Genomic DNA, 72,089 nt, shown 5'->3' with positions numbered 1-72,089 from the left:
TTTTACTGCAGAGAGGATATTTTCTCTATTAGTTTCCGTGAGATAGTTATCCCACCAACCTTTGAGTTGACCAGTAAAACCTGCAACTAGAATATAAACGATAGTATCTTCAGGCATATTTTGATTAGTAAAATAGCCCATAGCGACAACAGACATATTTTGGAGTTTGGCAATGATATTATATTCAGATAGTCCATCAATATTCCAAATATAAATATCATTAGAATTAAAACTTTGGATAAAATCCTGTTTATCTTCTAATATAAGATCAGGAGCAGTGGCTCTATTATAATAGAGTTTGGAGGAATTTTTCCAGTTATTTACTGGATTGATGGCTAAAACAGAATTTGTTTCAGAATTTTGTTCTGAATCAGTTTTAGAGATGGCATTAACTGTTTTGGCAAGGGATCTAGTCCTAGGTTTGGCGCTAGATTCTTCGAGGCTTGAGGAGTATCTGGGAAAGTCGTGAGCAAACTAGTGATTTTGCTAAGTAGCTCATTTTGGTTGTCATCTATGGCTTTGGCCTTTTCTTTTTGTCTAAGCTCAAAGATTTTCTGTTTGGCTTTGGCGCTAATCTTAAACGGCTTGAACAGAGATTTTTCTAATTGAGGTTGGGAAGAAGAGGAAGCTATATCCTCTACTTTAGGTTTAACAGAGATTTTTTCTCCTAAAACCTGGAGGTATTTGTTGGTATAATTGGCCTGTTCCATAAGGCCTTGAATATCATTGGGAGTGATGGTTTCGTCAGGATTTTTAGTTTTGAAAGGAGTAGCAGTAACATGGTTACCGCTTTTATCTTTCAAGTTTGGTAACTAGTATTGAGTTGTGGGTGGCAGTTCACTTTGAACAATTTGTCCATCTTTGATCTGCCAAGATATAACATTAGCAGAGGAAGTACTAATAACGTCCTTTTGCCAAGGATAATCAATATTATTATGAATGGTATAAGCATGATACCAATCAAAGAATGGGATGTTTTGTTTGACTTTCTTGAGAAATTGATAGAATTCCTCTTGGATATCGTACCTATTTTTTCCCTTATAATTTTGAAAGAACCACTCTCTTTGAGGTTTCCAATCCTCAGAGTAGAAATCTTTCCTAAGGGTTTCTTTATCTATAATGAATTTATGAGATAACATCATAAGACTCATTAAGGGAAGAGTAAGTTAGAGATTGGATACTCTGGTTTTCTTCTTCTTTTTCAAAGCTTTGATAGACATTTCTAGGGATTCTAGAAGAGGTATCTAAACCTTGTAGATTTATGGCCGGATCATGATTAATAGATTTAGGGATTTCAGATCTAAAAGCTTGAGATCTGTAAGAGAATGACCTCCTAGCAGAAGAAAAACTATTACGACTGCTATAAGCATCTACTCTGGAAGAGAAGGAATTTCTCCTATCAAAGGTTATTTCAACTTTTCCAGAGTTGTCCTGAGAAATATTTTCAATTTGAGGAGCAGGCTTAGGGACACAAGGCGAAGCTTTATCTAAAACCCACTTTTCAGGAAGGGAAACTTCATCCCACTTGATAATTCTTGGAAGAGACACATTAGCCTTTGTCATATCAGTGATAAACAAAGTAGTCTCGCCTCTTTGAGGTTTGAGAAGGACTCTAGAAGCATAAGAGTTCATGGCTTTGTACTGGATCCTATAAATTAATGCGGCGGGAATAGATCCCTCTTTCATGTTTAAACCATGAAAGCATATATTAAGAAATAGAGAGTCAAGGATATGCTCATCTAAAAGACTCACTATTTTGTTTGGAAAACAATTAAAATAAATAGGACCTTGGCCAAGACTGGTTTCAACAGTACCTATAAGGGAGTTCTTGAAGTCATTATGGCGAGCATCTCTAAGACACATTAGGATAGCAGCATCTATACCTATGTCTATAAGAGGTTTTATGGCAACTTGGACACATCCTATGTGGAGGTACTTGTATTTACACTTGTGCTCATTGATGGAAGATTTGGATAGGAGATGAAAGTCTTCTCCTGAATCTTTCCCTAAAGGAATATTGTTTTCAACAGTCTTAATAATATAATCAAAACTGTTTTTCTTGGAGTGTTCTTCAGGAACATATAATGTATCCTAAGGGATTTCTGGGATGGTCCAGTCATTCATACTTTGGTTGATCTCTTCAAAGCGAACTTCTTCCTCGAAGAGGTTATGTTTTGGTGTGATTTTAGGAGACTGTTTCTCCTGATCATTAAAGGAGCTAGAACCTGAACGAAAAGAGATGCGAGAAAAGGAACGGAGAAGACGTGACATCATAAAATAATAATCTGGCACATCACCTTCATTTGGTTGCATAAAAACATATATGCTAATTATCTATAACTTTTTCAACAAAATCTGGTTATTTGTGGACTTTTTTTTTTTTTACAAAATTAGAAATCCTTTTACTATAGCCACCAGCTTCTTATGTTCTTTGTTTCTTTTGAATACAGCATCGTTAAATTATCCTTACTGCACTTCAACCATTCGGGACTTACTGCTATAGCCCTATTCAAAAGAATTAAGAACTGTTGTACTTTCAGTAAAAGTCTTTCACAAAATAAGGATCTGTACATAAGCAATTTTTTAGAACCATTAGTTTGTGGCATTGTTATAGACAGGGACGACCACAAATGGTCTCACCCGAGGGGCCTGTCAGCTGTCCAGCCTATAAACCATGGTTGTAGAAATTTAAAACAAATTTAATGTCTAGATCTAGAAGAACATAGTTATAAATAATCAACAGTTATCCCTAAACATATATATATATATGTATATATATATATGTGTGTGTGTGTGTGTGTGTGTGTTTAAATATGTTTTGACTACCTCCAAATAGGGATAAATTCAAAAAACAACCTCAAAATTTTCTTTTTTCATTTTAATGCCTAACTAATTTTTTTTTCAAATTTATACCTGACATTAACCTCCGTCAGTTAAATGGTGACGTGGCTAATAGTTTGCCACATCACCGTCGATCTCTTTCATCCATCACACGCTAAACCACCACATCAGATTCCACATCATCATTTTTGAATTTAGAAAAAGAAAAAAACTAAGAAAATGGAACAACGTCTTATTTCGACCACCAACGGCGGTTACTCCGAAAACCCTGCCCCCCCACAAAGGCCTCACAGTTCTTCCCCAGTTTGTTCATAGAGTAAACCCACTTTTGATTTCAATTTTTGGATAAAACTGAAGATGCCATTCTCAAAGTTAAGGTACGCCCTCTCCCTCACCCTTATCAAGTTTTTCCCTTTTCCTCGTTATTCTTTGAAACTTCACACACACGGAGAAATTGCACAAAATGGAGGAACTGAAAATGGGTCCAGTAAATGTCATCCACCCACGATCTGCAACCATTGCAATTCGAACTTCCCATTTGGATTAAAACAATTTCAAAAAAGGTGCAAACTTTACTAGTCCAAAAGAAGCTGATTTCAAAAAAGGTGCAAACTTTACTAGTTCAGAAGAAGTTGAAGCACTGTGAGGTATAAAGCACGATGCTTGAACCCAAAATGTAGGAACAAAAGACACAACCCAAATCCACTAACTATAGAAGCTATTATTATGATCTAACTAAACGAAGAGTTAAAATTGAGAGTAGTGTTATTGTTTTCAAGGGTTTGCACCATATTCAATAACGAGAGTTAATTCTTAGAGGCCACCACGGTACTCGATTTGTGTTAAAATGCCACTGCTGCATTGATGTTGTTACGATTGTTTTATTTGGGTTCATGTATTTAAAATAAGTACATAAAAGAATTTAAAATATTATTTATATAGGTAGTTGTCGGGATCCAAGAATTTGCTGCAAGAAAACTTGCCATTGGAACTTGTGGGTGTTTCTGTAATGGATGGTGAAAGAATGTTTCAGTAATGGACGGTAAAAGAATGAAGTTTTGTTTTTTTATCTTCACAACCAAAAGGCAAAACGATGAACTATTGTTGTTGATTCTTGTTGTTTGAAGAGGTGAAGAATATAATATTACCAGCAAGATTCTGACATGGTGATTTAACTATGAGGTAGATGAGAGAGATCGATGGTGATGTGGCAAATTTTTAGCCACGTCACCATTTAACTGACGGAAATTAACGTCAGGTAAAAAATTAAAAAAAAAATTAGTTAAGCATTAAAATGAAAAAAAATATTTTGAGGTAGTTTTTTGAAATACGCCTTATTTAGAGGTAGTTAAAATGTATTTAAACCATATATATATATATATATATATATATATATATATATATTAGTGTTAATGAAATTTTTTTTAAGAAAGTAAGAAAATTAAATAAAAAATATAGATGTGAATATAAATAAAAATCATTGTAAATGTGAGTATATTATTTTGTGTTTTTTGAATCAATAATTTTTTATTTCTACCATTATTTACATAAAAAAAAATACAGATTTAACTTAAAATGCATATATATTTAAACAAATGTACAATAAGATATTATATACGTTATGGCATTAAAGGTGCTTTTCAACTTTTGTATTGCTATATCTCTCCTTTTTTTTTTATAAAAAAAATAAACTTACGTTGGGTGAATAGAAAAAGGAATCAGATAGGTCTGCAAGCTAGAATTTGATGGGTTTGTAGACTTAATTAGTATTAGGATAAGAAGAATAAAGGTTCATGGGTGCAAAGGAAAAAAAGAATAGAGGTTGACGAGTGCAGGGGTGATAGACAACGGAAATAATAATTTATTATACACACAAAATAAGAATCATGGTATGAAAGTGAAATGCATTACTAGATTTTTATGAATGGTTTTTTCTTAGTTCGCTTTAATTCTTCTTCTTGTTGTTGCTCTCCTCCCTTTCTTCTCCAGTCTCTTTCTCTTTTTTTCTTTTTCTTTGATATATTGTATCTTTACTTCTTTTATACTCCTGAGCCTCCTCCTCTTTCTCGTTCTTCTTTTTTCCTTATGCTATTTTTCTATTGAGATGCATCCCCTTTTTTTCTTACTCAGACACTCCATTCTATATTTTGCAATTTCACACTTGATTGAATGCTTGTAGGCGGCTGGAAGTATCTTGCTTGTTCCCCATTTCACGAGATTCACTTCCCTCATTTTTCGTTTTGTATTATTTAATTAAAAAAAGAAAGGAAAAAAATGTGTATTCACTATTGCCCCTCTTTACTCAATTCTTATCAAGCAATATGTATGAACAAGTTCTACATTAGATTGATAAGGATTGAGTAACGATGTGAATCAATTTTTTACAATATGAACAAAAATGTGAAGACAAATGTGGTGAATACTTAGCTATGAGACATACGAATAACGAAATGTCGCGGGATTAATGGTTTAGTGACTTATGTCAAACAAATAAAAAAAAATTATGATGTCGTATTGAACTCTGACTAAAGACAAAGGTTGCCAAATAAATGTGGGGCTTATTGTAACACCAAATTTCCACTTAAGCTCTATCTCACTAAGTCAAAATAGAAATCTCTATAAAACAATGCGCCAACATATACATGTACATGAAATCATTCCAATTATTATTATAATATATTCAGTCAACATCCTCAAATAGTGTTAAAAAGGGATTACCCTCGGTTTGCCATATTTTACCATTCAATGACAAGCACATTTCAAGAAATCATAATATAATTTTCTTCCTGTACAATTTAACACCATAAATTTCAATTCACTTGTCATACTCTGTTAAACCGTGGAGATTAAATCATTGTAATCAACTTAAAGACATGAAGAATAATGAGTCCACACATAACTCCTGCCAATTTTTCTACATCATTATTAAGTATCAAACTAATTCATTATTTCAGTGAGTACTCACGACACTCAATTCCCATTCTAAACATCCATAACATAAATTCACCTCAATGATAATATACACAGATCAATATTGCATAAATTTAAAAACTGAATTGAAAGGTATAAACGGGAAATTGTATAAGAAAAGAACGAACAAATCATCCAAACCAAATTATCCAAGGTAAGTACAGTAGCAAAATAAATCCTGAAAGTGTAGCATCTCAAAATGAACAAAACCAAAGTGCTAGGAGCAATGTCAACCCACGACTACATAAAATAGCCTATACATAGAATTCCAATGGGAGAGAATCTTCGCTGGGATCAGATTCCATTCCATCAAAGTCAGGCAGAGCATTTGCTGGCTGAGGGCGAGGAGAAGGCAGCAGGTTATCCGGGTCGCTATCAATCCAACCAATAGTGGGTGGTGGTAAACAAGAAGTGAGTGGAGGTGGTGGTGTAGGGCGTCATGTAGAAGGTCCAACTTCACTAGAAGAAGGTACAAGGATTCTCAAAGAACAACGGGGTACAGGCCGAATGGAAGACTCAACGACTCCAATGTCTTTCCACTCAGGTGTAGAAGAAGAACCAGGGCAAGAAGTAAGAGAGGGTTCAAGGCTTATAGGGGCTTTACCTTTGTTAAGGGTTTTAGAAAACTCAGGGGGTGACGTTTGGTTTGGTGAAGATGGAGAAGGTGGGTGGATGATGATACTTTTCTTAGATGGCAAGGGTACAAATATGTCAGCAAGAAGGTAGTCGCTCCAGTAGGGCTTCCAGCCATCCTCAGCGATAGTTCCCAAGTTCAGAGTGATCATCCCTTTGTACACGGGGTGGCACGTCACTGAATCGTACGTCTATACCTCCCTCCCTGCGGAGTCTGTCCCACAAATCATCACTTGCTGTGGTTCCATCTGCCACACAATCATGCAAAATATACAAGAGAATACAACACAAGAGAAATACAACAGAAAGGGTAAGTCCAACATAAAGATTTACCAACAATAAAATTAAACAAAAGAAAGAAAGGAAATAAGGGAGCAGAATTGCAAGAAACACTTATTTTCAGATTTCACATCAAAATTTCATACAATCAAATTTGACACAAGTAATAAGGTCAGACAGACACATCAATGAGATGTATACTGCTCATGTAATCGTTACTTCCTCATATTTCTAACTTTCCTCCAATCAAGGTGATCAAAGACCCTCATTCCCTACAAGCAGATAAGATACATATATAAATAAGGATATCCTTTCCTTCAATTTATCTTTATTCCTCAGGAATAAGTTCTACCACGATCTTCAGTAATGCTTGCTCACATCAGGATTAGTGAAGGCTTGCTGGCGATGTGTCCCAGCCACAATGAGCTATTCCACGCCATTGGGGCAGCCCCTCTTCACTACCCCCAAGGTCCTTCCCTTGAACCTAAACACTCCACATTCCCCAACTGTGCCAAACTATGACCTTGATTCTCATTTTCGCTTCCATGCATATAAATGACTCATATAATCGCATACACACTTAATGCTACTCATCTTTCAACGTTATCATTCTCGGATAGTACACTCAAGTATTAGGAAAAATACTATACTTAGCAATTATCATCTCAGTTTAAAGCAAATACAAACACGTAAATCACAACAAATCAGAATCGAAACAATTAACCATTATAAATCTTTTTCTCCAAACAGATTTTAGAAAACGTTCAAAAAGTGGTGACTACGCACACTCACATACACGGTTTCAAAAATGAAAAGAGAAAAGGGGAGACACATATTCTAAGTAGATAATACCAAAAATTTCACACACAGCAGTCGCAGTTTTAACTCCACGTGTATCCAATTTTCAAAACAAAAATCAAAGAAATTAGAGTTTAAGTGTGTAACGAGTTATATTTTAATTTAAAATTAGTGGTGAGACTTTGTGTTAAAAAAAAGGTCTATTTGCTGTCGGCCAAGTAGGAACTTGAAAAGAAAATAGGCTCTTTCTATAATTTTTGTCCAGAAAGGTATAGATAGAGAGAAAATAGGTTGGTTTCACAAGGAGAACCACATGCAACAAGAATAAGGAAATGTGGACCAAAAAGAAGATAAATAAACTTCATAAAAATAATGTACAACAACGTATTATTTCAAAAACCATCCTCTGTACTCAACCGAAAAGCAAAAATAGCTAAGGGTCGTGAAAATACTAAATAATCGTTGACATGCAAATATACCTCAACCACAATCGTGTTTATGCAAGTGCACAAAATATAATTTTTACAACACCATTCAAGCAGAATCATTACGAGATGAAAGAAAATTGTTTAGATGCAAGTTTTTGGTGAAAGTTAGAGGCAAGAATAAGATGAAGAGGGTGCATGCAATATTCACAATTCAAACGATCAACCACACATATTCAAATGCGAACAAAGACTTCCCTTACCTTGTTGGGAATGAGAATGAAAAAAAGCTGAAAGCTTGGCCTTATTGCTTGCAGAGACTCGCCCACGAAGTAGCTCCTTGGTGGCGATGTGAACGTTGAAGGAAGTGAGAGTGTAGGGCGTGAAAAGGGTCCTTCATGTTTGCTTGGTTCTCTTAAAAGAGTGCAATGTTGAGGAGGTTTTCATGAAAGAGAGAGAAGCAAAGATGAAAGTGAATGGGTCTAAGTGTGATGAAGGTGGGTCGTGGCTCTTTGTTTCTCCTTGGTAGGTTACGGTGATGAAGAGAGAAATTTTTAAAAAAGAAGAAAAGGGCATATGGGGGTAAGGACGGTTTACATTGTGTGAGTGTAATATATGTGTCTTTTCGTTTCCAAGAGGCTTTATGGCTAAGAAGTCACACACAAAGGGTTAGGGCAGGTATGTGTGTTCTCTCCCTCCTGATCTTATGCATTTGAATGGACGTGACTCTTGGCTTACCCCTCTAAAAGATTGCGCCTCCCTTGGAGCCTTGTGCATGCAAAACGCCTCCATAATAGGCAATAAATGCAGTGAATTTAGAGAAAGTGGGAAAGGCAAGGATTAATGTTATGTGCACGTTTCCAGAATCAATCATTATTAAGAGATGATTCTGAATGATGAATTGGCCTTGATTGAGGTGAGCATTTAATACAGGTCGACGATTTGAATTTAATTAGAGAGGGAATGAGTGCATGTCCCTCCATATTCTCATGGAGACTTGGGCATGTGGAAGGTAAAACAGGCAGGGTTTAATGACAAATTAAATAGGGTAAGGGAGGGCTTTCTTGGTTAAGTGTAATCAAGGCACACTTATTATAGAATTTTCTCAATAATGGCCATGAAATTAATGCTAAATTATGGTGAACGGTCAACCATAATTAAGTGCTTGGGAATACAAAAATTTTGCATATAAAGAGAAGGAATAAAGGCTTTAATGTTGGTGGTTAAGGCTAATCTCTTTCTTCTAAACATCAATAAAATTTTGACTGCATAATTAAGAGGGAAATTTTCAAATAAATGCCATGTAAATTGTGGTGATTTATGGTGAGAAGGCTGCTCATAAATGAGGTAAGTAGGAAAACTAAAATTTGCATTAAATATAATTATTAATGGTTTGAATTTGTGTCATTAATGTTGATTCTCTCTCTCTCTCTCAAGCATTAATGCATTTCGATCATTATAATTAAAAGGGAAAATAGATTAAGTGTGAGAATGTCCTTTGGGCTTCTCCTCCACGTGAACATAATGTAGGAGTTATTTCACAATAAATGAAAATTTTGGTGTACATGATGATAGGGGAAAACGAAAAAGCTTAGGTATATTGTGACTAGGGTTAAGTGGGTATTAATGGTAGAGAGAGTGTGTCATTAATAACAGCTAGGGAATGCAAAATGTCACACGTGCAACTCCTCTCTCAAATGACAAAACACAATATAAACAAATAAAATAGATAATAATAATAATAATAATAATAATAATAATAATAATAATAATAACAGCAAAGCGGGGTCCACTCATTTTGATTACAGAAAAATTTCATCCTAAGGTTTGTCTTGCTATCCTAGGGTTTTCAAAATATTCCACTACATGACCATGGAGACATGTAAAAAGAAAAAATTACATTAAGCATCATCACATAAAAAAATAATTTTGCAAGCAAGAATCACAAACCAATTAAATAACAAAAAAATAAATTATGAGCTGAAAATTAACCGATCACACAAAATATATTAATTTGCAGCAAGAATTAAATTAAAGTATAAGAAATAAAGTGAAGAGACACTAAATAACAACAGACAATCCATGACGAGTAAAAGTGAAACGTGTCAGTTAGGTTCTGGACTTTGATAGTAAAAGTGAAATGTGTCAGTCAGGTCTTAGACTTTGAAAGAAAAGTAAAAAGTATGAGTTAGGTTATGAATTATGACAGCAAAAGTGAAATGTGCCAATCAAGCCCTAGACTTTGACAAAAAATAAAATGTGTCAGTCAGGTTCCGAACTTTTACAGTAAAAGTATAGTAAAATTAGGCAGAAAAATAAGGAGATTAATCAGCTTTTTTAAATTTTAACAAAGAGGTAACATAACCAATTAGATATTGGGCTTAAGCTAAAATTAAAAGTTGTAAAGCATATACTGAATTCAAACTGATCTTTAAATGGTCACAATAGATAAAACAACTGCATGCTGGTGTAATGATGTGATTGCACGAACTGAATAAATATTAACACTTGTAATGAAGTTATTGCAAGATGAAATCAAATGTTGTGATGAGACTTATTAAATCAAAGTAAATTTTCCTTTTCCTTTTTTTTTTAGGTTTTAAATTCCTCAATCCTTATTAGAACAAACATATCAAGGCTCTTGAATGAGTGAGATTTTGGTCTGGATCAATTCTTTCATTGGAGTTATTCTGAGTAAAACACCAGTTAAGTCGAATTGCTGCTGACTTTTGAGTTGTCATGAAGTGTCATCTTTTCTATCATGGTGAACTGATCAGGAAACTCACAAGACTTACGGTGGATTTAAAGCCTATTATTGTAATTGTATTTTATTTTCTTTTTGCAATTAACATATTTCCTTTTGGTATATAATTACTAAAACGACAATAAAATAATTGTTTAACACTGTTGAAGAATTTAAGTAAGCAAATCAGTAAGATGATGTATACACTGAATAAAAGGTGACGAAAGCTAAGAAACAGTTATTTGAAACAAAACAGGATTACTATAATTAAAGAAGAATAAAAAAAAAGGTTAGTTTACAAAAAAGACTTATAACACTAGTAATGAAAAAAATAAATACATCAAACAAATGATTTGAATAATTACAACAATAGTGACGTATCCTACTGCTTAAATGACGCCTTCTAGATGAACAATGCTAGTCTCTCATGTAAATTGACCACCCATTAACAAAACTTCTAAATAGAATTGTCCCAGTACGATGTTTTGGTTTCATCTCTAGCTCGATTTAACTTCAATTTCTCAAAATTGCCCCAATTTAGTGTTTCAGTTCATCACATTGCCCTAGTTTGAATCACTTTTTTGCAACTAAAGTCTTGCCCCCTTTCCTTCTAAACTGCCTCTATAGGTTTTCAGTTCAGTGTAGAGTTTATTTGACCTTAATTTTTGCTTTAGCCGCTCTTTCGAGTTTTCAACTTAGCAGGTTGCTTTAACTTTTGCTTAGGTCATCCTTTCGAGTTTTCAACCTAAGCGAGCTACTTTCTTTTCTTTTATTTTTTTACTGTTATTATTATTATTTAAGCATTTTTTGACAGCATTAGAATTGATGGGGTTTGGAAGACCTTCTCTATCCATGTTTGTGAGGATCAAATCTCTTCCTGAGAATTCCTTTTTCACCACATAGGGTCCTTCATAATTTGGAGACCACTTGCTGCGATAATCTTTGTATGTTGGTAAAATATTTTTTAGCACCATATCTCTTGGATGAACTTTTTTGGTCAAAATTTTTTTCATCCTTTTTTGGTATAGCTGACCATGACATAATGCAATCAACCGCTTTCTTTCAATTAGACTTAAATGATCAAAACGAGACTGAACCCATTCTTCCTTATCCAATTTAGTCTCCATTAACACTCTTAAAGTGAAAATTTCAACCTCAATAGGAAGCACAACTTCCATTCCATATACCAAAGAGTATGAAGTTGCCCTAGTTGAGGTACGATTTAAAGTTCGATATCCATGTAAGGCCAAGGGCAACATTTCATGCCAATCCTTATATGTCACCACCATCTTCTGACTGATCTTCTTAATATTTTTATTAGCCACTTTAACTGCTCCATTCATCTTTGGGTGATAAGAGGAGGAATTATGATGTTGAATCTTGAAGTTATCACATAATTCTTTCATCACTTTATTGTTCATATTAGTGCCTTTGTCTATTATCAACTTACTCAGAATGCCATAACGACATATCAAATCTCTTTTAATGAATCTTACCACTACATTTGTGTCACACTAGCATATAAGGTAGCTTCAACCCATTTTGTAAAATAGTCAATCGCAACAAGAATGAAGCGGTGACCATTAGAAGCTTTGGGTTCAATGGGTCCAATAACATCTATCCCCTACATTGAGAATGGCCATGGTGATGATAAGACATTTAAAGTTATCGGGGGAACATTAATATTATCGGCATATGTCTGATATTTATATTTCCTTGCATATTGAAAGCAATCGGCCTCCATTGTCAACCAATAACAACCAACTTTTAGAATTTTCTTTGCCATGACATGTCTGTTAGGATGGGTCCCAAATAAACTTTCATGAATGTCGCAACCGGGCGGTCGCAACGGTAAGGCGAAAAACGTTTTTTAAAAAAACGTATCAGAGGTCGCCACCAAAGTTTATTTTAAGAAAAACCTTGGAAAAACTTAAATATAATACGATCTTTGAAACCAAGAATGAGTTCGGGAGTCATTTACGTGTAGGGAAGGTATTAACACCCTACAACGTCCGTTTAAAAACGGTTACCTAAAATTAATTGTGCAAATTCATTCTAATTTTGAAAAATATTTATTTAACCCCTAAACATTAATTATTTTATTTTAGAAGAAGAAATATTATTTATTGAAATATTATTTGGGTTATTTTAAAAATTATTTTGACTTGACGGGTTCGGTTCCCGCTCCTACGTATCCCCGGGTGCAATGGGGAACTCAAAGCCACATAGTTCTATCTAAAAATTATGAAATTAGTTGATTAAAATTAGGTTTAGTAAAAGAAAATTTATTTTGAAATTAAAATTATTTTGTAAAATTATAATATTTAGAATATAAGATAACGCAGTTATACATGTAATCTACGAGAAACAATACATAAAGTGAAGGGAGATCACACAACTATATTGCAAATCGTTAAAAAATATTTTATTCGTAAATCAAGTATTTGAATTTGAATTTTGATTATGAACAACGTTGAAAGAGAATTAAAGATAGCGTAAGCTATACGTTAATCTCTTATAATTTTGAACAATCGAAGGCAATGTAAATCACACACCGATGTTAAAAAAAATGTATAATATAATAAAAATGGAGAAATAATTTGTTATTTAATTTATCAAAATTAGAAATATGATTCAAGAAATTTTAAAATATGAAATTAATTTCATTTAATGAAATGAATAAATAAACTTGAATTGATTAAAAAAATATCTAATAAAAAAATTAAAACTTTGTTGGATAAATTTATGTTATATAGAACCTAAGGTAACGTTAGTACACATAGATTTTAATAATTTATAACACGTAAAGGTAGAGTTGTTACACATTAACATTATAAATTATTATGTTAATAAAATAATTTTATTGATTGATTAGTAAAATAATGATTATAGGGAATACATTTTGATTAGTTATTAAAATAATTTTTCTAATTAATTAAAGATAACTTATAATAAATTAATATTGCTTAAAGCCTCGGTAACGTAGGTACACGTAAGCTTTATCAATTTGTGATACAGGACGATAGAGAAGCTACACGCCGATATCATAAATTGATGTCATTATTGTATTTTCTATTTATAAGAGTATTTTGTTAAATAATAGACAAGAGACTATTAAACGTAAAACTAAATTATATTAACATTATAAAATTGTGCAATACCACAAAATAATATAATAATATTAAAGAATATATAATCTGAAAAATAAAATAAGTAAACTAGATATGAACATATAATCTGAAAAATAATTTTGATGAAGAGATAAATTTAACAAATGAAAATAAAAATAGAATATGATACAATAAAAATTAACATTATGTTTTAACTTCTTTTATTATTATAATCATAATGTGAAATTAAGAACAAAATGAAATAATCTACCTAATAAAATAATAACAGAATAAAAAATAAAAATAAAATTGCTATACATGTTCGGTGCAAAGAGTAAAGAGTATATTTCCAATTGGTATATCCAATCTACGGGATTTGTTTTTTTTAAAGATTTTTGTGTGATATCACAAAAAAAATAAAAATAAAATCTATATGTAATAATGAAAGAAAAAAAGTGTGAAAGATGCATTTGAAAGGTGCCCTTTTTCATCCGTGCAGTAGGTTGCGTGCACACTATCACTATGTCAGCATATGATCTTATAATATTAATAAAAAAAACATAAACATTCAAAAGTTCCTCAAGCTTTCACTATATGTTCGTATTGGTTTTTTTTCATTTCTATTTCAACACACACGACACAAACATACAGATTTTATATTCGAAGAAGAAGAATACCTGGGATAGATTCAAAAATGGCGAAAGTGAAGAAACGATCAGCGGCTATAATAGATCTAGCAGTGATAAACGAGACGGTTCTTTTTTTTATTTCATTTTTTTCTCTTTTTCTCTATATTTCATTTTTGAAGTCCTTTTTTTTGGATCTCTCTCGTTAGATCTCTTCTTCTAAAATTTTTGCTCTCTTTCTCTCCTCCTCCTCTTTTGAAAGATCTTGCCGCTCTCTTAAGTTTTCGTTTATGAAAAGTCCTCCCCCTCCCAGGTTTCTTGCTTATGTATTTATATTGGTCATTTTTAGGGTTTAACATGGAGACAAAATTCTGAAGCTTTCCCTTTCTTACGTATGGACTTTAGTCTGGGAGCTGGGTGTAAGCCTGCTTGATGCAGGATTTCCGTTTCTGGGACCAAATCTCTTTTTTCAAAATTTTCTATTTTTCTGTAAAATAATTTTATTTTATTTTTATAAATTAAAAAAAATTTGGAAGCCATTCCGGAAATACAAAAATTGGTATTCACAGTTGCCCCTCTTTACTCAGTTCATATCAATTAGAGATATTTTGAAGTAAGAGTTGATGAGAACTGAGTAAAGAAATGAATCAATTTTTGTCTAAGACGAACAAAGTGTACAAGGAATATAAAGACAAATATATTGAACACTCAGCTGTTAGAAAAAGTAATAATTACGACAATTCATGTTGAACAAAATTGTGAAGCGACATTGTGTTTTAACTAAAAAACAAAGGTTGCTAGGCAGATACTGGGCTTAAACAATAGGATAAAAGGTGGGAAGTGTCAGTTCGATTCTAAATTTTGACAGAAAAGAGAAAGGTGCCAGTTTGGTGCTGGGCTTTGACTGAAAAAGTAAAATGTGTCAGTTTGATTCTGAGCTTTAATAGAAAGGTAAAAAGTGCTAGTCAGGTTCTAGACTATGGAAGAGAAGTAAAAGATGTCAGTTAGGTATTGGGCTTTGACAGAAAAGTAAAATGTGGTAGGTAGGTTCTAGGCTTTAACAGAAAAATAAAATGTGTCAGTTCGATTCTGAACTTTGGCAGAGAAGAGAAAGGTGCCAGTTTGGTGCTGGGCTTTGACTAAAAAAATAAAATGTGTCATCCAGGTTCTGGACTTTGACAGAGAAGGGAAAAGTGCCAGTCAGATTCTGGGCTTTGACAGAAAAATAAAATGTACCAGTTAGGTGCTGGGCTTTGAAAAAATGCGAAAGATGCTGTTAACTTTTAGGCTTTGACAAAAACACAAAGGGACTTGGACAAGAAAGGTAAAAAGAAAGACAGAAAAATAAAAGGTCGATCATGTTCTGGATTGCAAAAAAAAAAAAAAAAAAAAAAAAAAGAGAGGACAGTCATGCTCTGAACCTTAACAGTAAAAGCAAGACAGAAAAATAAAGACATCAGTCAGCTTCTGAATTTTGATGAAAGGTGAAGAACTCAGTTATATCGTAGACTTGGACTGAACATAAAGGTTGTAACGCAGATAATGAATTTAAATTAAACTTCAAAAGGTGATAATAGATAAAAACAAATGCATGCTAATGTGATGATGCGATTGCATAAACTTGATGAATGTTAACACTTGGAATGAAATTTATTGAATGATGAGGTCAAATGCATTATGAGACTTATTAAATCAAAACAAAATCTTTGTCCTTTTTTTGGGGGGAATAGTAATCTTTCAACTTTATTGGAACATGCACCTCAAGGTTCATGAACGAGTATGCTCTTTGGTCAGGATCACTTCTTTCATAAGATCTGAACTGGGTGAGACATGAATCGAATTAGATTGCCATTTATTTTTGAATTGTCATAAGGAGACAACTTCTTCTGTCACACTAAACTTATCAGGAGATTCATCAAACTTACTGTGTGAATTTTTAAGCTTCCAACTGTAATCATATTTTCTTATTACCCTTTTAACAATTTGCATGTTTCCTTTTAGTATATAGTTATTGAAATGACAATAAAAATGCTATTGAAGAAGTTGAGTAAACAAAATGGTGTATATAAACTGAATGGAAGGTGACTAAAGTCAAAGATAAATATTCTTGGAACATAGGAATGACTGTAATAAAGAAATGGTGAATTTACAAAGAAGACTTACGACATGGGTAACGAAAAAAGAAATACATCAAAGGATCAAAATGACTATGAAAATAGTGAAGTATTATGCCGATTAAGTGACATCTTCCAGATGAACAGTGCTAATCTCTCCCGTAAATTGATCATCCATTAACAAAACTGCCAAAATAAAATTGCCCCAGTATGGTATTTTGAATCCATCTTCCGTTTGATTCAACTTTAACCTCTCAAAATTGCCCCAGTTTAGTATTCTAGTCGATCATATTTCTCGATTTGAAGCCCTTTCTTGCGACTGAAGTTAATGCCCCTCCGAACCGCCCTTTCAGGTTTTCAGTTCAGCATAGTATTTATTTGACCTTAATTTTTGCCTGAGCCGCTCTTTCGAGTTTTCAGCTCACCAGGTCGCTCTAACTTTTGCCTAGGTTGCCCTTTCAGGTTTTCAACCTAGCGAGCTGTTTTCTTTTTTTTTTAATTATTATTATATATTTTTCTTCTTCTTTTTTTTAATTATTATTATATATATATTTTTTAAGCATAATATTTTTTTACAGCATCAGAATTGATTGGGTTTGGAAGATCTTGTCCATCCATGTTTGTGAGGATTAGAGCCCCTCCTGAGAAAGTTTTTTTCACCACATATGGTCCTTCATAATTCGGGGACCACTTGCCACGATAATCTTTATGCGTCGGCAAAATCTTTTTAAGCACCATATCTCCCTCACTGAATTCTCTTGGGTGAACCTTTTTATCAAAAGCCTTCTTCATCCTTCTCTGGTACAGTTGACCGTGACATAACGCATTCAATCGTTTTCCTTCAATGAGAATTAATTGATCAAAACGAGATTGCACCCATTCTGCTTCCTCCAATTTGGTCTCCATTATTACTCTTAAAGAGGGAATTTCGACTTCAATAGGAAGTACTGCTTCCATTCCGTATACCAAAGAGTATGGAGTTGCCCCGGTTGAAGTACGAACTGAAGTTCGGTATCCATGCAAGGCAAATGGCAGCATTTCATGCCAATCCCTGTACGTCACTACCATCTTTTGGATGATCTTCTTAATATTTTTATTGGCTGCTTCAACTGCTCCATTCATTTTTGGGCGATAGGGAGAGGAATTATGATGTCAAATCTTGAAATTGTCACACAATTCTTTCATCATTTTGTTGTTCAAATTAGTGCCATTGTCTGTTATTAACTTGCTTGGGAGGCCATACCGAAAGATCAAATCCTTTTTAATGAATCTCACCACCACATTTCGGGTCACACTAGCATATGAAGCAGCCTCAACCCATTTTATGAAATAGTCAATAGCAACTAGAATGAAGCGATGACCATTAGAGGCTTTAGGTTCAATGGGTCCAATAACATCAATTCCCCACATTGAAAAGGGCCAAGGCGATGATAAGACATTCAAACTTGTTGGGGGAACGTTAATATTGTCAGCATATGTCTGACATTTATGACATGTCTTCACATAATGAAAGCAATCGGCCTCCATTGTCAACCAATAATATCCAGCCCTTAAAATCTTCTTTGCCATGGCATGTCCATTGGCATGGGTCCCAAATGAACCTTCATGAATCTCTTCCATGATCTTTCGTGCTTCTAAAGCATCCACACATCTAAGCAGAACCATATCATGATTCCTTTTGTAGAGCACGTCTCCATTCAGAAAGAAACTCATTGCTAACCTCCTCAATGTCCTTTTGTCATTTTCAACAGCATTTAATGGGTATTCATGGTGTTTTAGGAAATTTTTAATGTCATGATACCAAGGTTTACCATCAGATTCTTCTTCAACCATTTGAGAATAGGCAGGATGATCAAGCTATTGCATCTTTATGAACGACATGTCTTCTTTTTGACTCACTACAAACATTGATGATAAAGTAGCTAAAGCATCAGCCAATTGATTCTCCTCACGAGGAATATGTTGGAAAGTAATTTCATCGAAATACTCCACTAGCTCTCTGATATAGGCTTGATAAGGGATCAATTTGGCATCTCGAGTCTCCCATTCACCTTTTAGCTGGTGGATGACCAAGGCTGAGTCACCATACACCTCAAGAATTTTGATCTTTGACTCTATAGCTGCTTGAATTCCCATAGCACATGCTTCATATTCAGCTACATTATTTGTACAATCGAATGATAATCTAACTGTGATCGGAATATATTGCTTCTCTGGGGAAATTAGTATAGCACCAATCCCGTGTCCGAGTGCATTAGAAGCACCATCAAACATCATGACCCATTCATCCCTTGCTGACGATTCTTTCTCATTGAGCAACGCCATTATATTTTCATCAGGAAATTCGTACTGTATTGACTGATAATCATTCACCGGTTGATGAGCTAAAAAATCTGCAAGAACACTGCCTTTGATTGCTTTTTGAGTAACATACACAATATCATATTCTGACAGTAAGACCTGCCAACGAGCAATCCTTCCAGTAAGGGCTAGTTTCTCAAAGATGTATTTGATTGGGTCCATTTTTTACACCAACCAAGTCGTGTGACTCAACATATATTGCATTAACCTACGAGCTGCCCAAGCCAAGGCACAACAGGTTCGCTCCAACAAAGAGTATCTAACTTCATAATCAGTGAACTTCTTACTCAAATAATAAATGGCATGCTCTTTCCGACCCAATTCATCATGCTGACCTAAAACACATCCCATGGATCCTTCTAACACTGTCAAATACATAATAAGTGGCCTCCCTGACACTGGCGGCACTAGTATCAGGGGATTTTGCAAATATTGCTTTATCTTCTCAAAAGCTTCTTGACAATCATCATTCCACTCCATCGGCTGATTTTTCCATAACAACTTAAAAATTGGTTCACAAGTGGCAGTTAGTTGGCATATGAATCGGGCAATATAATTCAATCTCCCCAAAAATCCACGAACTTCCTTTTCAGTGCGAGGAGGCGGCATTTCCATGATTGCTTTTGCCTTGTCAAGATCAACCTCTATTCCCTTTTGATTGACAATGAATCCCAACAACTTGCCTGATTTTACCCCAAAGGTACATTTGGCAGGGTTCAACCGCAATTTGAATTTTCTCAACCGCTCAAACAATTTGTGTAAATTTACAACATGGTCTTCTTCAGTCATTGATTTGGCAATCATATCATCCACATAGACTTCAACCTCCTTATGTATCATATCATGAAATAATGTCACCATCGCCCTTTGATATGTTGCCCCGGCATTTTTCAAGCCGAAAGGCATGACCTTGTAGCAAAAGGTGTCCCAAGGTGTAATGAATGTGGTTTTCTCCATATCCTCTTCAGCCATTTTGATCTGATAATAACCTAACCATCCATAAAAGAGAAAAATGAATGTTGAGCTGTATTATCTACTAGCATATCAATATGAGGCAATGGAAAATCATCTTTAGGGATGGCTCTATTTAGATCCCGATAGTCAACACACATCCGAACCTTTCCATCTTTCTTGGGAACTGGCACAATGTTAGCAACCCATTGAGGGTATTTAGCAACAGCAAGAAAACCTGCATCAAATTGCTTCTTGACCTCCTCTCTAATCTTCAATGACATCTCAGGCTTCATTCTCCTTAATTTGTGCTTAACTAGGAAACACTCTGGTTTTAGTGGCAATTTATGCTCGACTATGTCAACATCTAGACCTGGCATATCTTGATAAGACCATGCAAAGACATCAATATAATCATGCAAGAGTTTAATCAACTTGTCGCGCTCTTGTTTTTTCATGAGGGTGCCTATTTTGATTTCTCTCTTATCATCTTCAGTCCCTAAATTAATTGTCTCAGTGGGTTCATCATGAGGTTGGATCTCTTTCACTTCTTGATCGACCAATCTTAAAAATTCTGAGGGTAAATCAACATCACTATCATCTTCGACAGCTTGATTAATGGGACAATCAAAATTAGTGGATGAGATATTAGCATTGTTACTTTCAGATATGTCACTTTCGAATCTGCATTGTGCGAGAGTTGAGACAAAAAGAAAATAAACGACAAGATTCAACTGATAAAGAAAAAGACACGAAAGATTACTGAGAATTCAAATTGCATTTCATTTAAATATACTTAAAAGGAAACATGTGTCCCAAATTACAAAACAAATTGATATTTCAAATTACAAAAAGAAATCATATATCAGCGTTTTCAAAAAGTAATGATATCCTAAAGCTTTAGAACAAAACAATAGGATTAACTTCAAGAATTACTTTGAATAGCTATTAAAAATCACAGGTAACTCGATGATCTCCCAATTGCCAACTTCTGTGTTTGGCGGACAAGTATGAACTAGGTCCACAACCTCTTCTTCAGGTGTATCCACATCAGCAGCAGCCACTGAGTCTTGAAACTCAAATCCAGCACTATAGAAGCTCTTCAGAAGATCACAAATGGGGACCCCTTCAGTCTTAGGCTCCCTACCTTCCAACCTGGCTAATCTTCTTTCTTTCTTTTCTTCTATGACTCTCCTCTTATCAGCTTTAGTGGGTGTGTATCCTAACCCAAATCTATCCTTATTCTCATGGAGCTGCAACCAATTTGCTGCTTTCGTGATGGTTTGTCCTAACACGTATCCATACTGACAACCTCCTTCAAGCATGACTTTAGCAGTCATTATGGATGTATTAGACAATCGAGGCTTTAAGATTGGAGCTCCCTCTCCAACATAAGTAGCATTTGCAATCTCTAAAGCCTGAAAAGAGGTCTCTAGAGCTTCTTCAGCGGCTTCAATATAAGGCGTGGACGAAGGTTTGCTCACTAACATATCTTCTTCACCAGAGATAATCACCAACTTATTATCAATGATAAACTTCAGTTTCTGATGCAATGTGGATGGTACAACCCCAGCAGAATGTATCCAAGGCCTCCCCAAAAGACAGCTGTAACCTGGTGCGATGTCTATTACTTGAAACAAAATATGAAAGGTGCAAGGACCAATTTGAATTGGAATTTCAATTTCTCCAATGACCTCTCTCCTTGTTCCATCAAAAGCTCTTACTATCATGGCACTAGGTTTCATATGCGACCCATCATAAGGTAATTTTGACAATGTTGCTTTTGGCATCACATTCAGAGAAGACCCATTGTCAATAAGCACTCTAGCAATAATGTGATCTCGACATTTCACAGAAATATGCAGTGCTTTATTGTGCCCCATTCCTTCGGCAGGTACTTCATCATCAGCGAAGGTCAGATAATTGTTTGAAACAATATTACCAACAATACCTCTAAACTTGTCGGTAGTGATATCATGGTTGACATGAGCCTCATTCAACACTTTTAAAAGAGTCCTCCTATGTGGCTCAGAGTTCAACAACAATGATAAAAGAGATATTCGTGCTGGAGTTCTGTTTAATTGTTCCACAACTTGATATTCACTTTGTCGAATAAATTTCAAAAACTCACAAGCTTCTTCATCTGACACTGCTTTCTTTATTTCAGGCATTTTCTCTTTGTCAGCGTTTTCAAACTCGCCCACTTTGGCTTTCCCCTTTGAGGATATCTCTATCTCTTTTGTTCGCTCTTTTCTCAGCTCCTCAGGTGTGTAAATACGACCGCTGCGGGTCATTCCACCAACGCCAGCAATGTGTGAGACGGCGAGAGTATCAGAATTGACACCTTGTGTTTGATTTTCCTTAAAATTGTCGACATAAACCCCTGCATCATACTTCCATGGTACTGCTTTGTTGTCCTTGTAAAGGAATGGAGCCAATACTTGTATAGTGATGGGTCTAGGTCCATTGGTAGTTGGGGTATTCATACATTTGGTGTAATGAATGACCAAGGGTTTCAGGAAAGTGGAGGATTGTCCATCAACAGTCGAAACTTCATTTTTCTCCTTAGGGTGCCCGATTTGGACCAAATGCTTGTCCATCAGGGTTTGCAGAACATGCTTGAATTCTTCACAATCTTCAATGGAGTGGTATGCATTAGGGTGCAAGTCACACATATTTTCTTCATGTACAAAACCCCTGATCAAGTCAACCTTGCATAGCTCATCAAAAATAACCTTAAGAGGAGTGGTAACCTCTTCAACTTTCCTCTTTAAAACATGTGCTGGTTCTTCCTCAATGGCATTTACTGACGATCCTCCATGCCCAGGTAGGGGGTTACTCCTAATGTTAGGATTATCCTCCTTAAAATTCAGCCATTTAGCATTAATTAAGTCTTGCACTTTGAACTTTAATGCCCTACAATTCTCTGTCGAATGACCAATGCCACCAGCATGATACTCACACTTAGCATTTGGGTCATATCCTCTTGGATAGGGTGGTTCTATAGGTTTCATTGGACAGGGTACAACTAATGAACTTTGGAATAGGCGAGGTAGTAACTCAGTGTAGGACATGGGGATTGGGTCGAATTGAACTTGTTTCCTTTCTTGATTATTTTGGGGTCTTATTTGGTTGGGATTTGGGTTTTGGTTCCAATGCTGGGGTGGTCTCATAGGTGGTGTTATAGGAAAAGTAGGCAGAGCAGGTTGGTAGGGTCGCGGCTGATAAGATTGGGGACTTGGATTCTATGAAACAGCATTGACATATGGGTAAGACATTTGAGGAGCAGGAAATGTGGGTTGGAATTGAAAAGGTGCAGGGTTAGGTCTGATGAAAGGAACTTCTCTTGGGTGAAAGGCTATAGCATTACTCTCTCCCTCCTTCTTTCTTCCTGGACCAATTGTAAATTTCTTCAAATTGGAGGGTCCGCCCGAATTGTGAAATATCTTACCATTCCTCATTCCTCCTTCCACTCTTTCTCCAATAATCACAACATCAGAGAAGTTTGACGAAATACTTCCAATCATCCTATCATAGAAAGGTGATTGGAGAGTATCAATAAACATAGCTACCATTTCTTTTTCAGACAAAGGGGGCTCCACTTGAGCTGCAACTTCTCTCCATCTCTGGGTGTATTCTTTAAAAGTCTCATCCTCCTTCTTTAACATATTCTGCAGTTGTAATCTATCAGGAGCCATATCAATGTTGTACTTATATTGCTTTAGGAAAGCATCAGCCAAGTCTTTCCAACCGCGAATACGAGTACGCTCAAGATGCATATACCAACTCAAAGCTCCTCCAATCAAACTGTCTTGAAAAAAGTGAATTAGTAGCTTATCATCATGGGCATGTGATGCCATCTTCCTACAGTACATGATCAGATGACTCTTTGGGCATGTCGTTCCTTTGTACTTATCAAAATCAGGCACTTTGAATTTTGGAGGAACTATTACATCTGGGACCAAGCAAAGATTCGCGGCTTCTCCAATGCCATAGCTATTCCCCTCAATAGCTCCCAATCTTTCTTCCAATATTTGCAATTTTTCTCTGGATTGGAAGTGCTCCTCTGAGTAATTGGGTTGGGGTTCTTCTAAGGTCTTATGGGAATGGAATGGTTATATGGCTGGGTTTCCGTCAAGGCTAGGATTAGTGATTTGTGGTTGGTGATGGATCGATTGATTTGGGGTAGGTATAGTGTGGGGTATATGAGTTTCTTGAGGATGAGTATTTTGAGGGTAAGCATATGATGGGATGGATGTTTGGGTTGGTTGGATTTGTGGACCTGAAGGTTGTGCAGGATTGGGTTGATTTGATGGTTGGCCAGTGTTTGGTGGGTTCTCAGCTATCGGTGGTGTATAACCTTGAGGAAGGCCATATTGGGGAAATTGGACATCTTGTTGATTGAAAGCTTGTTGTGGAGGCCTTTCTACATGCAAGGTCAAAGGCACCATTGTTTCATGAGGAGAAAAATTTTGGGACGGTCCTTGTGTAGGGGTAAAACCTGGTGGATAGGTAGGAGTGGGTTGTGTTGGAGGTGCTTGAATAGGGGTCCCCTCTGTGGTTCTTCGCTCTAAAGACTTCAGTGCCTCTAGAATTTGTGCCATTTGTTCTTTCAACTGATTAACATCGTTTCTTAGCTCTTCATTGTGCTCCTCTAACTCATCCATGATCCTTGCTTGAGCGCGAGTTCTATAAGGATGCTTTAGAAAACGTTTCCCCGTTATATTTGTTTAATTTTCTGAAATAGTTTGTAGTCAAAAAAGAATTAATCAAAATGAAAAATGCCCTTAAAAAAATAACCAAAAACTAAAGAATCATCATAGTTGTTGAGCGTCTTCAAGTCTTTAATGGAAATTAATGTAGGATCCTCGTTAAATGAAACACACCAAAATATAATCCATAATCAAATTAAAACATCAAAGTACATCAGAACTTGATTCAAAATACATTTTTTTTTTACCCATACCCCAAATCATTACATCAACCCTTCCTAGCCCTAGCTATCATTCCTTTCATCTCTGAGACCAACCAGTTGCAATGGCTAAGGAAATCTTTAATTTCTTGAGGTATCCTGTAGAAAAAAGTAGCTGTCTCAGCCTTTGACAACATATACGGGACGTCATCAATCGCGGCATTAGCTAATGATGCAAGTTGTATGAAGCGCTTGATCCAATACTCAATAAGCTTATCTCCTTCTTCTATCTGACCATCTTTCACTTTCACAATAGCTTCATGCTCTTTCATGATTCTAATCACTTCCCACTTTTCAGCATTAATTTCAGCCTCGCATGCCATGACAATTTCCTTTATCTGTTCTTCCATATTTTTCACTCGTGTATGGAGTTCACTGGCTTGAGTCAAAGCTTCTTCTCGATCGCTTTTTGCCTTGTACAATGCACCTTTCAATTGTCGTTTCTCATATAAAGCTGCATTTCGCTCCTTCACCCTCAATCCTAATTCCTTGTTTGCAGCTTCAAGGCAACGTTGAACTTTAGTTGTATGGCTTTGCACAGACTTCTGCTTCTTACAAACCTCTTCAGAGGCTTGTTGTTTTTCACTGTTTTCTCTCTTCAAAATGGCGCAAGTTTGACGGCTCTCTCGAAGCTCCCTTTCTACCCTCACATTCTTTTCAATCATCTTAGCCAGTCTTACCTTTAATTCTTTTACTTCTTCATTCTCAAAGGGTTCTGGATTAGATGGCTCACTTTCTTGGGAGGTACCTGGATCTTTGAATGGTAACTTAATCTCTTGGACTCTTTCTTTAACCCATTGACGGTAACTTGCTTTCGCTGCACAACTTCTCACGCCTAACTCTTTTCCTTTTCGAACAACCCTTGCCCAAGCATTCCTTGCCTTTTGGATAAGCTCAGTGAAATTTCCATCTTCATAATAGACAACAAAAGGAATCAACAATTCCTCAGCAGGTGGTCCCATCATGGGATAAACGAGCTGACGTTGTCCCATAATTGGATTGTAATTAATACAACCCCGAGTACCCATAAGAGGAACATTTGGGTAATTGCCATAACGATAAACAATAGTCATTGATTGTTGCCATGGAGTGTGCCACCTGACGTGTCCTTCATTCAAACTGGCTAAGTGATTAGCCCACTCTTGACCATTTTTCTGCCCAATCTGAAACCTCAGCAAATCAATGATCGGACACTTGATCTCACTTGGCCTTTTAAAGACATGAGCTATGAGCCATATATAAAGCATAGGTAGACAACATATAATCCTCTTTCCTTTCCTTTCATGGCAGAAACTCAGTGTACAATAAACATCAGCTAGTAGTGCAGGGATAGGATTTTCAGATCGATTTTTGCATGCAAGAAACACATCTATTGCTGCTAAATCCACAAAGTTGTCATGCTTAGGGAAAAGGACAATGCCATAAACAGTGAGTGCTAGGACATCTATGAAAGTCTCCCAATCTTCTTTTTCTGCCAAATTATGCATTTGTCGCTCAAGAAATTCTCTTGTGAATCCTCTATTCTGATGTTTTTCTTGGTAAGCTTGCTGTAACTCGGCTGGATGAATCCTTAAGACATTGGCGATAGTCGGCAGAGATGCATGATGTTTCATAGGGTGATATGGCTGTTGACCCTCCAAAGGCAAGTCTAGAATTTGCTCAAATTCCTCTAAGGTCAGAGCCAACTGAAAATCTTGAAAAGTGAAGCACCTCAACGGGGAATCATAATACTGGGCTAGAGCTGTTATGGCATCTTCTTGCACATTCACTTCCATCAATCTCAAAATATTTCCATACCTCCTCACTAAAGTGAGTTGTTGGACCGTCTTCAGCTTCTTCCCTAATTCTCTCAAACTAGTAGTGTCAACCTTTTTAACTTTTAGATGCAATTTTCTTCTCAACTCTACTGATCTCATCTCACTGCTACTTGATCCCACATTAATTTCCATTTCCTCGAATACTCAAACAACTTTGTGATTCTCAACCTATAAATAAAAAGAAAATGATGAGAAATTATTTCAAATCTTGTATTTGTTTCATTAACATAGAATCCTAGTAGCCATAAGGATTAATATTGATTCTAAACAGATAAACATCCATATAAGAATCGACATTAATTCTAAAGGAATCGATAATCCACTCGGCTTTTACATTAATGAGACAAATATGTGATGACCATGATAATGCGAGGACAATATGAATCATCACCCTTTTTAAGATCTTTTGAATTTTATTTTTGATAAATCTAAATTGATACTTAAAAGGGTAATGCTTCATCTGACAATGCAATGGTGTAAGAAATTATGCAAATTGTCATCCTTAACCTTATTTCAAAACTGATTTTAAATTTATTACAAGTGTCAGAAGGATGGCAATAAGCATGATATTCAAACAAATGATATGCAATGATATATGAAATGATGATGATGTAAGAAAAATTAATTGAAAGAATCATGTGAATCACTAGTCCTTATATCATTCCAAAATATAGTAAAAAAGAAAGAAAAAAAAATAAAAATTCTTCTCTTCTTTTTTATTTAAAACTTTAAGACACTAATAATTCACATGATTTCTAAAAGAGTAAATAAGGAAAGAATACCCCCTTTTGTGTCCTATTTCAGGTCGCCTAAAGGGTCTAACTTAAAGATCTACAACTTTCTTTTACGTGTAAAAACTCACAAAAGGTGGCTTGTAATCCTAAAAGGTCACTAGAGCTAAGATCCAATCCTTGATGTTGACCACAACAGTAGGGAGTCTACTAGATGCGGGACATCAAGAAAAGGTCAAACTCTAGCTAGGGTTTTCACGATAGCCAAATAGAACGTGCATCCAAAATGACACCGCTACATAACCCCTCTAATCCTAGGTATACTCAGACCTGGGTATAAGGCCCCACTCAAAGTGTGTGATAAATGTGTAAGTAGTAGTGTGTAAGGGAGCATACAAACCTTATCAACTCAACAAAAATAAAAAGCTGCAAAAATTAAACAACACGAGAATATACAAATTATCAATAGTCATCTACCCTAGGATTAATAACAATATCAATATGAGCATACAATGAGATTACGCAATTCATACACGAAATATTTGCACAAATAAAAGAAACATTACAATTAACTCAAATAAATAAATTAAAAAAGGGATTAAACAAATAGAAACAAAATAAAACAAATTCGCACAATCAATTATCAAAGGCTTGACTCTCTAAAAGATGTCCCCAGTGGAGTCGCCATCTATCGCAACCGGGCGGTCGCAACGGTACGGCGAAAAACGTTTTTTTAAAAAACGTATCAGAGGAGTCGCCACCAAAGTTTATTTTAAGAAAAACCTTGGAAAAACTTAAATATAATACGATCTTTGAAACCAAGAATGAGTTCTGGAGTCATTTACGTGTAGGGAAGGTATTAGCACCCTACAACGTCCGTTTAAAAACGGTTACCTAAAATTAATTGTGCAAATTCATTCTAATTTTGAAAAATATTTATTTAACCCCTAAACATTAATTATTTTATTTTAGAAGAAGAAATATTATTTATTGAAATATTATTTGGGTTATTTTAAAAATTATTTTGACTTGACGGGTTCGGTTCCCGCTCCTACGTATCTCCGGGTGCAATGGGGAACTCAAAGCCACGTAGTTCTATCTAAAAATTATGAAATTAGTTGATTAAAATTAGGTTTAGTAAAAGAAAATTTATTTTGAAATTAAAATTATTTTGTAAAATTATAATATTTAGAATACAAGATAACGCAGTTATACATGTAATCTACGAGAAACAATACAGAAAGTGAAGGGAGATCACACAACTATATTGCAAATCGTTAAAAAATATTTTATTCGTAAATCAAGTATTTGAATTTGAATTTTGATTATGAACAACGTTGAAAGAGAATTGAAGATAGCGTAAGCTATACGTTAATCTCTTATAATTTTGAACAATCGAAGGCAATGTAAATCACACACCGATGTTAAAAAAAATGTATAATATAATAAAAATGGAGAAATAATTTGTTATTTAATTTATCAAAATTAGAAATATGATTCAAGAAATTTTAAAATATGAAATTAATTTCATTTAATGAAATGAATAAATAAACTTGAATTGATTAAAAAAATATCTAATAAAAAAATTAAAACTTTGTTGGATAAATTTATGTTATATAGAACCTAAGGTAACGTTGATACACATAGATTCTAATAATTTATAACACGTAAAGGTAGAGTTGCTACACATTAACATTATAAATTATTATGTTAATAAAATAATTTTATTGATTGATTAGTAAAATAATGATTATAGGGAATACATTTTGATTAGTTATTAAAATAATTTTTCTAATTAATTAAAGATAACTTATAATAAATTAATATTGCTTAAAGCCTCGGTAACGTAGGTACACGTAAGCTTTATCAATTTGTGATACAGGACGATAGAGAAGCTACACGCCGATATCATAAATTGATGTCATTATTGTGTTTTCTATTTATAAGAGTATTTCGTTAAATAATAGACAAGAGGCTATTAAACGTAACACTAAATTATATTAACATTATAAAATTGTGCAATACCACAAAATAATATAATAATATTAAAGAATATATAATCTGAAAAATAAAATAAGTAAACTAGATATGAACATATAATCTGAAAAATAATTTTGATGAAGAGATAAATTTAACAAATGAAAATAAAAATAGAATATGATACAATAAAAATTAACATTATGTTTTAACTTCTTTTATTATTATAATCATAATGTGAAATTAAGAACAAAATGAAATAATCTACCTAATAAAATAATAACAGAATAAAAAATAAAAATAAAATTGCTATACATGTTCGGTGCAAAGAGTAAAGAGTATATTTCCAATTGGTATATCCAATCTACGGGATTTGTTTTTTTAAAAGATTTTTGTGTGATATCACAAAAAAAATAAAAATAAAATCTATATGTAATAATGAAAGAAAAAAAGTGTGAAAGATGCATTTGAAAGGTGCCCTTTTTCATCCGTGCAGTAGGTTGCGTGCACACTATCACTATGTCAGCATATGATCTTATAATATTAATAAAAAAAACATAAACATTCAAAAGTTCCTCAAGCTTTCACTATATGTTCGTATTGGTTTTTTTTCATTTCTATTTCAACACACACAACACAAACATACAGATTTTATATTCGAAGAAGAAGAATACCTGGGATAGATTCAAAAATGGCGAAAGTGAAGAAACGATCAGCGGCTATAATAGATCTAGCAGTGATAAACGAGACGGTTCTTTTTTTTATTTCATTTTTTTCTCTTTTTCTCTATATTTCATTTTTGAAGTCCTTTTTTTTGGATCTCTCTCGTTAGATCTCTTCTTCTAAAATTTTTGCTCTCTTTCTCTCCTCCTCCTCTTTTGAAAGATCTTGCCGCTCTCTTAAGTTTTCGTTTATGAAAAGTCCTCCCCCTCCCAGGTTTCTTGCTTATGTATTTATATTGGTCATTTTTAGGGTTTAACATGGAGACAAAATTCTGAAGCTTTCCCTTTCTTACGTATGGACTTTAGTCTGGGAGCTGGGTGTAAGCCTGCTTGATGCAGGATTTCCGTTTCTGGGACCAAATCTCTTTTTTCAAAATTTTCTATTTTTCTGTAAAATAATTTTATTTTATTTTTATAAATTAAAAAAAATTTGGAAGCCATTCCGGAAATACAAAAATTGGTATTCACAATGAATCTCTTCCATGATCTTTCATTCTTCTGAAGTATCCACACATCTGAGTAGTACCATGTAGTGCTCTTAGAGCACTTCTCCATTCAAGAAAAAACTCATTACTAACCTCATCAATGTTCTTTTGTCATTATCAGTAACATTTAATCGGTACTCTTGACTTTTCAGATAACTCTTGATATTATGGTACCATGGTTTACCATCAGATTCCTCTTCTATCACTTGACAGTAAGCTGGCCAATCATGTTGTCACATCTTTATAAGTGGCATATCCTCATTTTGACTTATTACAAACATTGACAACAAAGTGGCTAAAGCATCAGCCAGTTGATTATCCTTACGAGGAATATGTTTGAAGGTAATCTCATCAAAATACTCTATCAATTCTTTGATGTAGGCTTGATAAGGAATCAACATTGCATCCCAAGTCTCCCATTCCCCTTTCATTGATGGATGACCACGGCTGAGTTACCATACACTTTAAGAACTTTGATTTTTGACTCTACAACTGCTTGAATTCCTATAGTGCAGGCCTCATATTCAGCTATATTATTTGTACAATCAAATGATAATCTAGCTGTGATTGGAATATATTTCTTCTCAGGAGAAATCAATATAGCTCTAATCTCGTGTCCAAGCGCATTAGAAGCACCATCAAACATCATGACCCATTCTTTTTTTCTCAAAGATTCCTTCTCTTCAAACACCGCCATTATACTTTTATCTGGAAATTCACATTGCATTGACTGATAATCACTTATTGGTTGCTGAGCTAGAAAATTAGCAAGAACACTGCCTTTGATCGCTTTCTAGGTAGCATACACAATATCATATTCTAATAAGAGAACTTGTCATCGAGTAATTCTTCTAGTAAGGGCTAGTTTTTCAAAGATATACTTAATTGGGTCCATTTTTTGACACCAACCAAGTCGTGTGACTCAACATATATTGCCTTAGCCTATGAGTTGCCCAAGCTAAGGCACAATAGGTACGCTCCAACAATGAGTATCTTGCTTCATAATCAGTGAATTTCTTGCTCAAGTAGTAAATGGCATGTTATTTCCTACTAGATTCGTCATGTTGACCTAAAACACATCCTATAGATCCTTCCAAGTTTGTCAAATACATGATGAGCAGTTTTCCTTGAACTGGTGGCACCAAAATCAATGGATTTTGTAAATACTGCTTAATTTTCTCAAATGCCTCTTGACAATTATCCTTCGACTCTATTGATTAGTTTTTCCACAACAGTTTGAAGATTGGTTCACAAGTAGCAATTAATTGGGATATGAATCGGGCAATGTAATTCAATCTCCCTAAGAATCCATGGACCTCTTTTCCGATGCGGGGAGGCGGCATTTCAATGATTGCCTTTACTTTATCAGAATCAACCTTAATTCCTTTTTGATTGACTATGAATCCTAACAACTTTCCTAATTTCACACCAAAAGTGCATTTAGTTGGGTTTAATCTCAACTTGAATTTTCTCAATCGCTCAAACAACCTATGCAAATTACTCACATGTTCTTCTTCATTCTTTGATTTGGCAATCATGTCATCCACATAGACTTCGAACTCCCTGTGCATCATATCATGAAACAAAGTGACCATTGCTCTTTGATATGTTGCCCCAACATTTTTCAATCTGAATGGTATGACCCTATAGCAAAAAGTGCCCCAAGATTAACTATGACAGTCGATGCTTAACTATGCCAATGTCAAGACCTAGCATATCTTGACATGACCATGCAAAAACATCATTAAAATCATGCAATATTTTAATCAACTTATCACATTCTTTCTCCTTCATGAGGACACTAATCTTGACCTCTTTCTTATCCTTTTCGGTCCCCAGATTAATCATCTCAGTTGGCTTTCCACGAGGTTGGATGACTTTCGTTTCTTGCTTGACTAATCTTAACATTTTCGGAGATAATTCAAAACCACTATCATCATCTTCGTCAGTTTGATTAATTGGGCAATCAAATTTGTAAAATTTAGGAGTTAAGACAAAAGGAGAGAAAATAAACAAGACTCGAACAAGAAGGGAAGACTAGAAAGATTACTGAAAGTTCAAAGTGCATTTCATTCATAATATACTAAAAGTGATGAATCCATATTTTTACTAATATTTTAATATAGTTTTAATCGATTTGATATGGAAAATATGTTAGAAAAAGTAGAAAAACTCATAAAAATAGAAGGATTGAAGGTTGTCTTTAAATACATAGTTATTTTAGCATTTGTGTATTTTCTGCATAAAAATTAGTAATTCAAGCATGTTTTTGTAGAAAATCCTGAGCAATGTTCATTAAGATGGAAGATCAATGGAGAGATAGAAGAAAAGTAGCAAGTCTAGACTCAAAGAACAAGATTTATGGAGTTTGGGCTGGGCGTGATCACTCTTGCCAGTGAAAGTGAGTGATCCAGAGCTTAATTGAGAAGTAGAGTTTGGGCATAGTAACTATTATCAGTGAAAGTGAGTGTTTCAGAGCGTTTCTCAGAAGAACACAGTGTGCGTTGTCACTTTCGCTGGTGAAAGTGAGCATTCTAGAGAAGCTCCAAACATTGCATGTTGTGCATTGTCACTTTCGCTAGCAAAAGTAAGCATTCCAGAGGACTTCAAACTTAGTAGACTTGCGCGTTGCCACTTTCGCTGGCGAAAGTGAGTGTTCCAGAGAGACCCCATCCACAGCGAGAAGCGCGTGGTCGCTCTCGTCAGCAAGAGTGAACGTTCCAGAGAGACCTTAAGCTCTGCAAGTTGCGCGTGACCATTCTTGCTCTCGAAAGTGATCACGCGCACTCCTCTACCTCCTGCGTTACTACTCTTATCGACAAAAGTGAATGTTCCAGTTTTCCAGAAACTACATGAGCCTCTGCGTGGCGACTCTTATGAAACAAAGTGACAACGCCCAAAGTCGGGAAAAATTATAAATTGCAGAAACGCTCGAACTTTTGGATTTTTTGTTTATTTTTCATTTCCACTTAGTTCTTGGCTGTGGAGAGAGTCTGAGAGAGAGATTGGGGATGAACTTTGAGCTCCAACCTAGAGGAATCAGATTGGGAATCGACTGAAGATGGATCTTCTGTATTCTTCCTCTTCTTCTCTTTATTTTTCTTTCTCTACTGCAATGGCTGTGTAATTTCTTCATAGTTAGGGATTGTAGATCCAAAACGAACATGTTAAATTGATTCTGGATCTGGATTTCAAGTTTTGGAATGGATTGAGTGGTTGATTCTGCACCTTACGTAGTAATTGAATAGAAATTTGATTAACTAATTTCAGAGGAACTCTTGTCAATGGAAATTGAATTTGTTCTTCAGATCTAAACCAATCACCAAGATTATAGCTTTCTTAGGGATAAGAGAACTTGATCTTGCAATCCTCTGGTTTCTCACACTTAAAGCAACATTGAATTGAACCAGATCTAAGGAATTAGAGTGATTTAATTGAATGTTAGGTTCACTGAGTTAAGGAATTAACCTCTGAATAATACAACGTGAAACTGATTGTCATTCTTTCCAATTACTTGTAAGTTCATAACTTTATTAATTCAACATTGGAGTTTTGGTGAAGCAACTCCCTAGCTATGGTTTCTACCTTTGTTTTCTCACATTTGCTTGTTCATTGTTCTGTTTTTCTTCTGATTTCAATATTTGTCAATTTTAATTCGAAACACTCTTTGAAATTCGTTAAGCTCAACTAATTGTGGCCTTGTGAAGTGGTAATTAAATACTTTTATTCCCTGAGATCGATACTTGGGACTCTAGCATAGTTCTATCATTTTTATAACTTGCTACATCAACACTAGTATACTTGCTAGTCAAATTAATCATCTCAGTTGGCTCTCCATGAGGTTGGATGACTTTCGCTTCTTGATGCTTGACTAATCTTAACATTTTCGAAGATAATTCAAAACTAATGTCATCATCTTCGTCAGTTTGATTAATTGGGCAATCAAATTTGCAAAATTTAGGAGTTAAGACAAAATGAGAGAAAATAAACAACAAGACTCAAACAAGAAAGGAAGACTAGAAAGATTACTGAAAGTTCAAAGTGCATTTCATTCATAATATACTGAAAGGAAATATATGTCCCGGTTTATAAAACATATTTATGAACATAAATTACAGAAAAAAGAAGCCACTTGTTAATCTTTTCAAAAAAATATCCTAAGGCTTTGGACAGAGCAACAAGATTGGTTTCATATAATTACTTTGAATAAGCACTAAAGACCACGGGAAGCTCGATGATTTTCCAATTGTCGATTTTAATGTTCAGCGAACAAACGCGAACTAGGTTGACAACCTTTTCTTTAGGTTCCTCTTTATTAGCAATGGCCATTGAGTCCTGGAATTCAAACTTGACACTGTAGAAGTTTTTTAGAATATCACAGATAGGGACCCCTTTATTGTTTGGCTCTTTATCCTCCAACCTGGCTAGTCTTTTTTCTTTCTTCTCCTCTATAACTCTTTTCTTATTAGCTTTAGTGGGTGTATACCCTAGCTCAAACCTATCCTTGTTCTCATGGAACTATAGCCATTTTGCTAGTTTTGACATGATTCGTCCTGACACATATCCACACTGTGACAACCTACATCAAGCATGACTTTAGCAGTCCTTATGGATGTATTAGATAACTGAGGCTTTATGATTGGAGCTCCTTCCCCAACATAAGTAGCATTTGCAATCTCTAAAGCCTAAAAAGCAGTCTCCAGAGCTTCCTCATTAACTTCAATATAAGGAGTGGAGGAAGGCTTGCTCACCAACATATCATTTTCACTAGAGATGATTACCAGCTTATTGTCAATAATAAACTTTAACTTTTGGTGCAATGTAGATGGTACAACTCCAGTAGAATGAATCCAAGGCCTCCCTAAGAGGCAGCTATAAGCTGGTGTAATATCCATTACTTGAAACAGGATTTGAAAAGTGCAAGGACCAATTTGAATTGAAATTTCAATTTCCCCAATGATTTATCTCCTTGTTTCATCAAAGGCTCTCACTATCATGGCACAGGGTTTCATATGCGATCCATCACAGGATAATTTTGACAATTTCATTTTTGGCATCACATTCAGAGAGGACACGTTATCAATAAGCACTCTAGCAATAACACGATCTTGACACTTCACAGAAATATGCAGCGCTCTATTATGCCCCATTCCTTCAGCAGGTACTTCATCGTCAGTGAAAGTGAGATAGTTATTTGAAGCAATATTACAGATAATGCCCGCAAACTTGTCAATAGTTATGTCATGATTGACATGTGCTTCATTTACCACCCTCATTCATATCTTTCTATGTGGCTTATAATTCAACAACAAGGATAGAAGAGATATCTTAGCTGGAGTGCGGTTTAATTGCTCCACAACTTGATATTCACTTTGTTTAATAAATTTCAAAAATTCATAAGCTTCTTCATCAGATACCGCCTTTTTTTTTATTTCAAGTGTTTTCCTTTCATCCATATCTTCACTCTCCCAATTTGGCCTTCCCCTTTGAAGATCTCTCCATTTCTCTTGTCCGCTCTTTTTTCAACTCTTTAGGTGTATATATATGACCATTTCAGGTCATCCCTCCAACACCAGCTATATTTGAGACGGCAAGGGTATTAGAGTTGACACCTTTTGTCTGGTCTCCTTCTTGATTATCAACAAAAACTCTTGCATCATACGTCCAAGACACTGCTTTGTTATCCTTGTAAGGAAACGAAGTCGGTAGTTGTATATTGATGGGTCTGGGTCTATTAGGGGTTGGAGTATTCACACTTTTGGTATAATGAATGACTAAGGGTTTTAGGAAGGCTGGAGGTTGTCTATCAACAGTTAAAACTTCATTTTTCTCTTTAGGACACCCAATTTGACCAAATGTTTGTCCATCAGAGTTTGTAGAGAATGCTTGAATTCTTGACAATTCTCGATGGAGTGGTTTGCATTAGGGTGCATATCACACACACTTTTAGAGGAGTTGTAACCTCTTCAACTTTCCTCTTTAAAATGTGGGCAAACTCTTCTTTGATGACATTTACTGATGATCCTCTGTATCCAGGCAGAGGATTATTCCCAATGTTAGGAGTATTCTCTTTAAAATTCAGTCATTTGGCATTTATTAAGTCTTGCACTTTGAACTTCAGTGCCCGATAATTTTTTGTCGAATGACCAATGGCACTGGCATGGCACTTGGCATTTAAATCATACCCTCTCAGATAGGATGGTTCTATAGGTTTCATTGGACATGGTACAACTACTGAACTTTGGAATAGGTGAGGTAATAATAACTCTGTGTAAGACATGGGGATTGGATCAAACTGAACCTGCTCTCTCTTGATTATTTTGGAGTCTTATTTGGCTAGTGTTTGGATGTTAGTGCCAATGTTGGAGTGGTCTCATAGGTGGTGGGTGCAATAGGAAAAGTAGGTGTTGGGGTTGGTAGGGTCGTGATTAATAGGATTAGGAGTTGGGGTGGTTTGAAATGGTAGTGACATATAGGTAAGGCATTTGAGGGGTAGGGAATAAACGTTGGAAATGATGTGGTGGTTGATAAGGTATGATGAAGGGCTCTTCTCTTGAGTGAAAAGTTACAGCATTAGTCTCTCCTTCTTTCTTTTTTCCCATTCCAAATTGAGGTTTCTTTGTGTTAGTCACTTAAACGAAATTATTGAGAATCTTTCTTGTCCTCATGCCACTTTCTACCCTCTCTCCTATAATTACAATGTCTGAAAAGTTCAATGATACGCTTCTAATCATCCTATCATAGAAGGGTGATTAGAGAGTATCAATAAACATAGCTACCATTTCTTTCTCTAATAGGGAAGGTTTTGCTTGAGTTGCCAGTTTTTGCCACCTCTGCACATACTCTTTGAATGACTCATTTTCCTTTTAAGTCATGTTTTGCAATTGCAGCCTATCAGGAGCCATATCAATATTGTATTTATACTATTTCAAGAAAGTATCAGCTAAATCCTTCCAACAACGAATACGACCACGCTCCAAATGTATATACCAACTCAAGGATGCCCCAACTAAACTGTCTTGAAAGAAGTGAATCAGCAATTGGTCTTCATGAGCATGTGATGCCATCTTTCTACAACACATTATTTAGGTGACTCTTTGGACAAGTGGTTCCTTTATACTTATCAAATTCGTGTGTCTTGAACTTTAGAGGAATAGTGACGTCTGGGACTAGGCACAGATATGCAGCTTCTCCTATACCATAATTGCTTCCCTCAACAGATCTCAACCTCTCTTCTAATATCTGTAGCTTTTCATGAGATTGGAGATTTTCCTCAGGATGGAATGGTGATGTTGGTGGATTTCCCCCAATACTAAGGTTGGTGGCTGTTGATGAATCAGCAAGTTTGTTGTGGGTATTGTGTGTGGTATGTGGGTTTCATTAGGATTATCATTTTTAGTATAAGCATATGGCGGGGTGGATGTGTGGGTTGGTTGGATTTGTGGTCTTAAAGGTTATGCAAGATTGGTTTGATTTGACGGTTGGCTTGTGTTTAGTGGGTTCTCAGCTATTGGCAGTGTATAACCAGGGGAAGGTCATATAAAGGAAACTGGCCCTCTTGATGATTACCGAATTGTTGCTAGGGCCTTTCTACGTGTAGGGTCAAAGGCACCACTGGTTCCTAAGGAAGAAAGCCTTGAGATAGTCCTTATGTAGGAGTAAAACCATGAGTAGATAGAAGTAGGTTGTTAGGTAGGAGGGGTCCTTTCTATGGCTCTCTTTTCTAGAGACTTTCGTACCTCTTAAATCTGCGTCATATGTTCCTTTAGTTGGTTAACATCATTCTTCAGCTCCTCATTATATTCTTCTAACTCATCTATGATCTTTGATTGAGCACGAATTCTATAAGGATGTTTTAGACAATGTTTTCCCATTATATTTTTTTATTTTTTTTTTGTCATACAATCAAGAAAGAAATTAATAAAATAAAAAATATAATTAAAAGAGAAAGAATGAAAATTTAAAGAATCATTATAATTGTTAAGTGTCTTCGAGTCTTTAATAGAAATTAATGCAGGAACCTCATTAAATAAAACACCCCAAAATACAATTCTTAATCAAACATGAACTATATCATAGTTTGATTCAAAATACACCATTCTTTTCCTACCTTACATAATCTACCCATATCCTAAGTCATTACATCACCCTTTCCTAGCCCTAGCAAACATTGCTTTCATCTCTAAGATTAACCAGTTGCAATGGGTGAGGAAATATTTAACTTCTTGAGGTGATTTGTAGAAAAATGTAGCTATCTCAGCATTTGCTAACATGCATGGAATATCATCAATTGCTTCATTAGCCAAAGATGCTAACTGTATGAAATGCTTGATCCAATACTCGATGAGCTTGTCTCATTCGTCTATTTGACCATATTCTTTCATTACCCTGATTACTTCCTATTTCTCCATATTAATTTCACCCTTGCACGCTACGACAATTTCTTGTATCTGTTACTCTATGTTTTGCACTCGCGCCTAAAGCTCATTTACTTGGGTCAATGCTTCTTGCTTATCTCCTTTGTCTTTGTACAATGCACTCCTCAATTGACCTTTTTCATACAAGGCTGCATTTCGTTCTTTTACCCTCAATCCTAACTCTTTGCTTACAGCTTTAAGACATCGTTGAACCTTAGATGCATGACTTTGCACTGGCTTTTTCTTTTTACAAACTTATTCATAAGCCTGTTATTTTTCATTGCTCTCTCTCTTCAAAATGGCACAAACTTAGTGACTTTCTCAAAGTTTCTTTTCCATCTTCACATTTTTCTCAATCACCTTTGCTAGTCTTACCTATAATTCTTTCACTTCTTTATCTTCAATAGGTTTTGGATTAGATGATTCAGTTTCTTGGGAGGTACCTGGGGCCTTAAATGGTAGCTTAATCTCTTGGACCCTGTTATTAACCCACTGACAATAACTTGCTTTTGTTGCACAACTCCTCACACTAGCTCTTTTCCTTTTCGAATGACCTTTGCCTATGCACTCTTTACTTTTTGGATTAGCTCAGTGAAATTTCTATTTTCGTAGTAGAAAACAAAAGGAGTAGTAGTTCCTTGGTAGGTGCTCCCATCATAGGATAGGCAAGCTGACATTGCCCCATAATTGGATTATAATTGATGCACCCTCAAGTACCCATAAGAGGAACATTTGGGTAACTACCACAATGATAAACTATGGTCGTCGACTGCTGCTATAGAGTGTGCCACCTAATGTGTCCTTTATTCAAGCTAGCCAGGTGGTTGGCCCATTCTTGACCACTCTTCGTCCCAATCTGAAACCTCAACAAATTAGTGATCGGGCACTTAATCTCACTTAGTCTTTTGAAGATATGGGCTATGAGCCATATATAGAGCATAGGTAGACAACATATTATTCTTTTTCCTTTCTTCTCATGGCAAAAGCTCAGTGTACAGTAGACATCAACCAATATAGCAATGACAGGATTTTCAAGTCAATTTTTGCGTGTGAGAAACACATCTATGGCTGTTAAATCTACAAAGTTACCATGCTTAGGAAAAAGGACAATTCCATAAATAGTGAGTGCTAAGACATCCATAAAAATCTCCCAATCTTCATTGCTTGCTAGGTTATCCATATGTCACTCAAAAAAATCTCTTGTGAACCCTCTATTTTTATGTTTCTCCTGACAAGCTTGTTGCAATTCTGCTGGGTGGATCTTTAAGACATTGGCTATGGTTGGGAGGGATGCGTGGTGGTCTAGGGAACAATATGGCTGCTGACCTTCCAAAGGCAAGTCCAGAATCTGCTCAAACTCCTTTAGTGTTGGAGCCAGCTGAAAGTCTTGAAAGGTGAAACATCTTAATAGAGAGTCATAATATTGGGCTAGGTTTGCTATAAAATCTTCTGGTACATCCACCTCCATCAATTTCAGAATATTTACAAACCTCCTTACTAAAGTGAGTTGTTGAACTGTATTCAACTTCTTTCCTAACTCTCTTAGACTGGTGGTGTCAACTTTCTTAACTTTCAGATGCAACTTTCTTCTCAATTCAATTGATTTTACCCCACTACTACTTGATCTCACATTAATTTCTATTTTTCTCAGAAACTCAAACAACTTTGTGACCTTTAACTAATAAATAATAAAAAAAAAGAAATAGATGAGAAATTATTCAAAATCTTGTATTTATTTCATTGATATAGGATACTAGTGGTGATAAGGATCAATATTGATTTTAAACAGATAAATTATCCATGTAAGAAACAATATGGTTTTAAACAGGTTAAAAATATCCACTAGGCACTTATATCGATGAAACAAATATGTGATGATCATGATAATGAAAGAACAGTATGAATCGTTATCCTCTTTAACATTTCTTTGAAAAGTATTATTTACTTTTTTATAAATCTAAATTGATGCTTAGAAAGATAATGCTTCACATGACAATGTAATGATGCAAGAAACATGTCAATAGTCATCATTAATCCTTTTTCAAAAACCTATTTTATAGTTATAACAAGTGTTATAGGGATGACAACAAGCATGATCTTTAGATTTATGATATGCCATAACATGCAAAATGATAATGATATAAAGAAAATTAACATAGAGAATCATGTAAATCACTAGCCTTTAACATTATTCCAAACTTTAGCAAAATTTCCTCTTTTTTTTTTTTTTTGAAACTTTAAAGTGCTAATAATTCACATGATTTCTAAAAGAGGAGATAAGGAAAAAAAAAATACTCCTTTTGTGCCCTATTTTAGGTCACCTAAGGGTCTAACCTAAAGGTCTAGGGCATTCTTTTATGTGTAAAGACTCGCCAAAGGTAGCTTATAATCCTAAAAGGCCATTAAAGTCAAGATCTAATCCTTAATGTTGACCACAATAGTAGGAAGTCTACTAAATGTGGGACATCAAGAAAATGTCGAACTCTAACTAGGGTTTTCACGATAGTCTAATAGGAAGTGTGTCCAAAATGACACCGCTATATAACCCTTCTAATTCTAAGCATACTCAGACTCGCTCAAAGTGTGTGATGAATGTATAAGTGGGGTATGTGAGGGAGCATACAAACCTTATCAACTCAAAAAATAAAAGCTGTAAAATTAAACAATATGAGAATACCACAAAATATTAAGAGTCATTTATCCTAAGGTTAACAAAAATATCAAAAGGGTATATACAAAAAGATTACAAAATTCATACATGAAATAAATACATGAATAGAAGAAACATAATTCAATTAAATCAAATAAATAAGAAAAAAGAAAGGATTAAACAAATAGAAATAAAATTACACAAATTTGGAAAATTAATTATCAAAGGCTTGACTCTCTAAAAAAAGTCCTCAGTGGAGTCACCATCCGTCGCAACCGGGTGGTCACAACGATACGGGAAAAAACATTTTAAAGAAAAATCAGTAAAGCCGCCACCAAAGTTTATTAAAGAAAACCTCAGAAAAACTGAAAATTTTGATCTTTGAAACCAAAAATTGATTCGGGGTATGTGTAGGGAAGGTGTTAGCACCCCACAACGTCCATTTAAATAATGGTTACCTTAATTGTGCAAATTTATTATAATTTTGAAAAGCATTTATTTAACCCTTAAAAAATAAATGTTGCTATTTTTACTTTTAATGAAAGAAGATTTATTTATTAAAAATATTAAGTTATATCATAGAAAAGAAAAAAAATACTTTTAAAATTATTTTGACTCAACGGATATGATTTCGCTTCTACATATTTTCGGGTTCAATGGAGAACTCAAAGTCACGTAGTTCTATAAAAATTATGAAATTTGGTTGATTAAAATAAATTTAGTAAAAGAAATTTTATTTTGAGATTAAAATTATTTTTATAAAATTATAACGTTTAAGATACGAGATAACACGGTTATACAAATATCCTACAAGAAACAATACAGAAAGTGAAGGAGGATCACACAACTATATTGCAAATCAATTAAAAAATATTTTTGTATTTATGAAATACTTAAATATTTAAATTATAATTTATGTCGAAAGAGAGTTTAAGATAGTGTAAGTTATACATAAATCTTTTATAAATTATTGAATAATCGAAAGAAATATAAATTACACATCAATGTTGTAAAAGTTTGTATAATAAAATTAAGTAATCAAATATTCAGTTATTTAATTTATTAAAATTAGAAATATGACTTAAGAAAATTTAAAAATAAAATAAGATAAGATTATTTTCATTTAATGAAAGTAATAAATATATTTGAGTTGATTAAAAAGATTAAAACTTTGTTTGATAAATTTATATTGCATTAGACCCAAGATAACTTTGGTACACATAAGTCTTAATAATTTATAACGCGTAAAGGTAGAGTCATTACACACTAGCATTATAAATTGCTGCTTTAATAAAATAATTTTGATTTAAATTAATTGATTAGTAAATTATTAATTAGAGGGGAATATATCTTGATTAATTATAAAATAATTATCTAATTAATTAAAGACAACATATGATAAATTAATATTACATAAACCTTGGTAACGTAAGTACACGTAGACTTTATCAATTTATAATTTATGATGATAGAGAAGATATATATTAGTATCATAAATTGATGTAATTATATTATTTTATTATGTTATACGATTTAAAAGAAACTATATTTATCACTAGAGTCTAAATTAAATCATATCTATATCGCACAAGCACAAAACAATAATAAGGATGAAAAGATAAAATAACAATAATTTTAACATGGTAAATGAATGATTGAATAAAATGAAAGAACTAGATTTCAAACTAGTTATAATGAGACTTCTAATTTTTAAACATAATTCTACACACCTTATCATTAACACAAATATATATATATATATATATATATATATATATATATAACTCTAAAAAATAAATGCAAAAATTACTAACTAAAAAAAATTTAGAAAAATAAGAAAATTAAATTAAAAATATAGATGTAAATATAAATAAAAATCATTGCAAATGTGAGTATATTATTTTGTGTTTTTTGAATCAATAATTTTTTATTTCTACCATTATTTACATAAAAAAATATACGGATTTAACTTAAAATGAATACATATTTAAACAAATGTACAATAAGATATTATATACGTTATAGCATTAAAGGTGCTTTTCAACTTTGTATTGCTATATCTTTCCTTTTTATAAAAAACGAACTTACATTGGGCGAATAGAAAAAGGAACTAGATTGGTCCGCAGCCTAGAATTTGATGGGTCCGTAGGCTTAATTAGTATTAAGAAAAGAAGAATAAAGGTTCACGGGTGCAAAGGGAAAAAAGAATAGAGGTTCACGATGCAGGGGTGATAGACAACATTCTCAATGAAGGTGATTCTTGAAATGGCTAAAAGAAAAACAGAGGATGCGAAGTTTACGATGGTTTCAATATTTGATTTCCAGCGGGAGAAAGAAATAGAAAAGGGTTATTTGAAGCACATTATTCAAATCTAAAAAGTGCCAAAAGGGTAAGCATATGCAATAAAAATATAACAATTTCATTGAGTATTTTTCCTTTTCATTGTGTTTGAAGATCGAGGAACTATGAATGTTTGTTGTTTTAATATTCTATAAATACAGTAAACATACATGTATTTGTAATTAAAAAAAACAAAATAATAATTTATTATACACACAAAATAACAATCATGGTGCTGAAGTGAAATGTATTATTTGATTTTTATAAATGATTTTTTGGTCAGTTCGCTTGAATTCTTCTTCTTCTTGCTAGTGTCTCCCCTTTTTTTTCCGGTCTCTTTCTCTATTTTTTTCTTTTTCTTTGATATATTGTATCTCCTCCTCTTTTATACTCCTAAGCCTCCCCCACTTTCTCGTTTTTCTTTTTTCCTTATGTTATTTTCCTCTTAAGACGCATCCCTTTCTTTTCTTGCTCAGACACTCCATTCTATTTTTTGCAATTTCACACTTGATGGATGCTTACAAGCGGCTGGGAGCAGCTTGCTTGTTCCCCACTTCATGGGACTCACTTCCCTCTTTTTTCGTTTTGCATTATTTAATTAAAAAAATAAAGGAAAAGCAAAAAAATATGTATTCACACAATGCATATATTATAATCATACAATTTCTATACCACTTCATATTCATCACACTTTCACATTTATTACTTTCATATTTGTTACACTTTCATATTTATTGCCCATGGGATCCCTTGAGGACTTCATAGCATAGATAGTTGCAGCAACACAGATACATACGTGTGCTGACCTGGCCACTTTTAACAAAGGTATGGTTAGAGGTTTAGGTCAGGAAATGAGTGTGAGGCTTGTGGTGTCTTTTCTCTCTATTTTCATTAATTTTGTGCAATCATGGAAAAGCATCCACCACCTTCATTTCCCCTAGATTTTTACAATCGCCCCCTTCTTTCACACCCCTAGTGTATCTCTATAATTATCTATACTTATTCTTATTCCCAGCATTTCACATATTATTCTTATTCTTTTTCATATCCTTTTCATAGATCAACTTGTCATAATACGTGAGTCTTGATCATATAACTTAATGTATTACAATGCATGTATTATGAGTACACCTTTCGATGTACCACAATACCTATATCATAATCACATCTCTCAATTTGTTATGACTTACGCATTAGGATTACACATCTCATAATTTCTCCCATCATGTTATATCATTAACTTTTGTACATAATAGTCTCTTTTCATCCAAGAATATTCAAACATTTCTTTTCATCATTAATATGAATTTACCAATTTCAACACACTTTAGCTATCATTCAAAATCCATATTTACTATATCATCTAACAATTTCACACCACACATACCAATACAATGTGCTGAAGGTTAGACACCTCTGGACTCGGTCTAATTGTACAATCCAATGTACACACCTTTTCATTAATAATAAAGTCATCTATCCTAAGGTTCAACATCATTCAATATTCAATGTAAGTCTATTTTTCCAAAAATGTCAAATAGTAATCTTAACTATCTCTGAATAATGTTCACTAGTAAAATCCTAATATTCCCTAAAAATAGTTTTGTTCAGAATTTTTACTATAATTTATATTTAAATAATTCTGAAAATAATCCAGGATTTTCCATGTACAGCTCTCTATTCCTACACTTTAGATTTTAAGAAAATATTAGAGTTTTAGGATTCTAATAGAAAAACTTAGCGTTTTCAAATCAAAATACCAAAGAGAAGTTAAGGTTTAGGATCAACTCTCCTTACCTAGAAATAGATCTCTCAGGTCAAGTTTTTCTAGAGATTTGAGGGAGAGGCACAACATTCCAAGAGAGGATATCGTCTTGAAGGTTGAGGTTTCCTTAAGTATCACAAATACAAAACTTAGATTGGATAAAACTAAGAAACAAGAATGAAGTTGGAGAACTAAGATCCAAGAAATTTACTTGGATCTGAATGGTTGAACTTCTAAGCCCAAATTTGAAAGTAGATTAAAGTTTAGAGGAGGATTCCTGAGAAGAGAGGGTGAGAGATCAGAGAGAATAGAAGAGGGGTCCAAACTTTAGATTGTAATCCAAGTTTTCTATGTTGAAAGCCTTTAAATACCCCTTACCTCGCGATATTCTTGCTTTAGCGAGCTATCTCTTGCTACAGCAAACCCTTCTCCCGCTGTAGCGAAAAACCAAACAAATTTTTTCTTTGGTATCTGTTATTCTAACTGCAGCTAGAGCTCTTCGCTACAGTGAAAGAGCATCAGAAAGCCTAATTCTTGACACTCTTCCTCTCTACAGCGAGAGATATCTTGCTTTAGCGAGATACCTTGCACCAAAATTCCTATTTTTTCATACAAGGGCAACAAAATTTAGAGTGTTACAACTCTTCCACCCTTTTAGGAATTTCATCTCTGAAATTCACTTACCAACACTCTTATTTCTCATAAATCTCTTATGCTTTAGGACTTTATCAGCCCCAACAATTAATGAAACCTTTGAAATACTAGATTCCAACTTATTTATTAAACTTCTTCTAACATTGTACATGCTACTTATCCTCTACATGAAGAATACATATCCTATCTTTGAACTTGATGAGTCAGCTAATATCGAAGTAAAATTCCATGTCTTTATACTCTCCCTTATATCACATCATATTATACACATATCATCCTTTTATTGTATCTCTAGATTGCACTAGAATGATGCTACTCATCCTTGAAAACTGCAAGGAAAGATACACCACACTTCTAGTGCTAGGTTCAAACTCTTGAATTCTTTCCTCAATTAACACTCCCTTCACCCTTACCACTTGAAATGTACAATAACTTCTTGTTTACCATGGCCTTTATTGCATTTACCTTACTAGATTGGTATGACTACTCCAAATCATAATTATTCAGAAGTTTCACTTACTCATTTCACCATCCATTCAAACTTGGTATCCAGATGCATATTTAGACTTTTGTGATTGTCGATTACTTTATCAATATAGAGTCTATAGGTTTTGATACAATTTCATTGTTGCTAATTCCTTGACATGCATCAATGAATTTCTTCATGTTGTTTTATTCGCTTGAAGACATAATCAATTACTTCTTTGCTAAAATTCTCTTCTCAATACTTCACATTCACTTTAAGTTTCCACTCCTAAATCCGATAAAACCCAAAAATTGATATCTATGTTGATGGTTTCTTTCTAACAAGAGATTCATCCAAGTTATTGCATTTGTTTATAAATTAAAAGTTATTAGAGTATCTTAAAATATTAATTTGTAAGAATGATAAATGCTTTTTATATTTGGTCCTACATTGTAATTCATGAATGATAATTGAGATTTTTGAGCTATTCATTGAGAGAATTTATTATTAAGTCTATTTTATTCATATTTCAGGAAAAAGGATCAAGGGGTGAGAGCTTAAAGGATATTGAAATGTACACGGTCAAAGTACATGGCCATGTACATGGACGTGTACTTCTTAGAAAAACTATGAAGGGCAATTCTTAGAGGCCAAAGATGTACACGGTCAAAGTATATGGCTGTGTATATGGGTGTGTACTTTTCAAGAAAGCTATGAAGGGCAATTGTTAGATACCAGAGATGTACACGGCCAAAGTACATGGCCGTGTATATGGGTGTGTACTTTTCAAGAAAGCTACGAAGGGCAATTATTAGATACCAGAGATGTACACGGCCAATTCTTAAAGGCTAGAGATGTACACGGTCAAAGTACATGGCCGTGTATATGGGTGTGTACTTTTCAAGAAAGCTACGAAGGGCAATTATTAGATACCAGAGATGTACACGGCCAATTCTTAAAGGCTAGAGATGTACACGGTCAAAGTACATGGCCGTGTATATGGGTGTGTACTTTTCAAGAAAGCTATGAAGGGCAATTGTTAGATACTAGAGATGTACATGGACGTGTACTTTGAACGTGCGTCAGAATTTAAAATTCTGCAAGAAGATGAGCCCTTGGACGAGTCATATAAAAGGGAACTTGGTATAGAAACTTAGGGGAGTCAGTTCTGGGGAAAGACGAAGTCGGTGACGGCTGGAGAATGGAATCAAGTTCTTTAATTCATTTCTTTTGTAATTTTAGTTTCAAGATGTTTAGGTTCTAATTTTTCTTCGAGTATCTAGACGTAATGAATCATATGTGACCAAATCTTCTGGAATTCTTCTTAATGCTATTTCATGTTTTCTTCTCCTGGGTTTAATTGAGTAGTATCAATTGTCTTCCATCTTGTTTTCTTATTTGAATTTGACTAAAATTTCTACATGAAATTAACATTGCTCAATTAAAAGGACTTGAATGTATTTCTAGAGATAGAAAGATGTAAGTTTTCTATATTGGGAATAACCCTAATTATGGAATTCATAATAAACTTAATGCAACATAGGGGTATTAATTAAGGAAGAGATTTCGATTGATCAACCGAGAGTTAGGAATCATTATCCTTGAGAAAGGTATTGGTTTAATTCAGAATTTCCTGCAGCGATAAGGATTTAGAACTAAGTAGTTGAAGGAGAATTTCAGTTATTTGACACTTAAGAAGATTTACAATCTAGATACTGGCTTATTTCTCTTAAATACCTTCAGTTATACTTTTCTATAATTTATTATCATAAGAAATCTATTATTTTTAATTTATTATTCTTCTATTTTTAGTAATTTTATCAACAAAATTTATTTCTCATATTCATTAATAATTACGCAATTAAGAAAGTAATTCTTAATAACAGTCCTTGTGAATACGACATTTGGTACTCTATTTTTCACAGTACTACTCTAACAATAGGTACACTTGCCCAGTAGTCGATTTTTACACACCAGAGAATGATTGTTCTCTAATTTTAGAGAGGGATTAGTATGTTAGTATATAACCGTTTCTAAGATGTGATTTTTGATAATGATGGTCTATTAATTACTCTCTAAAATTATTTTTAAAAAATAATGATGTTATTGAATTTTGTAACACTTGTTCCTTTTCTTATTTCATGTTGAGAAATCAGTTTAAGATTCAAATTTGCTAAATTAACAAGCTCCCTTCTTTTATTTTTTTTTATAATCACTTTCTCTTTGGCTTTATCATATTTTTGTAACAAATATACTAACTTACTTTAATAAACGTTTTGAATAAAATATAATTTTAAATAATAAAAAAATTGACTCCTAAAATTATCTTATTTGACCGAACAATTAAAAAATCAAGAAATATTTTAATTAAAGAATTAATATTCATAAAGTATATAAAATAGCTAATATATTAAAATTTAATATGCTATTAATGGTACTAATATATTCTAAAATATGTTAAATTATACTTGTGTAAATCATACTACAAATTGTATTGTTGAGTATTTTTCATTAAATAATTTTATTTTAAATTAGTTATTGAAATAAAGATTTTATTATATAAATTATGTATGCAAATTTTAAATTAATTTAAAAATATTTAATACAATATATTTTTAAAATATATAAAAATAAAAATTCTTTAATTATATTTTTATTGTTTAATCATAGTAGAATTTAACATGAATAAATAAAATAATATATAATTATAATTTAACAATTAAATTTATAAAAATTTCATCCAATATAAAATTATTAACAGTATAATTATTTAATATATTTTACATCGATGTACGAAGATATCATAAAAAAAAGAAAAGAAAACCAAAACGTGGTGGGTGAACATGGCTAAATCTTTAGAACCAGCAAATTAAAATATTAATTATTAAAATGCAGATTTAATGGAGAAAGATTATGCAGCAAGTAACACACATCATATATTTGCCAAATACGACAAACAAAGAACATCAAAGAGCGAAAAATGTTAAATGGAATTTATGAACAACCCATACTTTACCCATAGAATTAAACCACCAACAAACGACAGCAATCAGAGTCAAAACTTTCACAATTAGTCCTTTGAAAATTGTATTAATAAGGGACTTGCACCCTTGTCTCCATGCAAGAGGGAACGCATCTTCCTTCAACTTTCCTTGCCATTACACATGCTTCACCAACCATTAAAACCCTTGTCTTTGCACGATATTACCGCCATCTATACCCATCATTCGCGTCAAGAAATGGCTCCATTATTGAAAATTATTAACTTTAATTTTAATGGCTTAAAAATTATATCTATAATAACTTATTTAAATATTCTAATAAGAAAATTAAGAATAAAACATGTTTTAAGGAGACGCTAATATTACAAATTTTATCCGCGAAAAACTATATTTGTAAGTATATAAATATGAAACAAACAAATAAATAAATATAGAATTAGAATAAAATTGATTAAACAAATGAGTTAATGCAATAAAATTTTATTTATAACCTACAAAAATAATAACTTCTATACATATATACCAACTTATACACATAATTTGTGAGCATAATTTAAAAAAAAAAGCATTTTAAAAATCTTGCCAAACGGAAATACATTTAGGAGTGATTCTCTTTTTCACCATGTTAAGTTATTTTTTACATTAAGTATTTATTTTTTAATTTATTATTAATTTAAATTTTGAATTTTTATAATTTTTTAATTTAAATTTATCGAATATAAAAGAAAATTGATCAATAATAATTACAATATTTTTTTCTAAAATTTTATCAGAATTTAAAATAATTATATTTTTAGAGTAAAAATAATCATTTAAAAATATTGTTAATGATTTATTTTAAAAGTTATTAAAATTTAATAATATTCATTAGTAAAATATAATACTTAATTAAGAGGCTAATATAACTGAATTTAGAATTTAGAATTAAAAAAATAAATATGATCTTAAGAAAGAGTAACACTAGATATTAAATTTAGACTTTATTTTAAAAATTCTCGTTAAGTAGATCAATTTTATAAAATTTATAAAAAATAAAATTTATAAGTACTCTATTGTATTATTTTATGTTAACAGTAATCATATTTTAAAATATAATTAAGTTTAGATAAAAATATCTAAATTATATAAAATTTGATATATATAAATATAATATAAAATAATTTAACAATTAATCTTATATTTTATAAAAAAAATTATTAAGAGATTAAGTATTTAAGTTTAATATTTGATATTAGTTGATATTAGCTAAGGATATATAATCTTACTTTTAAAAGAAGACAATTGTTTATCAATTTGATCATAACTATTTTAAACTGCCAAATTAAATAAAAAATAAAAATTGAATAAACTGTTAATTGAAAAAAAAAGTAAACTGAAAATTTGTTTCTACTCTATTTTGTTTCAAATTCTAGAAAACGTTAAATCTATATATTTTTAAAATATTTTTCTTAAAAACCAACCAAATGATTTTTTTATTGAATGTAATTTTTTAAATAAATTTGAGTTTAGTTTGAATTATAATTGGTAATTTAAATTTAGTTGTGATAATGACGGTATTTAATATTTTTATTATGTATTTCGTTTTTATTTAATAAGTATTATCTCTTAAAGAAAAAATTAATTACTAAAAAAATATTTATGTACTAATTTAAAATGCTATTCATATTTTAATAAAAAAAATTACATTCCAAATAAAAAATAACAGTATTATACATTTAAAAAAATGGAAAAACATGATTTAAATTTCATAAAAAATCAATTTTAATATTATTCTCAAATCAATGTAAATCAAACTACAAACATTTTTTATAATTAAGTAATTTTTATCTCAAAATCAACGTAAAATAAACAATCAGCATCCTGATAAACACATCACTAATTGATCATTGATTTGTTTATTTTGGTAACACTAAGAATGCAGAATAGTAACCTCAAAATGGGCTTTCTCAGAAGCTGCATGAAGAGCTGTTGAATGTAGGAAAGCCTCTAATTTCAAAGATGCCTATTGATGAGCTAAAATTGACGTTGAAAGGTCCATCAATAAGAGTCTCCATTCTTTAAGGGAGAACTATCAAAAGATTAGCCAAAATCTTAGTTATGGTGACATTGGGAACAAGCTCAAGGGGCGTGCATCTTGACCATTCAATGTACCCAGTTCCGAATTCCATTTGTGATTGAAAGCTTATTTATGCTAATTCTTATATGGATAATGATTCGTCATTACAGAACAATAATTACGTAGACTATTCATTCATGCCCCAAGACCAAGATAAAGGGTCACTTTCATTTTGGCATTCAGAGACTACCGTTTCATCCGATGCATGATCTATAATAAAACCTTTCACATGAACCCTTTGCAACCAAAATTCAGAAGACCCAAATATTCATACTGGGGGCAAGAAAACAGCTTTACGATTTAGAAACATATTTAAGCAGCATTTCAAAGTTTATGGAAATAGCATATAGCCCTCGCAAGTTCTTTTAGCTTATTTTGTATGGATAATAAAATAATTAAATTTCATTTATTTCAATTCTTTTTGTTTGGATAGAGTAAAATAATTTGCTTCATTATCAATTCCTTTTTCCTTTTAATCTAAATATCTTTGTTTTGATGATTTACAATTTTTTTTTAAAATTATTTGGATAGACTAATTAAATTACTTTCATTCTTAAAAAAATAAAATTACCACTATATTTGACAAAATCAATTGACAATGTAAAACTTAAAGTATTAAATTAACCAAATAAAACAATAATTTACATAAATTTGTAAAAATATAAATATTAATATACTAAATGCATAAAAATTAATATGATTGGTTAAATGTTTAATGTCATTTTTGTTATAATAATAAAATTATAGAGAGGTAAGAAAATTTTCCTATTGAAAGTATTTGAGTTGTATTTTAAACGTACGAGGCAAAATTTTCTTTTACAAAAGTAATTTTTTTTTGGATATGTATATCGTATACATATTGATAACACCTTGCCATTTTAAGAGTATCTCAACTTCATTAGTAAAATAATTTTCTTTTACATTTTCTCATTTTAAAGAGTAAGTTACACTTTTAACTTAAGTAAAGAGAGAGAATTAAAATATTTTACTTCAAAATATTTATATAACATTATGGGGAAAAAAATTTCACAAATCATGTAACTTCCAAGAGTTAAGAATCACAATAATATATTAGAGGCCAATAATTTTAACCAACTCTAAATATTTTTCTTTTGTAAGTATCGTTTTTAGGGGGAGGGGACACCCCAACAAATATATAGTAGAATTAAATTTTCCATTTCACTAGTATTTGTTAGGAGAAATAATAAACATCCGGCAATAATTAAAGAATTGCAAATAGATAATAAATAATAAAAAATTTAATGTGGAAAACTCTTAATATGAGAGATAAAAATTATTGGTTATCAAGAACAATAAAAACAACTCCATTATAATCAAAATGAACACAAGAGTTCCAGTCAAAACTGTCAAATAGTGAAAATAAAGTAAATTCCTAACATGTCAAGGATTTAATTACTTTTTTTTTTCTGACTCGCACAAATAGATGACTATGCAGTGTGCGAAAAGGAGAGAACCAATGCACAAATCCTAATTTTTAAGCATGAATCCTGCATCAACACCATAAAATGTCAAATTACAATACCTAAAGACAGTTAAAAAAACAAAGGACTCATACTTGATCATTCACATTTTGAAGGTTCAAACTACTTAATAATATACTACCACCCCAAAATTCAAAGAAATGGAGAAACTAACCAAGCTTCACTTTGCTATAGAAATGTTGTCATTACCATAGCCCTAAAGCTGAAATGTAGAAAGCACATAAAAAAAAGTTAGAAGATCATCTTACTATAATTAATCACTGAGTAACCCAAAAAAGGCAGTTACTCTCGAAGTTCAAATCATTTTCTGCAAATTTGTTTTGTCATCACTTATCAATGTTATATGTAAAATGTTATATCACTTGTGTGCTTAGTTGTGTGTTCTGTTCTGCAAATCATTGGAAGCCCAAACAAATCCTCATGGTTGCATCTGCATATAGGAGCATAGGCTTTTGTTATATAATGCCGGAAAGAGTACCTTGTCAACAAAAGTATTTGTCTCCGAAATGAGGTAAGATTTTTTCCTTCACATGGCTAGCAAAAAAACATAACAATCAATTGTTAATAGAAATCATTTTTTAATTAAAGAACTTGACTCCTTGCTAATTCTATAACAATCAAAGTTATATATATCAGCAATTAGAAGCTAAGGAGATACATGAAGGATGAGAAATCATGGTAAACAAAATTTCACTTCAACTCCCTTTATAAGATTAATACATAAGTTCAAATAGTAATTTGTTTAATTAGAATGAGCATATTGAATAGTAACATACTATTTGCATTTCTTAGTTGATACGGATTTAATGCATTTTTCCACTGAATTGGCTATAGGTATCAATTTCGTTATCAAATGTAGAGATTAAAAAAAATTAAAACAAAAAAAGAGGCTTTAAACAAGTTGAAAAGTAATCTTCAACGCTATTTCTTTTTCACTTTCTGTTAGCTTACTTTTTTATTTTTCTTATACTAGAGTCTACTTCCTACTTTCAGCTGGCACTTACAAAACTAAGTATAATTTTATGAACCTTTCTTCCGTTGTTATTTTAAAATAAAGAAGAAAACAACGGTGCACTATAAAGTAAAATATTTTTTTTTCTAAAATAAGTTTGAATTATTTTTCTACCTTCATTTTAAAGTATACATTGTCCTATCTTTAAAAATTAAATGTGTTACATTCTTTTAATCTAAATGAGAATTTTAAATATATTTTTCCACTCAAAAAATTCTCAACATATATGATTTATAACTAGTTTTGAACATCTATTAGAAATTAATTTATGACCTTAAAAGATAAAATAATATTTTTTTAAAATGATGTCGATGATAAAAATAGTTAAAACCTTACTTTTCTTTCTAAAATACTAAAATTGAAAATAATAATTCAAAATTAGTCGTTGACAACCTTAAAAATTATAGAGAAAACACAATCATTAGAAAAACTTACATAAATATTCACTAGCAATATTTTTATGCACTGCGTAGATTATTTAAATTTAAATAAAATTAAAAATAAATTAAAAATTTAGATTAAAAAAAATATTATATTTATTATATTAAATAAGAATATATTAAAGAGATATGACTTTTAAAATTGAGAAAAATAATTACAAAAATAATCTATTTAAATCCACACACATCATTTTTATTAATATGGTTTATTAAATCTTAAAATTAAAATTAAGATTCTTTAAGATAGTAATAATTTTTAAACAGTGTTTTATTTAAAAATAGAGATAAGTAAATTTTTGTCTCTCCAGCATAATATTTTGTATAAGACACGTCACACGAACCCTATGGCAATATACTCAGAAGACACAATATAATTATTTTTATATAATGGATATAAATTTTAAAATTGAAATTACAATTAAAAGGAATAAAAAATATAAAAATTCACAATTTGATGAAAAATATATTACATCATAAAAATATTCTAATTCAATAGCAAAGATTCATATTTATGATAATAGATTGATTGCTGTTAAGCGAATTCGTTTACATTGAAAAAATGAATAAAGTGTTATGTTTATCTATTAGACCAGAGAGTGTATATTGAAATTAATAAAATCTCTTTTTGTTTAAATTAATTATAAGGACAAAAGTAAAGTATTACATCATAAGAGGACATGAAACAGAGTATTGGATGAATGTAGAGGCGTTGTTATCTGAGGGGAAAACTTGACGGTTCATTTCCCCAGTTCTAGTTTACTTTTGTCAACAAGTTTACACTAAAATGCAATGCAGGTGGTCACAGAAGATTTAATTAATGTCAAGCATCAATTAGAGGATTACGGCTCAAATAATTGCGCAAGTAAAAGTGCAAGGAATATGTGAAAGTTATCATCTTTCTTCATTCTCGATAGATGCAATGTTTTATAGAAGTTCAAGTTGATTGGGAGACCTATAATTGTTTATAAAACTTGCATACAATCATGACGCCTAACTTTTGCACCAATATTCATTGAACCAAACATGTTTATAACCTTTTTATCACTGCACTGCCATTATACTTGTATATATAACCACCGATTGTTATGCAACAATTGTACCACTAATGTCTTCGGGAAACGCCATTAATTTACCACCATCGTTTTTATTTTTATACGCATAATTTCCTAATCTCGTGTTCCAGTTTCATGGATTCTTTTCTAGTAATATTTGACTTTGATCGCTAAAAATTAAAATGAGAAAGTAAGATTCCTAATTTAAAAAATCAAAAATAAAATAAAAATAAACCAGTGAGAATAAACTAGTAAAATTATAATTAATGATTTTATTTTAAATATAATAAACTAGTAAACAAACTGCCTACCATAAAGTGTTCTTACACAGTCTAGGGACAGTCCTTATTTGAAGCCTTCAACAGTGGCTAGCTAACTAAACCATGCATGATTTTATCAAGTCTTTAAATATTTTAAATATGTAAGTGAAGGAAAATGATTTCATTAACATACATATATTCTTCATTATTTAGTATATCTTTTAGCTTAATTATATGTTTAGTCTTTTTAATTTATTTTATTTTCATTTTTATTTTTTTCATGTTAATTAACTTTCATGTTCGTAAATTAATATAATTAATAACAATTTAATTCATATACATTGTTATGCATATAAGAGTGGTGATTGCTATCTTGACTACACAATTTGAAAGATTTAAATACATTTATTACATGACTTAATAGAAATTAAATATATTAAGTTATTTCGACATCATTATTGATATGTTTCTTTTAATGGGAAGTTGAAATGATCCTTTTTTTAATTGTTGTAATTAGAGAAATAATCTCATAAGAACAATTTTTAGATATTTTTAAACTTTAAAGTTAAATTTGATAGTTGTATGTTAATTAATGTTTTTACGTATTTTTTTCTCTTTTTTAATATCACTACAAGTTTGTAGTAGATCTCGTCGAAATTGATTATTGTGTTGAATATTCATGTAGAATATTAATGAAATTAAGTTATTTTATTTTGTATGAGATGAAAATATATAGAACTCAGTTTATGTTTCAATGAAAACTATTTTACAGATAAGATAGCTTTTAAAACTTGTTGCAAAATGAAATTCATCTTTGTTGTCATAATTTTCTTACACATAACTTCAATTGATTTTTCTCTCAATATGGAATAAAAGCTTTACTCATCTAGCAAAAATTACATCTCATCTAACATAATTATATTCAGCAAGTTCATATTGAATCTTGTCAAAATTGATTGTTGTATTGCATGAGTGTGTTTCTAGGCTATATGACTTTAAGTCATTTTTCATTAGATGAGATAAAAAAAAATAATCATGAATTCTCATATATAACTCAATTTATACACAGATAAAAACTATTCTACAATAAGATAATTATCAAAATATGTTGCTTTGATTTATTAGAAACAGGGCACATCAACCATTTTTGTTTCAACTTTATTATTAAGCTTTTAAAATAGGGTTACATAATATTTTCTAAAAAGTATTTAGGTTTCAGTTTGTTAATTTTGTAAAATTAATCTTTGAGATTATTATATAATTTTAAAATATTAAAAATAATATTTTAAAAATAAAAGAAAAAATTGTCATATAATAATATAAAATATAAATTTACACATTAGCTTTTTGTATTGGTTTATCTATTAATTATATTTAAACTCGTCAATTTTTAGAAACACTACAACTATTTTCTATAATAATTGGTAATATAACATTATTATTTCTTATATATTCTTTTAGATTTGATTCCCTTTAAATTAGCTTAATTGATTGAGATGTCTTATACAAAATTGTACAGGGATGGTAATATGTAAAAATTATTATGAAATTTTCTTAAATTTAAAGATGTTATTTTTTTTAGAATGAAAAATATATAAAGTCAAAAATAAAAATCTGTCGAGTGTCTACCATCAATTTAGAATTGAATTTATATATACTTTAATAGGCTTTTTCTGTTAAATATTATTCTGGACGTTTGTGACATGATACAGAGACTGTTGTCGAAGTGCGTTTGTGGAAGGATCCAATAATTTTCTGGCTGCCATTTTTGGCATTAATAGGATTCGTTAGTGAGAATTTAAGATGATATCAAAAAATTAGGTCACCTAGAAAGTACTTCTGAGTTTGACGTGGCTATTCGTTACTGATTTGTCCCAATATGATAAATTGCCACCATTTGTAGGTTCCACCAATTGAAAATTTACCTAGTATTTTAGATACATATAGCATTTTTTAAGAACAATATAATATCTTTTATTGTAGATAATTACAAAAATTTAAGAAAAACTCTAACAAGCTTTTTAAAACATCAACACGTTATGTAGTAATTTAGTAGTTTAAGGAATTTATATTAGTTTTGTTGTCGCAACGGCATTTTTATGTTTCTCTTTTATCTTTTATTTATTTTAAGGAATTAATTGAATAATAAACAAACATCTCCTGGGAATATATTGTTACAAGTTCATATTTTAGGGATATATAAATTTGTAGTCACAATACTTTTTTTTAATTTTATTTTTTAGGTTAAAAATTTATATATTAGTTCTCGTATTAAAAATTATTTTTAATTTCATCTTTATAATTAAAGCCACATTTTTATACTAGTGTTAAGTTATATTTTTTTTTTATCATCTTCACGAAAATATTTTAGACTATTTAAATAATATTCATATTCTATCTCATACTTTTTTAAATTTAACTTTATGTCTTGATTTATCTTTATATAATTATCATCTCTAATATTTTTATCATAATCTTCTATCATTCTTATCTCACTATCTTAACTTTCAGTTATGTTCTCTTGAATCATACGTAAAATCAATAACTTTTTCCTTTAAACGCTTGATACATTTGTAGGAAAATATTTACACTTTAAATTATCACTATTATTATCATAAAATATTAAAGGTAATGTTAATATAAAGACGAATTAAGACATAAAATATTTTCAAGATGATTATTACACAGGTATAAAGCAAAGAGACATTAAATTATATAATAAAGTTGGACATCATAAATTGAAATGGAATGAAATAGAATATAAAATTTTAAAAAAATTAGAATATTCCTCTAAAAATTATAAAAAAAATTCACTTAACTTTAATATGAAAATGTTAGTAATAATAAAGGCACAATAATTTTTTTAACAAAGATTGGTATACAATTTTTTTTACTTATATGAACTAAATTATTAAAAAAATAAAAAAATTTATTAAAAACTAAAAAATAATTTAAATCTATCACGTTAGATAACTATTTATCAATTAAAAAAATAATTAATATCGTTATAATATATCTTAATGATAAAGACAAAATTAAAAATAAATTTTTATATAACACTTGTACACAAATTTTTATTTATATAAACTAAATTATAAAAAAAAGTGTTGTATAGAAACTAAAAATTTATTTATTTATATCAAATACTTAAAATAAAAAAAAAGTTAACCTGAATTTTATGATTTTAATCAAACGTTTTAAAAAATAAAACAAATGAAACTTTTTTATTTTTCAAAAGAAAAACAAACAAGGACAAGATGATACAATGGCCAATTGTGTACATAAATTAATAAGGTAAATTAACTATACTAAAAGCATTTGAGCAATGTGAGAGTAGGCTTTTAAATTTGCCTTTATGAAAAACTCATGTTAAAGAAATGTAGAAATTGCTCTAAAATTATGATAGAAAAAATTAGTCTAAAATCGCATATTTTTGCCATAAGAAAACAACCCCTAATTATTTAACACGTGTCATGTTTGTTATATAAAAGTTCTCATTGATCTCGAACTTCTCTAGAACGCTGTCAATAACAAACCATTGACATGTCAAAGTTCCAACTCAGACCTTTCTTCTCCCTCCAACTTGTCAGCTTATGCGAACATGAAGGTGCCTGTGAACCCTAAATTTGATAGGTAGTGTAAGCGATGGTTTTAACGTATATATGAATAATGAAATTCAACTGATATCTATTATGCTATAACATTTTTTTTCTACACCAACTATTTCACACTGCTTATCGTTACGTACAAATATTTGTTTAGTAAATAGTAACATGCAAAATTTGATTAACGGATAAATGATAAATCACAAAATTAATCATTGTAAAAGTGCTACATAATTAAAATGCTATGAAAGTAACATTTTTATATTTGAACTGACACTACTAAAAAATTTAGTATAAAGGTGTAAAGGAGTGTCTTAGAAATTATATGTTGATAGTAAGACAATGAGTGAAAATATATCACCCCCTCTTTTTCTTACCAAAGTGTTTAATTAAAGAGAGCGAGATAAGAGAGGATTTTGTTTTTTTCATATATAAAATATTAATATTTGTTACAAAAATTTAAAAACAAAGAAAATAAAAATATTAATATTTTTTTGTTTCTAAAGATATTAATATTTATAATTAACTTATTTTTTTTTCATCCTTTACTCGTTAAACCATGACTTGCTCCCCCTCATTTTCTTTTTGAATCAAACAAATCATTAATATTTTGAAAAATTTTCCTCCGTTTCCGGTCAAGCACTAACCAAAACTACACCCAACTCTTGATAGAAGCCCAAAAGAATGATATATAAAATTTGGGTTAATTACAAAAAAATTAATAAATAAATACATTGTTCAATTCATGAATTCTTTTACATGCTGTATTTTAATTTATTTTTTATTTTCTTGGTTGTGAGATGTCTTGTGAAGATATTTTATTAAAATAACATTACTTTATTAAAAGAAAAGAAGTTTTGTGTGTGGAAAGCGCCAAAGGTATTAACCTTAATCACAAACCCCTCATAAATACAAATACTACGAGTTTAGGAGATACACAAATTAAGCTAACCTCTTCCCAAACCATACTAGTAACTGTTAAACCTATTGGCGTCAAGCATTCAACAGCTACTTTTACCATGTTTTAGTGTCATCCAATTGGTTATATATATATTATATATATGAGTGGGGGTTCCAACTTTCAAGATTGAAAAGCAGAGCAACTCTGTTTTACTACTCTTCTGAGTTCCACACACACGCACTTCATATGGATTGCTCCTCCACCCTCCACTCATCAAACTCTGATTTCTCCACAGAATCATCACTTGGGTCTCCGAATCACTACCTCCCATTCAACGAAAACGACCCGGAAGAGATGCTCCTATATGGCATGATCGCATCACAGCAGCAACAACAACAACAAGAAGGAGTTTATAACACATGCAGGGTGATCAAGGAAGAGGAGGTGAATTCGGAGGAGAAGATGAAAAACACTAAGAAGAAGAAGAGCTACCGAGGCGTCCGGCGGAGGCCGTGGGGGAAGTTCGCGGCGGAGATAAGGGACTCCACGAGGCACGGCATGAGGGTGTGGCTTGGGACATTTGATAGCGCTGAAGCCGCAGCGTTAGCTTATGATCAAGCCGCGTTTTCCATGAGGGGCTCTAATGCAATTCTCAACTTCCCTGTGGAGAAGGTGAAGGAGTCACTTAGGGACATGAATTGTTGTCTTGAGGGGTGTTCCCCTGTGGTGGCCTTGAAGAGAAGACACTCTTTGGGACGCAAAGTGGCTGCTAAAAAGAAGAAAGAGGACTATGATGTTAGGTTCGACAATGTGGTTGTGTTGGAAGACTTGGGTAAAGAGTATTTGGAACAATTGTTGATGTGCTCTGATGATACTACTAGTAGTTGTTGGTGAATACTTATATACACCCATTATTTGGAAACATTTGTTGATGTCCTCCGATGATGCTAGTATAGTAGTACTTGCTGAATCGAATTATGTAGAACCATCATTATTCAAGATATGATTTTGAGCCTTGCTCAAACTATGTGAGTGCTTATTACTTGTTTATTTTTTCCCTATATTTTTCTATTTCTGTATTTTGTTGTTTATCTTTTTGTTTTGGCAGAAAGAGCATTTGTCATATATAATCTCAGGGTTAATTAGAATTATTTGAGTTCTTCTTTTCCGTTTTCTTTTTCTTTTAAATGCTAAGGTAAAAAACAGATCAGGAATAACGGTTCTTATGTATAAAATAGTTATAGCAGATTGCAGTTATCGCTTTTGATAAATACCGAATGTATACAACTCTTCTACTTATTAGAAATATAATCTTCGCTCATAAGAGATTAATGTATAATATGTTTTAATCGATCTTTGATATACATAAGTTTTCTGAAGATTTTTTTTTCTTCTGTAATACTCTTAGCACTATTGGTGGATTATTTTAAACTCTGATTATTGATTTTAAGATATTTTTTATATGCACTAAAGTTTATTTGTTTTTTTCGATAACTAGAGAGTAGTTGATTCAAGACGTAAAACTATTTAATAGTTGATTTTGTCTTTCTCAACTTGTATAAACGATCAAGAATTGAATATTGGTTTGCACGCTTGATGGTCCACTTAACTATTTATCAACTGTTGAATTTTATGATATTGAATAGAAACGCAATGAAATTTTGAATGTCCAACAGAAATTGATAAATTTGACTAGTTTAAAATTGATAATAAGGTGTTCAACAAATATATCATACTTCATTTTTTGAAATTATAATTTTAAAATTAAGGGAAAGGATAATATAATCGAAGCATTCATCTTATAAGAGTGTAATTTACTAAATTAAATAACGTGACTGTTTATTTAGCCTATATCACACTATAAGTCATATGCATGGTCCACTTAAGTTTGCACCTTTTAAGCCACGTGTAGACACGCACGGGGATTTCTTTTCTTGTGCGCTCTAGCAATCCCTTTGTCTTCAAATGTTCAAAATTTGAGACTTTTGGCATGGCAACACTTTTTTATGCAGGAATCTATGGTGAAGCAAAAATAAGGAAGAAGTGTTTTTATGTGATAATTTTATAACGATAATGATCAATGTGTAATCCAAAGAATATTGTATCGCACTTAAATATATCACAGAACTTCCAACTAAAGTTTAATGGATGAAGCGAGATAGGGCCCCATTAATTTGACACTTCTATTTTTGACTAGGTGTATGACGTGGGATATGCTTCCTTTCCATAACTCTGAATATGACATGTCACAAAAAAAACACAAAAAAGCTCTGAATATAAACAACCATAGGTTATCAAACTTTTCTTTATATATCTGGTTCTGTTCAAAGCAGGTGGCAGAGCTATTTAGCCATGGTAGGAGGCTAGGTTTGTCTTGTGACAATATCTGCACATTTGCAAAACAAAGACTTCAAAGCACACTGGTAAGAAAGGGACACTAGTACTAAAAACTTACTTGTTGAAAAGGGAACTAAAAAGTAAAAACAAAAAGGAAAGGGAAAAAAAATAGTATAATAGCAATATTTAATATAAATGAGAAAGGAAAGTGGCAGGAAAGAGCTTTGTTGAGTTGGTGGGATATCTAAAATGTTATCAAACACCAGCCTAGTAAGTTTAATATTAAACTCTTCGCCAACTGTTCGAGTCCAACTTTGAAGCAAAGAAGCTTCATCTGGCAATTTATTTTAAGTCTAATTGAAATGGTTGGATACTTGGACCAAAATGTGAAATCTAGTGAGTTATTTGAATTTTAATTCTCACGTGGGCTTTTTAATTGATTATTCTATTCCTTTTTAATGCTTTACCATTTTCTTTTGGTTTCTAGTTTCAGTGGTCTTGAAATGGAAAACATCAATTTTGTTGTCTGAGAGGAAACTTCCTGGAATTTTTAGAACTAGAATCTATCTAAACTTGGATGCTCTCTATCTGTGGACTTTTAACTACCCAATTTCGAAATACATTTGATCTATGGTCCCTTGAAGAAAATTTCAGGCAACCAAATATTTCACATTCCTTTTAAGTAGATATACTGATGTTTATGCCAAATATTTTATGTTGAATATTTTCTATTTAAATTACTTTTTATGAGTAAATTATATTGACAAATCAAAAGAAATAGTTAAAATTCTTTTAAGCAATGCATTTCCATATCAAATTTTTTAGACAAATGTTACATAGACACCCAAAGAATGTATGCACCAGTAAGATAAGAAGAGAAGGGAGAGAAGCGAAAGATAAATAGGTGATGCAATAAGAAGAGAGATGAAAAAGATGAGATATATTAGATGAATATTGACACTATTTAAATGTTTATCACCAATATATTTGAGTGTGGTTCGATGGTTTCGTTTCCAGAATAATCACTAACATGTAATTGCCACGTGTTTTGTGATAATCACCAATATATTTCAAGGTCATGGTCTTATAATAGGTGAAGTAATGTGAAATGATCCCATATTAGGGTATTTGTTTCATATAGGATTAGCAGGGTTAGTTTGGTATTTAGTGGAAATCCATGATTTAACTTTGATTATGGGTTCCACAGTCGCATGATTAAGTGAATTTGGCTAACATCTTGAAAGAGAAAAACAAATGGTCTTAGCATTCTCATCATATGCTGCTAATTATTAAGTAACTAATCACTCTTTTTTCCGAAGAGCAGAAGAATTAGGTGAAGTCCAATAATGTGCTATTTAGCAACAAACATGCAGTGGTTCTGTTTCTTTTGGTCCATCAAATATTTAATTTTTTAATAGAGGTTATAGAATGGAAAATGTAATAACTCCCAAGTCCCTCATTACCTTTTCCTTTATAAGCTTCCAGATCAAATATCAACGTATAAAAGTAACTATGAACATTTATTATCTCAAAATTGTGCAATAATTTTCTTGTAATTTTGAATGATCCTTCATGGCATTGTATCTGACATCTTTCCTTTCAAGTTGATGTTAAATTTGGGAAGTGTATTTATGTAGCCTTTCGGTCTCAAACTCGTGACTTGTGACCACTTTGTTTAAAACCAGTTTGGTGAACTCGTCCTTCTTATGAGGATATCATTACTAATACATAGAAGATAGCAGCAGAAAATATTTACATAGGATTATTATAGCATATCAAAGAAGCATTAATTAAATTTAATAAAACAGACTAGACATGAGGCTCAAAATCGAGCGATTCAAAGAACTCTTGAGAATGGTGATTCAAAGGACAATGGCCCAGCCCAGGCCTATTTCAAAGCCAAGTTGTCCAATGCTAAGCTAAAGAGGATATTTAATGGGCGTTTAGTAGTCAGGGTAAACATACTTCATCAAGAGTTTATTTTCTGTATTAAACAATAAAATATATGTTTATTTTATTCAGTTATCTTATCTTAATTTAAGTTCTTATTTCAAAGAGAATGATATTTAATTCAACTTTTATATGCTACCGTTTTACTCATACTTTATGCCTTTCTCAATATTTATAAAAATTAATTATTAAAAATATAATTTTAATATTTTATATGAACATTTTTAATAATTAAATATTTAACTCATTTTATAAAATAATTTTACTTTTTTTATAATTCATTTTTTAATTATAATTTTTTGACAAAAGAAATTAATTATAAAATATTGAAAAAATTATTATTTTTAATATCAAAATTTTAATATCATATGTACACAAAAATATTTTAATTTTAATATGTATTGTTATTAAAAATTCAAAAATTTAAAACAAAAATACTTTAAAAAATCATATTAAGTTTGACAAAAGAATAATTTTTTCATTTAAATATAATTTATATCTTATTTCATTAATTTTTATTTATGTTAAACATTAAATAGGTCAACATATCTGCTATATTTTTTTTTATAGGCAAAACAAATATTATTAAAAAGAGTTCAAGAGGAACTCAAAACCCATATACACAGAAAAAATTACATATTCAGAGAAATAAAAAGCAAAAATATACTTATGCAAAATTAAGACAGATGCAATTTTGTGGATTCAAATACCAATCAGCTAACATAATAGCTTCTCCCTTACTGACAAATGATAGTCATTTCTAGGATCTCAAAATAATAGAATCTAGGACCTCCCTCACATCCAAAACACCATTAAAAAATACAATTCTATTTCTATGCAACCACAAAGACCACACTGTACTTACCCAAACAATTAATAAGCATATTCCTTCTCTTTTACTACAGCCAACACCAACCCAAAAAAACAAGTGAGTCGATAAATCTGAAGGTAAAACCAGTGAGAATCCAAGTCAACGCGCAGTAAAGTACCAGATTTGAGATGAAACTGAGCACATTAAAAATAAATGAGTTGGAAGTTCCTCCAAACCATGATAGAAGCAACAAGTTATATCATCAATTTAAACATCACAATCAATCAATAAACCTTTACAAGGAAGTGCATTCAACAACAATTGCCAAGAAAAAATCAGACACTTAAGAGGGGCCTTCCCTCTCCATAGCCTTTGCAAGGCATCTGCCGTACACTGATCTACACTATTAGGACCACCAAAAAGTTTAAATAGCCATGAATACGCAAATTGCACTGAATAACAACCTGAAGAATCTGTCCTCCATACCCATTTATCTTCTTGTAGTAACTTAATAGAAACTCCATCCACAAGCTCCAACAAAAGATTAAAGCTCGAGATCTCATGTTGAAAGAGTCATCTTCGCCAACTAACATCCCAAACTCACCTAGTGCCATCATGAAAATCATTCTTCAATACACATGATTCAGCATTCCTCGCCACCGCAAATAATCGCGGAAATGCTTCACATAATCGCACCCCGCCTACCCACTTATCTCTCCAAAAAAGAGTGTGTAAACCTGCACCCACACTTCTATCAAACTTCTCATCCAGCCATGAATTCCCTTGATGAATAACCTTCAACAAATCACGCCACCACAAAGAACATCTATTGTGAACTGATGAACGCTGAATAGAAGAAGTTAATCTCCATATCTAGATTCCAACACCCGCACCCATAATGAACTAGAACAGTTAACACCTCGCCACAACCATTTACCAAGAAGCGCCCAATTAAACCACTGCACATTCCTAATGCCTAAGCCACCATTTTTCCGCTGTCTACATACTATTTTCCATTTCACCTAGGGGATTTTAGATTCATCCTTAACACCCTTCCATAAAAAAATTTCGTTGGATAATGACAATCTCCTTTATTACTGACTTCGACACCTTAAAAATGATAACGAGTGTAATGGCATAGAAGTAAGAACAACATTAATCAAAGTCACCCTACCTCCAATCGATAAATACCTATGCTTCCATGATGCTAACCGCTTTTTAATAGCCTCTAACACACCCTTCCATCCACTAGGCTTTCTCGGGTTAACACCTAATTGTAACCCGAGATACTTTAATGGGAAACTACCAATCTTACAATGTAGGAACTCCGCAGCCAAGTTTTCAAAGTCATCACTAGTGTTAATCCCCAATACAAAAGATTTATGGAAGTTAATTTTCATACCTGACATTAATTCAAAGCTACACAATACTGCTTTCAAAGTCCACAAATTTTGCACCAAAGCCTCTCCCATAATCAATGTGTCATCCGCAAACTGCAGCAAAGAAATATTTGGTCCCCCTACCCCAATCTTCACACCAGAGAACAACCCACAAGTCACTGCCTTTCGCATAAGAACTCCTAACCCTTCCGCTGCCACAAGAAAAAGAAAAGGGACAAGAGGATCCCCCTGTTTTAGGCCCTGCTCAATATGAACCTTCAATGTAGGACAACCATTAATCAAAGTTGATAGACTTCCCCCCCCCCCCACACAAGCTTCCATCCAACTGACCCATTTGTCTGAAAATCCAAAGCTACGTATCATAAATAAAAGATATTCCCACTCTACCGAATCATACGCCTTCTCATAATCAAGCTTTAACACAAAACACTTCTTGTTATACCTCCGCACATAATCAACTGCTTCATTAGCCATAAGCACACTATCTAACATGTTCCTTCCCAGGATAAAAGCTGATTGTTCTTCTTAAATTATTGAATCCAAAACTCCTTTCAACCTATTTGCCAAAAGCTTGGAAACAATCTTATAAAGACAACCTAATAATGAGATAGGCCGAAAATTAGATATCTGTTGTGGGTAAGACACTTTTTGTACAAGTGCTACAAAATAAGATAACAAAGACCTAGGTAGCTTCCCATTTCTACAAAATTCAGTAAGCATACTCATCACTTCTTCCTTGATCATTGCCCAAAACCTCTTAAGAAACACAAAATTGAAACCATCAGGCCCCGGACTTTTATCACCCTCACACTTCAAAATCATCCTTCCCACTTCCTCCTCCGAAAAAGCATTAACAAACTCCTCATTATGTAGAACAAAGACTCTTGGTAAACTATTAATATCAATAGTAGGTCGAAGCCAACTTCTACTACTAAAATGAGCCGCAAAATAGGACACCACACCTGCTTTAATCCCATTAACCTCTTCGACACATCTCTTCCCAATTTGGAGTGCATGTATATTATTTCGTCGCCGCCTCCCATTATCACATAAATGAAAGAACTTTGTATTTAAATCATCCTCCTTCCCCCATCTCACCCAAGCTTTTTGGGCTATGAGACTCTCTCTATTCTTCCTAGCCTTCCAAATATCACCCACCAACATCTGTTGATGCTTCTTCTCCACATCGAAAAGTTCCATCAAAGAATTTTTATGATCAATCAAGCTCAACTCAGTTGTCAAATCAGAAATCACCTTATCAATATTTCTAAATACCTCAATATTCCATTTTTTCAATGCAATCTTAACATTCCTTAACCTCTGGCTAGCTCTCTGGGCAACCCATGGGAGGGTAATATCTCTTTTCCACGCTTCCTCCACCACCTCCACAACTCCTTTATGAGTCAGCCAACAATTATTAAATCGAAACGACTTCAGACCCCAGTTAACCACTTTGTGCTTAAGAATAATAGGACAATGATCAGACACATCTCTGCTCAGAACCTGAATGAAACTATCTCTCCAGTAATCAAGCCAGGAACTAGAAACAAGGACTCTATCCAGCCTGCTCATCATAGAAGCATCCCCTTTTATCCGTGTAAATTTTTTACCCACAAGTGGAAGATCTACAAGGTCCATTTCCTAAATGAAAGAATTGAAGCCCTCCATTTCAGAGATACCATGGTCTGCCTGACAACCCTTCCTCTCTTTCACTTGTCTCACAGCATTGAAGTCACCCAATATACACCACATAAATTTGTCAAAACTCCTTCTTGTCATGAGCAAATCATCCCATAACTTTCTCTTCTCACTTAGTCTACACGATGCATAGACATTCACCACAACACATAGGTTTCCAGTAACCAATACCTGCAAGCAAACACCCAAGAATCCAGTACCAGAAAAGGAGAAAAGTATTTTACCTTTGGAAGTATTCCAAAGTGAAAACATACCCCCACTTCTGCTAATGGAAGGCAAGGCACACCAATCAAAATTCACAGAACCCCACAGACGCACACATAAATTACTATTACATATTTCAAGTTTTGTTTCCTGAATCACCAAGAACTCCAACCTTCAGAGCAAACAATCTCACACACCTTCTTTTGCTTTACCGCGCTCCCCATCCCTCGACAATTAAATGAGCCAATCTTCATTTAGTATCAAAGCGAACACCATATTCTTTTGCAATCGTTCTATCACGTACCTCTATCTCAATCAACCCCCAAACCCTCATCCACCAAACACCCTTTTGCTGACACTTCGCCCCTAATCACAGAATCAACCAAACGACCCTTACTTCTGATATCACCTTGCAGCACACCCTCCTCCTTACTAGAATAGTTATCCAACGCTTCCAACTCCATTGAACCAACCTCAGAAGAGTCATTGTCGTCTTCAGAAGAGTTAGCCACGCCTTCTTCTGTTGCGGCTAATACGTCACAAGCATGCTCTTCAAGCATGACTATTGTAAAAATGATCATTGACTTTCACTGTAATGTTTTGCTTGATAAGCTCAGCAATAGTAGTACCTAATTGTATCCTCCCATAATCCAATCGTCGTCTTTCTGTTGTGACTTGGTCTATCTGGATAAAATCATCAAGCGAAGAAACCAACTTACGGAAGAATAATTCACCCCAAGCATGCAAAGGGTCCCCATAACAACATACCTAAGTCACCCTCTGCACAACTACCATACTTAGGTGCCACTCTCGTAGATCATAGAACCATTTCTCCCACCACAATTTGTTGAGCGATACTTTATCCTCTAAATCTACCCCTGCATCAGATTCCACCAACACCATATCATCACTCATGGTCGTGAGATTAATATCCAACATACTTTCTCGCAGAAGAGCCCCTCGCATACTTTTTAAATCTTGTTTTCTATGAAAGCGTCCGACCATAGCACCTCTACACTCCTCAATTCGCCTTTCATCCACCTCAAACTCAAGGTGAGCCCAAGGTTTTTTCTTTTCCACCCACTTCTGCCCTATATGTGTCTCAACTAGACGAGGTGCTTTAAGCTTTTCCGCATACGTATTCCCTGACGTCTTTGTAGCTCCTGTGACAAAAGAGTGTCTTGTTTCACTGCCCTCTGTAGACACCTTTGTACCCACAGTTTTTTCCCTTGCATGCCTCGTCAAGTTGATAGACGAGCGCATTCTGCCAATGACAATAGATCTAAGCTTAGCCTCCAAACTCTTGGCATCCGCCACATTCACAAAAAGCACAAAACCAAAGTGACATCCTAGTTTATCACTCTTTTGAGGTATGAAAACATCAACCACCTTCCCCCACTGTTGAAATATCCGCCACAAGGCTGAAACACCAGTAACAAGTGTAAAATTTGTAAAAAAGTACGATGTGGAATTGTTGAGAACTTTCCCAAGATGTCCACCAAATTTACCCCTTCCTCTAGACCTCCATTCCACCATTGAATTCTCCAACTTCTAGATACTTGGATGTACATCGAAGAGGCACAACCCTTCCACTTAAGATCTGAATCCGAAAATATTTGCCCTATATCAGGAAGACCCCAACGCTCCTAAAATAGTATTGACCCCGCAGTAAAAGTGAGAGCGAAGACGATGCCGGGGAGCGTCAAAGGCTGCAAGGTGCCGCAATCTTAATTACCTCCTTAGTCTCGAAGACGAGCCCATTGAGAAGCTTCTGGAACCTTTCATGAAGAAGCAATTGCACTCTCTCATCAAGCAAGCCGCGGAGAAGTATCCAGATTTCGAGAACAATGTGCACTAGTTGGTTGATGTAGACCCCGCTCACCGAAAAATCTTCGTCCACAGTCTCTGATGGGATTCTACCACCGAAACCCTATTTTGAAGAGAATATGAGTGCAATTCAACATATAATATCTGCTATATTATCATAATATACATTAAATATAAAATAAATTTATCTCTTCATTGTTATATTTTATACTTATTCAAATTTTTATGTTATTATTTTTATCCTATCATATTTGTCATCCAAGTGGATAAAGAAAGCATTTAAGGAAAGAAAATTTGATTTAATTGCATACATGAAAATCCTTATTTTAATTCTCAAAATTGATGATCATGTCTCATGTCAGTTTAAATGAGTTTAGACTTATAATAAGCCTTCATAGTATAATGCTTAATTGGTTATTTGTTTAGGAGTTGTGAAATGCTAACAATTAACTCATAGAAATTAGGTTTATCCTTATTTGAGCGAGTTTGTTGGGGCCCTTCAACGTGAATATTATACTAAATTAACATCATGAGTAAAAGCCAACAATATTTTATTTTTAAATCGATATATATTGAAAAGTATATTTATAGTTTTAGAATTATATTGAATATATAAAATTACTTAATTGTTAAGTTTTAATTAAAATTGATATTAACTCTAATCTTATATTTGAGAGTTATATATATATATATGTGTTCTGATGTCCTACCTAAATAACATCATCAAGCCTTTACATGATGGGCTTAAAAAGAATCCTCCCTCTTGGACTGATGTCCACACTAATGTCGTTAAAGAAATCAAAAACAAAGTCAGGAAGATAAATTGCCTATATCTTCCCATCCCTCAAGCCTTCAAAATCGTTGAAACTGATGCCTCAGACATAGGCTATGGAGGTATTCTTAAACAAAAAATAGAGTCTCATGAGCATATCATTGCATACACTTCAAAACATTGGAATTCTGCACAACAGAATTATTCTACTGTTAAAAAAGAAGTTTTGGCAATTGTTTTATGCGTTTCAAAATTCCAATCTGATTTATTAAATCAAAATTTTTTAATTAGGGTAGACTGCAAGTCTGCAAAAGAAATTTTACAAAAGGATGTTAAAAATCTTGCCTCAAAA

At 32.6% G+C, this 72,089-nt stretch overlaps 1 protein-coding gene and 1 pseudogene across 1 annotated transcript; one reads left to right on the top strand and one right to left on the bottom strand.

Annotated features, from left to right (window-relative positions):
* Positions 1 to 17,094: 17,094 nt before the first annotated feature.
* On the bottom strand, positions 17,095 to 24,518 carry LOC113871511 (annotated as a pseudogene).
* Positions 24,519 to 60,984: 36,466 nt separating this feature from the next.
* Positions 60,985 to 61,632, top strand: LOC113871510 (ethylene-responsive transcription factor 1B-like). Its single transcript, XM_027508602.1, has one exon. It carries the CDS (start codon positions 60,985 to 60,987, stop codon positions 61,630 to 61,632), a length of 648 nt encoding a protein of 215 aa, XP_027364403.1.
* The last annotated feature ends 10,457 nt before the right edge of the window (positions 61,633 to 72,089 follow it).

This window comes from Abrus precatorius, unplaced genomic scaffold (assembly GCF_003935025.1).
Source record: "Abrus precatorius isolate BTA unplaced genomic scaffold, Abrus_2018 Scaffold7, whole genome shotgun sequence".
NCBI lineage: Eukaryota > Viridiplantae > Streptophyta > Magnoliopsida > Fabales > Fabaceae > Abrus > Abrus precatorius.
Note: the sequence above shows the minus strand (reverse complement) of the source record. Positions and strands in the feature narration are given on the sequence as shown.

Excerpts from the sequence above, each read along its gene's own strand:
- LOC113871510 (XM_027508602.1), top strand. The coding sequence starts at position 60,985 with ATGGATTGCTCCTCCACCCTCCACTCATCAAACTCTGATTTCTCCACA.